Source organism: Convolutriloba macropyga, chromosome 8 (genome assembly GCF_964194025.1).
Source record: "Convolutriloba macropyga chromosome 8, txConMacr16.3, whole genome shotgun sequence".
In the NCBI taxonomy this organism is placed as follows: domain Eukaryota; kingdom Metazoa; phylum Xenacoelomorpha; order Acoela; family Convolutidae; genus Convolutriloba; species Convolutriloba macropyga.
In genome coordinates this window covers 21,332,091-21,404,179 of record NC_134475.1, presented here as the reverse complement: position 1 = coordinate 21,404,179, position 72,089 = coordinate 21,332,091, and the positions used below count along the sequence as shown (strand labels likewise).

General features: G+C 37.0%; 3 protein-coding genes and 1 long non-coding RNA gene across 6 annotated transcripts in view; 3 read left to right on the top strand and 1 right to left on the bottom strand.

The window, feature by feature from the left end:
* LOC142344983 (ankyrin and armadillo repeat-containing protein-like) overlaps positions 1-8,730 on the top strand; it is a 42,102-nt gene extending 33,372 nt beyond the window's left edge. Inside the window, exon 9 of the mRNA XM_075397067.1 lies at positions 4,835-8,730. Coding sequence (XP_075253182.1) covers positions 4,835-8,571 — 3,737 coding nt within the window. The 3' untranslated portion in view covers positions 8,572-8,730. The remainder of the gene's footprint in view (positions 1-4,834) is intronic.
* A 7,842-nt stretch (positions 8,731-16,572) lies between these two features.
* Positions 16,573-50,294, top strand: LOC142344578 (uncharacterized). 2 transcript variants are annotated; one of them, XM_075396360.1, is made up of 5 exons: positions 16,573-16,793; positions 33,772-33,953; positions 34,294-34,438; positions 49,806-49,931; positions 50,076-50,294. In XM_075396360.1, exons 2-5 carry the CDS (start codon positions 33,776-33,778, stop codon positions 50,086-50,088), a joined length of 462 nt encoding a protein of 153 aa, XP_075252475.1. In that variant the 5' UTR covers positions 16,573-16,793; positions 33,772-33,775; the 3' UTR covers positions 50,089-50,294. The 2 variants fall into 2 exon arrangements, with proteins under 2 accessions (XP_075252475.1, XP_075252473.1); XM_075396358.1 differs by having other exon boundaries at positions 33,767-33,953.
* On the bottom strand, positions 44,771-60,349 carry LOC142344580 (uncharacterized). 2 transcript variants are annotated; one of them, XR_012759271.1, is made up of 4 exons: positions 60,197-60,349; positions 58,990-59,060; positions 49,775-49,958; positions 44,771-44,973 (listed from the first exon to the last, which is right to left on the bottom strand). It is a non-coding gene; the product is annotated as an uncharacterized LOC142344580 (long non-coding RNA). The 2 variants fall into 2 exon arrangements; XR_012759272.1 differs by lacking the exon at positions 58,990-59,060 and having other exon boundaries at positions 60,197-60,333.
* Positions 57,561-60,697, top strand: LOC142344579 (uncharacterized). The gene is made up of 4 exons (XM_075396361.1): positions 57,561-57,835; positions 58,099-58,206; positions 59,924-59,984; positions 60,323-60,697. The coding sequence occupies exons 1-4, from the start codon at positions 57,731-57,733 to the stop codon at positions 60,460-60,462; spliced, it is 414 nt and encodes a 137-aa protein (XP_075252476.1). The 5' UTR covers positions 57,561-57,730; the 3' UTR covers positions 60,463-60,697.
* The last annotated feature ends 11,392 nt before the right edge of the window (positions 60,698-72,089 follow it).

Genomic DNA, 72,089 nt, shown 5'->3' with positions numbered 1-72,089 from the left:
ATGAGCGTCAGAAGGCCCCCTCATTCTTTACATCTGTCAGCTCTGATTGCTGAGTACCCTGGGAACAGTGGTGTCCTCTGGTGTGACCTGAGCTTTGTCTCTTGGATCAGTGCAACGTCGATGTTGAGGTTGTTCAGGCGGTGTTCCTTCTCAACGGTCTTTGTCGTTATTCCGTCTGCGTTCCACGCTAGGATGTTTAGCTGTGGTTTTGTGACCACCTTTGTCTGCTCGGACACTTCGTTTGGGTAGTTGCAGTTTGCAGTATCCGGCGGTGGGGTGGGTTTCTGTGGCACGCATTTGGGGCATGGCCAGCCGTCGAGAGAACGCAGGACGTCTATGGCGCTTCGAGAGGTCCCAGTCCACTCCCAGCAGACCGTGTGAGACTCTCCTGGGCATCGGTTGCACTGCATCCTGCGCACGTTGTTGGCAATGTGCGGCTACAGAGGAGGCATTTCTCTTTCAGGCAGGGTGGTTCGGGTTGGTGCTTTGTGAGGTGGTTGGTTGGGCTCCCTGCTATTGTGCGGCCACTAAGCGGCTCGGCGTGATCAGGGCATTTCCAATGCTGCCTTCGGTAACGTGTAAGGCCACTGTACCTGGTCTTCTTGTGGGTCGCGGCTGGGCAGTTTGGTTCTTCGCTTCGGAGGAAAGTCTGTCCTGTCCCGAAGTTGCCCCCGCAGATCGTGCAAGTCTGGCTTGAGTCTGCTCGTTCCAAAGGCGGTCTCACAGGATCTTCCAGTCTCGTTCCTCCTCCCTGATCGGTGCTCATCCAAATTGGGTTGCTCACGTGACGAGAGATTCCACAGCATTGCAGTTTCTTGTGGGAGGTGAGTGCACATCCTTCTTCGTTACAGGAGTAGAAGGGAGCGTTTGCCCTGATGGGCACTTTGCACAGACTGCAAGTCGGGCCGGGGTTTGCGTGAACGTCCCGGCTAGTGTGAGCAGTAGCCAGGCGAGATTGCTGGGGATTCTGAATTTACTCGATGCAGTACCCAGCGCTGAGCACCGAGAAACCAAAAACCCTAGTTGGGTGCATTCGTTGGTCGTACTGGGTTGCCACGGTGAGGCCGAACGCTTGACCCAGACTGCTGGGGTCGTGTTGGCTCGTAACGGGCACCACTTGGTCGTGTTAGCTGCTCGGATGTTGTACCCTTTGTAACATTACTCGCCGAACCCAAAATTTGTAATATAACAGTTTGAAATGCTAATAATTTTAACAATTGCTTCGCTGAAAGCCTGATTTTTTTTCAAAAAAAGGAAGTGAAAAAACTTAGAAGTTATAGTTACGCAAACCCTATTGTTAATTGGTGATTAAGCCTCTTCAGGGGGTAGCTTTCTAAGGATTCGAGATGTTAAATATTATAAAATTGCGCATTGCTCAAAAATAAGATTTAATAAGTCTTATCTGAAGTTTGATAGATTCTGCTAAGATTGACAGCCTCTTCATCCTATCTCCTCTGATGTAGTTTTGAAGGGAGCTTTTGGCCACATAAGCTCCATTTCCAGTTTGATTCGTTTTGGCATTGTTATCCTTAATTCTGCATCACTTTGTGGTACTGAGTGCTGTGGAGTCGCTTTAGCTTATCCACCAATGTTACCAGTTCCACACTCATCTGGGGTAAAGACCTGAAGGGTTGAGGATTCTTTGCAATTTTCTTTTGTAATGGGAGCGCCAAATGACAATGGCCGTCTGGTTCCGATCGGGGAGAGTTGCCGATGTCGTCTTTGTTCTTCAGTTCCTTGGGTTTTTGTTGGTTCACAAAAAGATGCTTGATTCAATTTTTTTATTTACATATCTTTTTTGTTTTGCCACGTGAACCTTTGTTTAGCCTTTTTTTGACGATTATGATTCAAACTTGTCTAAGAAATCAAGTTTACTGCATTTAGGTGTATAAAATATACTCAAGAATTATTACAAACTTCGAGGATAAAAAGACGGTTCCATGAATGGATATTTCAGTGAGTGTTTTTGTTTCGACCCCACTTGTGGGGGGAGGAACTAAATAATCAAATGGGTTTTTTGTTCAGACAATTTTGGCCGATCGATATTTTCATCGTAGAGAAATATGAATGGTATCATTACAAATTTCGTCACGCATATAACAAAAAATTAGAAAGATTTTTTGAAATTCAACTTTTTTTGAGGAGTTATCGACGTTTAATTTTTTGTGTGAACACAGGACATTTGGCATGATTTTGTTCACTTTTAGCTTAACTTTGCGTTCAAATTAAGAGTTTTCCTTTTAAACCATCAGTTCAAGACAACATTTCACAGTACTAAGTGAAACATTCTTCATTCCTAATAGAAAAAAGAAGATAAAAATGCTTTTTTCAGTCCCATGGGTAAGGTTGCTATATAAAATAAAACTCCAATTCTCTTTGAGAGCTGTTTTTTAAGAAAAGTTTTTGCATTTTTTTTGTTTTTTAAAGGCACTTATAGACTAGTCGCTTTCCATATAAAAATTCTGTTAATGACGAACCCCACTTACAGTCAACTGAAGCTCAATGAACAACAAAAGGTTTTCGAGATATTTCATTTGTTTTCTTTTGGCCTCTACTCTGATTTTCCTTAATTTTTAATGAACTCTTGATTTTTTTTTAGATTTTACTAAATTTTTAAACTCCTATAGCATAGACTCGATAACCAAAAGGCGATAAATTCCTTATAGAGCATTAAATGGACGTGGACGTATCTAGTGCTTTGAATGGACAGCTAATGGCTGTTAAGAAACTAAAAATTATTTTTGGAGTTAATTTTTAACATTTACCGATCTTAAATCTTTTTTTTTGAACTCTATGTCATTTTCAGGAATGACAAGACGTTTTATTCTACTGCCACAAAAATTAATCTGGATAGCGATTTTGATATCTAACTATATGTTTTATGACTTCGATGCCATGAGTTTTCATATTTTTTTATTTTTTGGTTATTTCTTTATTAATTTGGTTCCCTTTGAAATCTTATAACATTATCATAATACTGATAGTTCTTATTTATTAGAAAAAAAATTCAATGGATCATAGAGAATGTTTTTAGTGAAAAACTTATGGTTTGAATGGCTTAGAAAAACTCTTCTCGCACTTTTCTGGTGAATTTTTGGTTTTTGCCTGTATATGTTGTTGTTTTCATAACCATAAGACTTATTGTGATGTCCTATTGAAGAACTATGAATGACAAACATCATAGTCATCCCATCGAGGCGTAATTTAGCGGATTTATTGATTTCTTTTGAAAGCTACTGAATTTAATGGCATTCATTTTACGTGCTTTTCGTAAAAATTTCGTAGTTTTGACATAATTGTTCACATTTGTTGATGTTCTGGAGAATTTTAAAAGAAGAAGCATCCCACTGTTGAGAATAAAAAACTGAAAAAAAAATTTACTGAAAAAAATCACTTTTTAATGGCTTCGACACTTTTCTCTCTTTTTTTCTACTTTGCTGATTTTGACTGTTTTTTTCTTTTTGTAGTCGTAAAACACTAAGAGGTCTCATAAGCTTCTAATTGAGGATTGAATAAATGATGTTACTCAATGCAGTCAGTTTAAAGTGAAATTCTTTGATTTTTATGATAATATTCGTTTCCAATTTTTTTTTTAATTTTTCAGTTTTTGTTATTCTCTATAATGATGTTTTTATTCGCGTTTTTATTATTATACTCGCGTAATAAAAGATCCTAATGATTTTCAAATAGGGACCCAGTGATTATGTTTAATCGTTCAGTCCAATTTTAGCTGAGTTTTTGTAGATTATAATTGAAATAAGAGAATTATTTTTCAGAAAAAGCTAATGAATTTAATGGCTTCATTAATTTGTGTTTTCGCAAAGGGTTTGTTTTTTTTTTAGTTTTCTACAACTTTAGTTCGTTTCTATGGCTTAGTCTAAACAAATACAGGTCTTATTGGTTTTGTAATGACTTTTCTGTAACGTTATCGAGATTTATTTCGTTAAAGGCTAAGAGTTTTTGAGACGTATGAAGTTTTAAACCTTTTTTAAAATGTTGAGTGATTTTTGAATTTTGCCCTAATTATTTTTGTGTCGAATGTCGTTATCTAGTCCCATTAAGATAAATCTCATCTGCTGTGTTGTTACGAAAGATTAGAAATAGTAAATTTGTGTAGCTAAGGTTTTATTTGATTGCATTTTGACGTTATTACAAGGTGCTTTTAAATTTATGTATTTAGTTTTTGCCGTGAAATTTGTTTTTGCTGACTTTTTTGTTTGTTTTTAATCACGTAGTTTTTTTAATGGCAGATCTCGTGAGCGTTTTAATGAGGCATGGCTTTATGTATTTCAATTATTAGGTTGGGTGTGTAGAGACTTTTTTAAACTCAAACATATATTTTTGATTATCTCTTCATTTGGTTGACAATTAAGTGGAAAATGTAGACGAGCTCAGGTCGGAACATAATGTGCAAACGCACAGTAACGAGCCTCCCTGTTCATTTTTAAACTCGAATTTTCAAATGGAACCTGAAGCTCTCAAAATTGATCTCTTTTGTAATTGATCTCACTAATCAATCAGAAAAATGATCAATTCTAAATATGAGCAAGAAAACCCAGCAATGTTAAGGAAGAACTGCATGCTATACTTCCCGTATAGCATGCAGTTCTTCCTTAACATTGCTGGGTATCACAATAAAAAGATTCTACCGACTTTCAAAATGGTCAAATAGATCTGGTAAATCAACCCTTCTTTTTGCGCTGTTTCTGGGAAATTTTTATCAGTCTGCTTGAGAAATGCAATTTTTTGCTGCTTCTGTCTATTTTATCTGTCCGTACATGCCGTACGTACCACATTTAATAATCAGTAAATTGTACACCCGGTATTTGTTTAGGCAATGGAATGAAAGACATGTCGACCACTCCCGCGTATGAACAAATTTACGACAATGAGCCTCCATTCAGTTCGGAAGATATGGAAAAATTTATGGAAAACCAAGACAATTTCCTAATTTACGCAATCTTTCACCTTGCCAAGGTCGAAATTCATAACAATGCTATATTGACAGCCCCGACGTTTGACGTGAACACAGTTGTAGAAGATCCTGATATGTCGTTTGAATTATATAATCAAGTTCAAAGTCGATTACGTCATCAAGCTGAAGTATCTCAAGATGCACTCGACAAAAGATCAGAAATTCGGCGACTAATTTTGTACCTGAAATTAATCGCGAGTCTGATTCCTCTGTTTACTGCAATTAAAAAAAGCGGAAAAGTCATTAACTTAAATCGGTTGCTTCAAGTAACTAATTTTGGAAGTTCTGATGAGTTAAGAACTGAAAAAGAACTACCGCCGCACATTTTGGGCAAAAACTTTAAATGCAAACATTTCGATTTTAAAGATCACTATTTCGGGTTAAATGGCCGAATGGTTTTTGACCCAGAAACCGAAAAAGTTGAAAGTGGTGAAAACAAATTGAGTTCACATTATGACGATTTGATTGGGAAGGCTAGAGAAAACTTGGACAACCTGTTAGATAACAGCAACGTCTACGCTGAGTCATACCCAGTACCTGTTCACACCTTAGACGGTGAAAAAAGCGTAAACTTAATTCTGCTAGACACTGAACCATTTAGCACTGTTCAAGGTCAAATGAAACCAACATGGGTACAGGTCGTTTTGGATGAAGAAGCTAAGCTCCAGGATAAGAATGCTACAATTCGGGATGAGGAGGTCAAAGAATTTTTCAAACGGAAATACGGGTTCAAAAAAGCCATGAATTTGATGATACCGTTTAATGGTGTTAGGGTAGCAGCGGAACTAGGCCTTATTACGGCTTTTCAGCTATTTATCGAAAAGGGTAGCACAGTTTTGCTAGCTAAAGAAGACGAGAAAGGCTTATCATTACTCCACCTAGCTGCGATCAAGAATCAAGTCAGCATTTTGACCTACCTTCTAGGCAAAGGAGTTGATATTGATGTGAGGCGTTACCAACACTTCCAGAAACAGTTTGGACAAACTGCCATGCACTTTGCATGTAAACACGGAAGCTCAGATGTAGTTGATTGTCTTTTGGCTGCCAAGGCCAAAATCAACATTCGCGATTCCAACGGGTGGTACGCTGTGCATTGCGCAGCTTACTACGACCACCAACTAATTTTAGCTAAAATATTAGCCAGGGACGAAACCCAAATAGACCTGAATACCCAAAATAAAAACAAAGAGTCGCCGCTACATCTAGCAGCTTCGTCCGGCGCGCTGAAGACTACAAAAATTCTTCTGGAAAACGGTGCTCAGTATGTGAAAACTACCGTAAAAGGAGAAAATGTAATTCATCTCGCGGCTTTAAATGGGCACAACAATGTGATCAAATTTTATATTGAGCAGAAATACGAAGATTTGCCAGTTTGGGATATACTAGTAGCAATGCTCAACGAGACAGATGTTCAAAAAATCGCCTCCGCTCTAAAAGCTCTTGAATTCTTATCAACAGCTGATGAACATTACTGGAAATTCATGCTTAAAGCAAATGCCGTACCAGCACTTGTGGAGCAAATGCACTCTAAGAATATGGACATAGTCGCATTAGCGTGCTCAATTGTGAACAACATTTCGAAACATCGCGAAACTCGAATAGCACTAAGTAGAGCCAATTCGGTTCCGATTTTAATAGAGCTCCTGGGATCATCAGAAGCAGATATCCAATCAAGGTCTGCAATCATCCAAACAGACTTGGCCGACCTTTCGATAGACGTCAGCAACGATATGCGCGAAAAAGGTGTGATTGAGAAAATGTTTGAAGTATTGGACGAAGGGACAGTTGAGGACGTTCTTATCAATGTTATGACATTAACAGTTCCTCTATGCAAAGAAAACCCAGATAATCAAACAGCCCTGATGGATTTCAGAATTGACATGATTCATTTGGATCTATTGGCTAGCAATTCTGACGACTTACGAGCCGCGGCGGCGAGATCTGTAGCAGCCACTGTTAGAAATCATGTTCAAAATCAATGCTCCTTGGTGTATGCAGGTGTGCTGCCTCCCTTGATTGACTTGATGAAAGTGCGGAACCTTCAGGTGCAGATTGCGGGCGCCGGAGCTCTGGAAGCCTTAGCTACCAACAACCCAGATACCCAAGCTATAATTTTAGCCCACGAAGCTCACGTACCTCTGATCAAACTTCTAAAAGTGTGGTCTTTGCAGGTAAAGGAGCAAGCAGCATTTGCTCTTTGGGCTCTGGCAGGTCAAGCCTTAATGCAACAAAAGACTGTCGCCGATGCTATCACGATTCCACAAATCATAGACATGATTCTGCTACCCTCGGACAAACTGAAATACGTTGGATGTTTATGTATGGACTCATACAGTCGAAATGACGTAACGATACAGAACAAACTAGTTCAGCAAAGCGCAGTTGCCCCACTAGTCCGACTACTAAGAACGCCGAAACTGATTCGAGACGTAAAACTAGCTTGTATTAAAGCGATCGGTACTCTATGCGTGGGCGTCGCCAATCGGAACAACTTTATCACCCAAACTAAACTAGCCGAAGAATCGGCTATACCTCTAGTACTGAATTGTTTACTTGATAAACAAAAAGATACATATTTGAGAGTCGAAGCTGCGTATGCACTGTCGAAACTCGTTCTGAACAACAGCCATAACCTTGAACTTCTGAAATCCAACAAATATTTCAACTATATTGACATTTTGGCATTCTTGAACGACGATGACATTTCTGTTGCCAGAATTGCAGGTCTAACTATTGCAACGTTTGCTTTTAACAACTTAAAGCAGCAATTCGCTATCAAAAAAGCCGGAGGCGTAACCTTGAACCAGTTCAAAATATTTCTGGACCACGAAGACGAAACGTACCAAGCTACTGGCGCGTTTCTGGTCACAGTTCTTGCCAAACTTATAGTAGATAGAGATGAAATATCTCTAACCAGCAAATCGGTCAACAGATTATCAGAGCTTCTCAAATCTAGAAACGACCAAGCCGTTATAAAAGCTGCCGGATACATTGCCAGTTTAAGCCATACCAGAGCTGGAATCCCTCAAGTTTTCGTGACTTTAGGAGTAGTTGAGCAGTGCGTGAAAAACTTGCAAACAAGCTCAAACATTGAGGTCAAAAGAGCGTCATCTAATGCACTAGGATATCTAACATTCAACGCGCTTGCCGCTCGCATTTTGTTTGCAACGTGTCGCGCTCGACCAATGCTTTTCCACGAACTCATGGAGAATATTGAGGCAGATGCAAAAATAGCCGACAACTTTGTCGAGAACTTCAACATGGAAATGTCTACGGGTTGTCCTATGCACCATTTAGAGGTCATGGGAGGTCCTCCGATTAAAACCAAAAGCAACTATTCCGAAACAGCTTCAACCAGACCAAGTACCAGATCATCCGCATTTACTAAATCTCGTCCTACAACTTCAGGAACGCAAAGAACTTCGCTCACTACAGGTTACAGGTCAAAAGATCAGAGGTCATTAAGGTCAATTCCAGTGACGTCAACTCCAACTCCAGGTCGACCAATGCTTCGACCAATCACGGCGCACATTACGTCATCAGCTAAGAAAGACAGTGTGATGTTGCCAAAAAGCGTCAAAATAGCTGATCACTAACATGACAAGAATAAAAAAAGAGAAACTTAAATGAACAAACTATGTTTGAAAGCTAAGTCGAATAGATTATATATTTTGAGATATCAGAGAATATTTGTCACCTAGTAACTAACGCCAATTTGTATTGCTGAATAAAAAAATACAATGTTTTACTTCTAAGTTTAGTTGGAAAGTTTGAAAAGATGTAACTAAAAACAAAAATTTATTGCACAGGGTGCTCAGATCGATTATCGCGAAAACCAGAACAAAGCTTTCAACTAGCCACAAAATGCTTCTGTTTGTATAATTGATCTCAGGATTTGTAGTACACTCTAAAAAACTTTCATGTGAAGCACACAAGAAATCGCATATTATTAAAAATTTGCACACAATAAAAAAAGATCCAGAAGATATGGATCCCTTTCCACTTATGCCCCCGCTCAATAGGTGCATATTATTTGCACCCCAAACCTACAAGCATTTTTTGCACAAGGATAATGGTTAACTATGAATTGAAACGTGCTTTATAACTCGGGATGCATAAAGTACTAGGGACATGGACGGAATTTTATCTGCGTCTCATCATATCTTTGTGTTGAGCTCTTTTTTCTTAACTGCACATTTTTTACAGACGTTCCATTTCGGTAAAATAAATTTTGGATTTTTTCAAAAAAAATACAACTATTGCACGTAAATATGTTTCATATGATTTATATTTTTCCCTTCACAAGGAATTGCGCGAATAATAGTCACGAGAGTTTTGCCATAGGGAAAGACACAATTTGCAATTTTTACACAGACAATTGGGTGAAATGACCATCACACGAGAAAAAAAAATGATTAAACTCACACACAAAAATTTACACTTAGGTTTTAATATTCAACTAAATTGTTGTGAAAAAATGGGTAACTTTTTTCAATTTATTCGATCTTTTCAACAACAGTCTGAAGGCTTTCTTTTCGAGCGGCTACTAATCACTTGTTTTTTCCTTTCTGTGCAACTTTAAAAGATATTGTAACACACATGGTTATATAAAAAAGATTCAACAGCGAGAAGTCAAATATATCCTCACTTGAAGCATAATATATAAAATTATTGAAAAACTCGATTGCATATAAATAATAACATAGTGCTGTCGAATTAAGCTTGGAGCAGTTATTGTAGTTGTATGTCTTTTCAGCGATATTTTTGCCTTACCAATTTGACTTTTTCATTGATCGCCTTTGATTCATTACTTTCATCAACTGACCTCATTTGACTGTTATTGCTCCGACCCCCTTGCAGGTGGGGGGGGGGGGTACCATCTACAGAAACGAGTACCGTCGATTTTCGCCGATTGATATATTCATCGTAGGGGTTTGTGAGTGTTATCATTAGAAAGCCCGTCCAGCTTAGAATATGGAATTTAAAATATGTATTTTTTATTTTCCCTCCTTACAGGGACTTATCGAGTTTCAAAATTTTCCGTATTTTGTGACAAAATTTTTGTCAATTTTCCTAAAATTTGTTGAAATTATTAACATGAATGTTTTTAGTTTTAATTTTCAGGATAGAGAAGGCTTTTTTGTTGGTTTTATCCGAGTCTTTTGGTTAATATTTTAGGAAAATTGACAAAAATTTTGCTAAACTTATAGAATTTCAGATTTTTAATCAAAAATGGCTTCTAATACCTTTTTTGGTGCCACTTGGATTTAAGAATTATATCCTCTACAAATATCTAAAACAGTAAGAATATTATCCTCTAGTAGCAACTCAGTTTTCTATTGAATATCAATTGATTTTGCTTTAGTAACTGTTATAGCCTTTCGTTTTGAACACTTTACGGCGTTCTTTTAATTTGTGACTTTTAACTGACTAGGGTTTCCGATAATGTGCGGCGGCACATCATGTTCCGACCCCACTCATCCAAAATAACGTCGGAATTGTTTACCAATTGAAGCAAAGATAAACTGCCTCTGAAGAAGTAGTTAAAGTTATAATTTTTAAATTTTGATAGATTCTCAAAAAATGACAGACATCAACACAAAAGGGTTTATAACTGTGAGATCAAACTTTTTTCCCTAGTATGAACAATCGCACAAATAAACGACAGAAATTAAACCAACTCTAATGCAATTTTTAAAGATAAAATAAAAGTTTTATCAGGTGAACGAATGACTAACTCCCTACTCCCTATAAAAACAAAACAAGAACTGCGCCCGAAAATTAGCCAATATTTTTTAAAAATTGACTTCTGCACTTACTTAGAAATCTTGAATGAGAATACAATATCAGATCAAACTCAGATAAAGGCTGATCAAGTTATATAATTACGATGTATTACACAGCCTTAATAAATTAAGTTTGTCCATGAATTTTACTAAGAATTTGTCCAGCAAATGCGTTATCAATTAAATTAACAAACAGACGCGAAAAAAACAGCCTGAAAAATTTAAATTTCCTGGTTTTTTCCATAATAGCCCCCCATGGAAGTATAACCCCCCATTATGGTATGCTTACCATGATGGGGGCTATAGGTTATCTGACCAATAAAATGGGGGGCTATAATGGGAAAGACCTCAATTTCTTCGCAAAACTTTATTGCTGATCAAAAACAACCTCATAGTAAACTCAGAAAAAATAAAGCCAATGGGAATAGGCAGAGAATGATTACTATGAAGCAGCTAAGACATTCTGTTACTATCACGATTATGAGAATATGAGTTGACAATACCAAATCGAAAACAATAGTTTTTTTCAAAAATTTTAAATTTTTCGAAACCAATATTAGAAACCATTTATTGTTGAAAAGACATATTCAGAGTTTTTTATTCAAATTTTCAGATTCTCGTAAAAAAGCCAATCAAAATTGTCAGCAAACAGAAAAATCAACTTAAAAATTAAATTAAATTTAAAAAAATCATTTCTGAGTAAGCAGAGGAAACAAAATCTAAAAACTCAAAAATCAGACAACACTCAATTAAAATGCACAAACTTGGCACTCTTTTTAACTCAAAGATTAGCCACCAAAAGAAGGAGAAACTTAGATTCAGTTCTGACTCATGAAACTATAAAATATGAGCGTTATGGAAAGACAACAAAAAAAAACACGAACTGAAAAACCACGTACTTCCCTCACAACCAAGAGCGAAAAAAAGAAAAACATTTTCAAAATAAGTTATTGAATACGCGTAGTGTCAACGTCAACAAAATCATTAGTTACCACAGACCAATTCAAGCGACAGCAGCTAGTCACCATTCAGAGAAAATCTTTGAATTTTCCCAGTAGTTTATATTTTGCGATTAAGAATTTGATGGGTTCATAAAAAAAGGTCATGCCTGTAAAAAAGTGTTAATAACAAAGAGATCGGTTTCCTGTCTCTAACAAACCTACTGCAATTTTTTTATTTATTAGAACCAAAATTTTACCAAGTAAACGGCTAACGATAACAAACAACAAAAAATGAGATCCAGAAATCAACGTCACTCCAATTTTCAAAAAAGTTCAAACTGAAAAGTTCCCCAAGGAACACCTTCATCTTTTTGCAACTTTTTTGACCACTAATTATTTAGAATCTGACTACAATTTAAATTTAAATCTTTTAGTGAACGCAGAAATTGAAACAAAATGACCTCTGTACGCAACTTCAAATCATAAATGAGAAAGCTGTATCATATAGAGATCACGTAAGCCAGATGATCATCAGCCAAGTCGTCAGCAAGTTTTTATAGAATTGTAATTGGCACTTAACAAACGTTTTTTTCGCTAAATAGTTATGAAGTCACAAAAACCAACAAAAATGGAGATAGAAAAAGTCGTGAGCATGACTCCTTTTGAATTTTTTTTATTTCTTTAAAACTCGATTTTATTTTTGAAAACCAAAAACAATCTCTCAGAAAACATCACAAACTAAAACTATTACGCGCAGGCAAAGAATTGTTGAGTATGAGGCAGCTATAATTTTTTGTAAATGAGAATATTTTACTAGTCGAAAAAACAGTATTGACGGGCAAAGATTTTTCAACATGATATGCTGTTATGTCTGAAAAAAATGTTAACTAATCTTAAAACCAAACCGATGTTACAGATACAACTTCAGATGCTTGAAATAGTTTTTTTGAAAAAACAATTGGTCCTATAAGCAACCAGAATAATTTACAGGTCAAACTGTAAACAGCAAATTTCGAAAAAGAATCAAACAAATAAAAATCTAAAATGCAAAGATCTCCCAAAATTTTCATGAATCAAATGGCGTTCGTTTAATTGGTGAGCTTATGATTAGCTATAAATGGAATGGAAAACGAGATTCAGTTATGATTCATTTTTAGTTTATGAATCCTTAATAAATGAGGTTGAAGGCAAGACCACGATGAAAAGCAAGAAGGGTCAGATCAAAAGTTCTTTATACAGTTTCTAGTGAATCATTTTTTGTCAAGTCGAAAAAAAAATAAAATTGTAAATGTAGCCATTAGTTAGTTCATTTCATATTATTTTAATATGAGTTATAAACTTTTTTGCGCTCATTTACTTATCAGTAAAACTTTAATACTAGTAAAAACTATAGTTACAGTAAAAATTATTGTCATAAAATTTTTTTGTCAAAGACTACAAAATCAATTCCTCCGTTAAACGAAGGCATTCTTCTTTGTTTTCGCTAGCAACTCACGTAAAACAAAAATGGTCTCCAAAAACAAAAATCTAGACACAAATCCAAACTCAATTCATTGTAAAAAAAAACCACGATGTGACAAATAGGATCCTAGGTACGGCTCCAGAGTTCCTAAAACCCGTAATTCCCAGAGTTCCTAAAATTGTGCCAAAATTATCAAAGATTTTTTTTGAAAATTCCAAAATTGCAAACAAAGTCAATCAATTTGAAAATTGAAATGTTTACAAAAAAATTAATCCTCGCTAACTCTGCGAAAATGTTAATTTCTAAAATTGTTTAAAATTTCACACTCTTCTCTGGAAGGGCGTTCTGGTAATACCACTCACAACTCTGTACGATAAATAAATCAGTCGGCAAAAATTTACTGAAAAAACAACATATGTGCATAAATTTCCTCCCTAAAACAAGAGGAGTTTAAACAAAAAGAGATGCATCCACTTACACTATGGTACCGAAAAGCTATGTACACTTGACGATTTTTAAAAGGAAATACAAATATTAAATAATATATCATTTTGAGTTCAAATTTATGCTCTAATAACGGGTCCTTACACCTATAAATTTTTTAAAATCTAGCAGCCGGTTTAGATAGTTTTAATACAGGTTTCGTACGTCTGCGTCAATTTCGTTGCAAATTTCAGATATTTTTTTCTAAATTTTTCCGAAAAATGTCTGTTTTCGTAATCGCTGCTCCAAACCCGCCCATAAATTTCAGATGAAATTTAAATCTGGACTGCTTTTTGGCCATTCCAATAACTACCACTCGTTTGCGAGGAAAAAAAATGGTCAATAATCTTCGATTAATGCACAGGAGCATTATCTTTTTGCAAAATAATGTCCAGGAAAAGCATTTTTTCGTAATTGGTTTAAAATTTCCAATTATTCGGCAGCGTTTAGCTTGTTCGGATGCCTAACAAGCATTTTCCCTCCATCTGATTGTATCGCACCCCAAAAAATAAGTGAACCTTTGTCCGGACTCATTTTTTTGTGTTTTTTAATAAATATTGTTCCATTTCATGGAGAAACTCTAACATTTCCATCACTGGTGATGCGCACCCTTGTGTCATCAGTAAGAATAACATTCTGCCAGAAAAAGAAAGGCTTCTTGAGGATATTGATGCATCATTTTTAACGAACATAATTGATTTTCTTCTTCAAACTGAACTTTTTGCAACATATCTTGAGAAAACACCATATTTTTTTGCAAATTCATCTAACTGTATCTCTGGAAATTGTATCGTAGCAAAAAAAGCCCTATGAGTTATTCTAATGCGCTCCAGTTAGGTTTTGGGATTTTTCAACTTACAACAACCAAAGCGTGGAAAGCCTTCTACACATTCAAACGAAATGTTTCGATCAGAACCTCAATGGAAACGAAACTGAACGCTTACATAGGATACGTAGTGCCCGTACTCACTTACGCCTCCCAAGTCTGGTACCCTTCGAAGACTGACATGAAATCAATCGAGAAGATCCAGCAAGAGGCAACAAAGAGGATATGCGGTGGAAACGGCGAATACCATCAAAGACTCGAAACACTGAAAATACTCCCACTCTCCATGTACATGGAAATGAACAATGTCCTCTATCTCCTCTCAATGCTAGAAGGCAATTACTACGTCCCCGAAGACAAACTGCCAAAGCGAAAAGAAAACGAAACAAGACAAAAGCAGGAATTTGAACTCCCCAAACACCGACTACATAAATGAGACGAAAACTTCTTCTTCAGAGCCGCAAAGCTATTCAACATCATCAGTAGGACAACGGAGAAGCCAATGACGAAGAAACTTCTGACAGAGATGTACCAAAACTATTTCCACAGAAGCTACAACGAACTCGACAGCTGCACTTGGAGACTTCTATGCAACTGTGGAATCTGCAATCCAATGAAAAAACTCGTGCCAAACGAAAACTGGAGGGTTCCACACCCGAGGGCTCCGACCCTAAAGACTCTCCTACTACTACTACTACTACTACTACTACTACTACTACTACTACTACTACTACTACTACTACTACTACTACTACTACTACTACTACTACTACTACTACTACTACTACTACTACTACTACTACTACTACTACTACTACTACTACTAGTACTACTACTACTACTACTACTACTACTACTACTACTACTACTACTACTACTACTACTACTACTACTACTACTACTACTACTACTACTACATAACATCGGTAACTAACTTTTTTCTGATTCTTTTGACAATTTTGGGGGTCTTCCTCTCAATTTTTGGGCCTCGAAACTGTTAATATTCAAGTAAAGTTCTTATGCATACTGTGCACTGGATCTTGATTTCTAGTTCAGTTGCAATTGTAATTTCGTCCGTTGAAATCCGACATCTCTTAACGTAACAACTTGGCAAACGATGAAAGAACAAAGCAGTTTAACCATATTTTCTGTTTAAGCGGAGAAAATGAGAATGAAAGTTCTTCTAAAACTTCGGAACTTTTTTCTCGACTTAGCGCAAATCAAGCTTATGAAGCACGAATCATGCTTTGAAAGCAGAAATCATGCTGCATTTATCTTTATAGTACCATTATTTTTCACTGTTCTTTATCTAAGAGTAACAAAAAATATGAAGGATAAATATACCCTATTTAAATCAAGCAACTCATCGAGTGTAGTATATTTAGGGAGCATTTTTAGTTAAAGCAGGTTTACGTAAATTATATTAAAGACATCTAGAAATAGTAGTTTTCAAACTATGAACCCTACATTAATCGAATTAGATAATGTAGTTAATTCTTCTATGTGCAAAATGAGTGGTTTCGATGAAAAATTTTCAGATGCTTTAAATTTAGTTGTCGCAAATCAATACCAGCTATAATGCAATATGATTTTGGTCCTGACACTTTTCGTTAACCAAGGAGGAAACAAAGTTTTCCTATATATTGAAAAAGAATGACTGAAGGCAAAAAGAACCTGAAAATTAGCGGCAACTAAAATCTTTAAGCTGATTATCTCTAACGTGCATTGGTTATTCCAATTTTTATTTGCATTTATCTGTCATGAATTTAGCTACTTCAATTTTTATTTGCGTTTTCTGTGATGAAGAGAATTCGAACCGGCAGCAAAAAGCTCAAAAATATCAACATTTGAAAACATTAAAAGTGGAAATGATTTTGGTGAAACTCAGTTTTATTAGTGTTGTTAACCCGTCAAATTTTGGAACATTCTGCAATTGACAATAAGGACATCAATCTGACACGGCTTTGACTGCATTCATTGTTCCTCTATCTGTTTAAAAATGCGTTTCAAGCTTCTCGACTTTATTCAATGCTTCATTTTTGTACAAAACACGAAAACAATAACATGCTTTGAGATTATTTGAAGGCCGTTTATATTAATTTTATTCTGTTGTTTGAAATTTAAAAAGCTGGTCAAAAAATGTTCACTGTATCTGCATAAGGAACGTGTAAAGCACGAAGTTATACTTCATAACCAAAATCATCGTTCAGATAAACACACATTTACAAAGATTTTGTGTGAGGTTGAATAAATTTTGTTTTCTGCTTTATGATTTGAATTTCAAATACTTCCTTGAGGGTGTATAGTTACAGCTTAAAACGTAAGTAAAAAATTTATTTAGCTCTTTTTCGTTCCCATGCTGAATTTTTTAAATTGATTGACATTCAAATTGTTTTTTGAACCATTTCAGTTTCTCCCGTAGTTTAGTTTTAAACTGTTTTTAAAAACCAAATAAGCATTTGATTAATCGCTTATTGCCATTAATCATCCTATTTAGCAAAAAAAGCAGAAAATCTAAGAAATCAAATATCCTACTAAGCAAACATAGAAACTAATTTATATTCATTTTCGCCTTTGAATTTTACAGTGTGCTTCTTGTCTGTGTAACATGATCCTAGCAAATCAAGGATATTTCCAATCTTCAATTGATTCCATTTCTTAGGATTTTTGTCTCCATCTATCTGGACTCATTATTTAGCTTGTGGAAAAATTTTTTGAGTGCTCTTAATACTTAAATGGTGCAATGAATGGTTATCAAGGTTTCATTCTTGACTGTGCTCGTTATAAAAAATTATCTGCAATATTTTTTATAATAAGTTATTGAGTAAAATATGGCCCAGTCATTTCAGTCTAAAATAACTGGTTGAAAAAAATTGGGGGAAAATAACTGTAAAACTTTCAAGCCCCGCGTCAAGCTCCTAAGAATTGGGGGATAATCTTCGGTCAGCAAGAAAGAAATAAGATTGTAAATTTAAGCTGAATGAATTGTTTCTTTCTCAACACAAGCGAATCTTTTTCAGTCACAACCTAAAAGCATTGAAAAAGTTATTTTTATTATCAGAACAAAACAATTTAATTAAACTAAATCTTTGATTTGGTTCCTTAATTAAAATAATTTTATTAAACGCATACTTGATTTGCATTTAACATTTTTTTTTCAAACATCTTTAACGATATTGTTTTTAATCTATTTTACTCCTTTTGAAACACACGGCACTTCAAGTTCAACCCTTCAAGTTTAAGAATAATTCAGTTGTAATATTGCCACTGATAGGGCATATAGCACACGGCCAACCGAGGCGCACAATTTGTTATCAAATCAGGAAACATTTATTTAGTTTTTATGGCCATCATTATTTCAATTCAATCATATTGTTATGCGATTGACAAACAGCTAAAACAAACTCATAATTTTTTGTACTAATGTTGGTATTGAGAGTTCGTTATTAATTTAAAACCTAAAGAACATGTCAAAATAGTGCAATTGAACAACTACTTTGGTATGTCTTTTGCGTTTCATTTTTAACATTTTTTTATTGTTCAACTTGAAGCCCCGGACGCAAAAGAAAAACAAATTCTAGTATTTCACTTCATTTCTAGATGGCTAGTTCTTGAACAAATATTTTTGGCACCCACTTTATAATTTTATCCTACAAGCGTTTTGAAAAGTCTAATTAGTGTCAAGGGTTGTAGTCATTGAAAAAAGTGATAGCAAGCGGAAAATCGAAAATTTGCAGGCTATTAAGCTCTTTTCTCGCAAATCACGCTCACACTCACACAGACGCAAATTCACACGCTCTTTTTTATCTCTATTGCTCTGCTTCAAAATAATTCTCTGCAAATCAAGTGCTTATTTCCACCTCTTACTATCGGCCTTTAAAAACTGATTGCGCAGTTCAGACGTCCTCGATGCCATATGACTCTTCGAGCAAAAACAGTTCCCCTGACCTGCGACTAAAACTCATCTTGCTCCGATGATATCACAATGTGCTTAAGTTAGCGAGCTTTGAATCTTATTGACAGCCGTTACAAGCCCTGAAGCTGTCAAAAAATATTATTGGCAACACGTCCAACTTTGAAAAGCCTATCTCACAATGGCCTCTCACACTATCTGGTGCTCATGAATCGTGGGTAACTGGGCCTCCTGTAGCTTAATGCTCACTTTAAAGTTAGTTGACCTCAACTCAAGTGTCCTAACTTAACCCTCAGATGTCTGTCAAATATGTGCAAAATGTCATACAAAATGCAATTAACGTTGCTCTTGGGCTCCACTGAAGCAATGCGGACAATATCATACATTGGACATAAAGGGAACTACAGATGGTTTTGAAGAGATAGAAAAACAATAACAAACATACAGAGATGCAAAGTTTTAGAAACGCAAAATTATTTTTTCACTGACATCGTTGCGCTTGCTCAAGAATCTCAACGGAACCCCATATCCACACCCTGATTTGCGAGCTTTTCGCCAGCCTGGTTCTTCACTCTGTTCCAATTGACTAACAATCTTGTCAAACTACTATCTGCCCGGTCGTATCACGGACTGTCATTATACTTATTGAAAATAAGATTATCCGTTGTGATAGACTATGTTGGATCTCCTATTGACGTTTGTAAAGTGTCAAAGTAATGATCAAATTTTGCTAACTTTTAAACTAAGAAAACTGAATTGATTTGTAAGTTTGCTAGTTTTAAGACCTGTCAACATTTGAACGTTAAAGATGGAAGATGATAAGTAATCACAATTCGAATAAAGTAAATAGAAAGTAAAATATCAGCTATAACCTTATGTTTACTTGACGCTGATTGGTTGATGAAGTAAACGATAGAAGTCAGTATTTAGTTCTTAAATGTCAGTTAACTGCTCCACACTCTCCAAATGCCTAAAGGGAAAATGATAGCTGAGTGGTATTAGGTGCCTTGAAAATATGGCCTGGAATCGATAAAAAGAACTATGGAGTCACAGAATTAACATAATTTTTGGTCTAAAACTAAACAAAATTTTTGAAAGACTCACTTTTGCACCATAAAACTGCTCATAGCCACACTGGTATTTATAATGCAATTATGTTCACTTGGTTCATTGATTACCCTATCTACTTAATATAACATTAGGTTGCTCGTTGTTGTCCTTCCAATGAATTGGGTAAATATGATGTCACACTTGTAGGATCTTTTAAGTTTAGACTTTTTGGAGTGTTCGCAAAATCTAAGTTTTTCAGTATCATATTTCATTTCTTAATCTCTGATTACCCATGCTGCTGTTGTTTAATAGTCACGCCAACTGCGATACATTGCAAGTAGTGATGATCAATCAAATAATAGGGCTTCATGTTCTGCTGTTATAAGGAGCAGACATTCCTCGTTTTCGTAGCATTCGATGATACTCTTTCGCGGAACGCTTATGATTAAATTAATTTAGAAGCAATAGTTTGGTTGAAAATCGCCATTAAGTCAATGTTCTATCTACAAGCATTTGGGTTATATTTCGGGTGAGCTCATTTTTAATACAATAAAAAGACTTGTTACTTAGTACTGTATTAATTTTGGATGTCATACAAACAATACTTCATCAAAACAATGGAATTTTTGTGATAAACACTTGACCAAACGATTTTTTTTCTATGCAATTGTTTTAATGGTGGCTAAGAATTGTTAATTCTTCAGTTTTGTTATTTGTTCAAAATTTGACAAAGAGTTTACTGATTTTTATCAATTCAATGGAGCTTGTTTCATATCAATCGCTTTAGCTTGTGTCAAGTTTACGGGTTGAAACGTAAAGACGTCAGACACCAATTCGAAAGCCGGTCGGTGCAAGAAAGAAGCATCCATTTGGTATACTCGCCGCTTAAATGGGAGTATACAAAGAGAGTTTAGCTTTGATGTTCTAAAGATAAAAGGAATAGAATTTAAAATTTTATTATAAAAACAGTTGGGGTGGTACAAAATAAATAAGGATTTAAGCAAGATTGATATCATATGTTAAAACTTGTTAACAAACAAAACAACTGCTGGTAATTTCAACGAGAACAACTGGTTGACAACTGTTGAACAAATGCTTGGTGATAGCTATAAAACTGGGTGATTGAAGAACGGAATATCAACTACTAACTGAACTGAACTGAAACTGAACTGTGCTGTACTGATTGATATAAAAATTTGCTTCCTATATATAGTCAGCAATGTGGGAATTAATTTCCCATTTAAAAAGTGGGATAAAACATCCCTTTTTAGTTTTGGGACAAAAGTTCCCATTTTCCATTTTCAGTACATCCAACCGGCGATTTAGCAGTTTTTGTTGTAACTGGCTGGATATACAAGGTTAGATAGAAATTTATATATAAAAATTTACAAACATGTTTAAAAATAAAATTTAGAATAAGAGTTTTTAGTTTTGGTTTCCTTCGAGTTGATTTATTTTGTTTTGCAAAAATTTAATTCGATTCATCAGGTTTGCGTTCTTCTTCTTTTCTCGTAGGAAGTTTAGCTCCAGTCCTAGTGTGTATGTGTCTCGCTCGTTGTTGAGGTCTGCTGTTATAAACTGGTAAGGGACTGTTAAGTTCTGTTTGTCGAGTGCTATGTTCTTCAGGCGATATGTCTTTAATTTCGAGTTATAAGATTGAATCTTATAAATGTTTCCCTCTGGTAATACTCTGTATTGCAGGTCCCAGTCAAAAATTGGGTGTCCTCTGAATTGCCTATTTCTTGTTCTTTCTTCGTTGAATTTCTGCCTTTCTAATTTTTGACTCATGCTAAGGATCCGTGGTTGTATAGGGCAGATTGTAGCTGTGGGCTTCAAGTGTGTAGCTGTCGGAGCAATCGTTACTTCTGTTAAATCCAATTTTTTTTTCTCCTCTCCCGGTATTGATATTTTGCATACTCTTCCCTGGTATAGTTTGTACTGGTTGTTGCTCTGGTGGTTCTTGTTGCTGGCCCATTAGTTCCTCGAAGGTATCGGGGAGAATGAAGTCGTCTATATCCGGCATGTCGTCGTCACCTTCGTATCCTAAATTCTAAAAATAGAAACAACATAAGTGTGTATTATGGATAAGATAGTTATTTTCTATATATATATATATATATATATATATATATATATATATATATATATATAACAAACTAATTATTTGTGTTTTCATTTATAGTCGTATATATCTTTTAAAGTCATTATTGCTTTTAGACGGGAGAAATTGGATTATCTCCATTTTCTTCTATTGCAGCATTGTTTTCATGTCTCTCATTTCTAATTGCACTATATAATGGGTGCGGAATATGTGGATATAAATTAAAATTTTTTTTTTTCATTTCAGTTACTAAATGCTCAGCATCATCTGGCTGTTTTTCATTGGTTGGCTCATTTTTAAATATAGAAGTCATAATAGAAGTGAACAGAATATTATAAGTGGCAAATAAGATGATTTTTCCAAAATTAACAGAAGCTCCAGTTATTTTATGTATTTGTAGGGCTTTTACAATTGTTACAACAATTTGAATAATAAATTTCAAGAAAAGAAAAGCGGCAAAATAAATTCCACATTGCTCTAATATAAATTGTGTATAACCGAACATTTCTATATAGCGGTTATCAAAGAAATTAGGAGAAATAAAAGAGTCTAAGTAGACTGTTTTCATTGGATAGTTAAGATAAGTTCTATCCTCACTTTTAAAATTATCTTGAGAAACAACAAGTTCTTTAGAGAAAGTTTGTACAGCATCTTTCATTTCGTTATTGAATTTAATTCCGCGCCAAAATTTCTTTCATTCTTGATCAGTAAATAAATATATTTCATCATTATCCTGGAATTTGTATTTAGTTAATCTTTGTGGAGCAATATTAGGCTCAAAAACAGAGGGTCCTTTGACTCTAGTTATACCCGGTGTTAATTCAACCCAGGAGTTATCATCTTCAATATCTAATTGAAATAAATTATCGTGTTTATCTACACATGATCGTTCTTCAGCGCTAGTGTATGTCTTTCTAGTAATTGGATCAACGAAATGTATTTTATTTTGATACATTATTGGAATTCTATTATAACATTTCTCCATAATTTGTAAGGGTGAGAAATACTGTGGGCAATGATATAGCCATGCAACATTATCATTTGTCTCTAAGAACATTGAGCGATTATTTGTTAGTAAGAATCCAGCCATACGTGGATTACTATGCGAATAGACTAAATTTGTTCTCTTTATAGCACGTTCTAACTCACAATCGGTTTTTATCATTTGTAAATCTAAAAGCTGTAGTCTTCTTATATTAGTATATTCGTAATAGTCAAATTTCGTTCCCATATGGGCTTCATAATTTATTCCTGAGTGCAGATCAATATTTGGCTCTCCATTTGTATATGAGGTTCGTTTTACGAGCAATTTGCCTCTTGTGCTATTTACATAAGTATTTTTTACAACATTTGAAATTGGTTTTTTTGCCTTTCCTGTGTCCATATCGAATCCTCCTTCATAATGTATATATAATGAGCTATAAGGAGTAGGATAAACTATTTTGTTTGAGTCGCAAATTGACTGTGGATCATTATAAATCTGAAAAATGAAAGTATTTCGTGGCCCTTTAAATGGTTGCGCACGTCTAATAACAGCTTCTGTTGATTCAGGTTCAGTTTCATATTCTCTTACTATATAATATTTTCTATCTATTTGTATCATTTTTACTGGAGCTGTGTGTAATTCTTCTATTATACAATTTTCTCTATTTTCCCATGTATATGCATAAGGATCAGTTGATCCACTGTCACAGCCATTTTTGTTTAGGCTACAAGGCAGAGGAATATTATAGTGGTTATTTACCGTTCCATCTTCTAAATTTACTAGTAATTTAATATCTTGCATATATGTCTCGTAAGTATCGTGGTAGACCCATCCTGTTTCTGTGCACTCATTACTGTATTTATCACTAACGTCGCCCTTATTTATAACTGTTTGTTTCTTTACATTTTTTGTAAATGGAACTTTGTTAGTGTTAATAGTCGCGGAGCCTGTTTTCTTAGCTTCGAGACATTGCTCGGCTGTTAATTTAATATCAGAGCTAATAGTTGCTTGTGTAGCGGATAAACCACTATCGTCAAAAGTATCACAATACCACTTTAGGCGTTGATGTGTAGCTTTACACATAGTTGCTTCTAATTTAGTCTTATAATTGCGCTGCATAATAGTAGCAGTTGCCTCACTTACTTTTATTTTCTCAGTATCGATATCGCATGGAGCTATTTTGTTTAATGAGTACATTTTATTAGAATCTATTTTAGAACAATCAAAGTGTCCTACTTTTACTTTCTTTAGAGTGTTTTTAAATTCGGAGTCTGCGTTGGCTCCATTTATTGAAAGTAGTGTGGAAATTATTAGAGGTACAATTACAGGTACTCTCATATTGAAAGGGTAGAAGTTTGAACAAAGAAGAATTATAAATTTACTTACTTCAATTATTTCGTCCAACACTTCTGGATCGGGCTCGGGGAACTGAAAGCTGGTTAGCTCAACTGTTTCTTGTTCTGAATTCATCTTAATATTCAATTATGTTAGTGAAGGTATGAATGCTTGAAGGGATTTTAAATTCGAAGTTGAATTTTAAGGCAGCGAATAGACTTGATGTGTCTTTCACTAGAAAAGTCTCTGTGGTTAAATCGGAAAAGAGGAAAGTAGCGTAAATAACGCTTAAGTCGTTAGCAGGAAAGAAAGTGGATTTCAATTTGGCTAGTTTGCCGTTGGTCCTAATAAGCATTTAATCGTTGACAGAGAGAGATGAAGAAGGAAGAATGATTGTTGGCGTTTTTGCTTCCCTATTTATAGTGTAGAAAATGGGCTGTTTCATTTCACTTTTAGAAATATGTCTCAAATATTCCCATTTTTAGTGACGTTTTCTTTCTTTTTATTGGCTGGGAAGATATTCCCATTTTTTAAACCAGTTTGTGCAATTTCATTGGTTTTCATAGTTTGGGAATATTTATCCCATTTTTCTATTCAAGTTTTCATTGTTTATTGGTTTTTAGAATTTGGAGTTTCTATTCTCCTTTTATTTATAAATGCTAGAATTTGATTGGCTAATAATAAAATCATTTTGTTCCTTAAGGATTTTTTTGTGTGCATTAAAATGTCTATTTCTTTTTATCCTTGAAAGCGTCCCATGGAATAGGATCATTAAATAACTTTGTAGCAACTGCTTGTCTACCTGACTTTCTGGGTTCAGTAGTATATAATTTTTCATTTAATGATTTATTAGCTAGTGGGGTTGTAGGTTGTGTAGTAATGACTTGTGAACTACTCTGAAAGTTAAAGGGACTTATATCATGTGCTAACGGTTGGGGGGAATGAGGTGTTTGTGGATAACTAAGAGGTCCTCTTGGATATGGGGTAGATATATGCTGTGGCCTAAATGACTTACTAGGCGAAGTAACTTGCTGTTGTGTATTAAATAATGTTCGAAGTCCTAATGTGTCAATGCCGGAATCAATCGGAGGGTTACTGCTACTACATCTAGTAGTAGTATTAGTAGAAGCAGTAGTAGTGGGTCTACTATTTGGGAGTTGCGGCGGCGTTTCAACATTGTTGAATACTGGCCAAGGCATATAGTGCATAATATTGCTAGGTTGGGTAGTGTTGAATTTGTCTATGTAATGCCTGTTATAGTTATCATAGAATTGTTCGGGTTCAGCATATACAGTAGTATAATAGGCGATTAAGGGTTGTATTTCTCTTTCTTTTGGAAAATACTCTACTATGTGATTTCTATGCACTACTCTTTTTTGTTGTGTCTCGTCTCCTTCTATTTCATATGTTGTATTAGTTATATGTTTTGTAACAGTGTATGGACCGGACCGAAGTGATTGTAGCTTCTTAGATATAAGTAAGCTTTTAGAATGATTCTCTAGTAGGACTTTGCTTCCAATGCTGATTGGTCGTCCGAGCTTAAATCTATTTCTATATTCATGGGCTTTATTTGTAACTTGACGACAACGAGTATAAGTATTACAATATATGTTCTTAAAATCTGTTTCACGTTGTAGTACAGTATTGGATAATCTATTTTGTAGTAGATTATCTACCTTTTCGTTTCTACACGAATTTTTACAATGTGTATGTGACGGCAAGTCCTGACAATATTGAGATATACAATTCTTCTTATTATCCCGCAGCAATCCTAGTCTAAGCGAAATAGGTATTTGTGGCTTTATTCCGAATATAATCTCGTACGGCGTATAACCAGTACTATAATTCACTGCTGTATTATGCGCAAATGCAAATTTGTCAACAAATTTTGCCCAATTGTTTCCAGTGGTATTTAGAAAGTGTCTAAGATAGTTTGTAAGGTGCTTATTTTGAATTTCTACTTTCCCGTTAGTCCAAGGGGAATATGCTGTTCGTGGCCTCAGTGTAATTCCAAGCTCAAAACTCCAGTTTACAAAATCACTACTCATGAAAGCAGTACCGTTATCATGCACTATGTGTTGAGGTATTCCGAAGCTAGTTATAAATTTCTCCATTTGTTTTATAGTATCGTCAGAAGTAGCGGACTTAACAGCATATACTTGTACATATCTAGAGAATGAATCTACAACTACAAGACAGTAGTACTTGCCATTAGTAGAAGGCCGAAAAGGTCCTTTATGGTCTATATGTATAGTGTGGAAGGGAGTTGTCTCCAATTCGCCCCATTGTTGTAAGGGTGCTTCGTTTAAATCGTGTCTTTTACTTTTATTCTTTTGACAATCTAAACAATCGTGGATTAACATTGTAACCCATTTATACATTCCAGGCCAGTAAAAGAATCTGGATATATTGTTTAGGGTACTAGCATCGCCACGGTGGCCACTCATTGGGTTACTTTGTGCTAGCTCGAAGCACTTTAGAAATAGAGAGATAGGGATACATATCTCTAGTTCGAAGGAACCATTCTCATTAGATTTATTGTAACATAGTAGTTTATAACTCTCATCTAGTAATAATAACTTATATATACTCTTGTAAGCTTTTAATGCTTTACATTGTCGAGTCATATAGTAGTGTTCAGGTTCTTTGCCTGATTCTATCCATTTCCGTTCTATATGTAATACAGGGTCTTTATTTTGTTCTTGTAGTATAGTGTCAATATCTAGTTGTGCCTTTTTAGCAAATTCAGTTAACTTCGTTAGCAAATCAGAGCAATCTGATTTGACATTCTCATTATGTAGTGCTGTTGACTCTATAATAGTATAATGCTTTGTACGCTCTTTGTAGATTTCTTTTGCCTTCTCTAGTGCATGTATTAATGTTGGATCGACTAAATTATCTATAACGTCACTAAATTCGTCGTCATTATATCCTGAGTCGTCCAATTCTACATAGTTTACTTCTTCTTGTATTTCACTATATGTATTATCCGATTGTTTACTATCTGTGAGCTTAACTATTTGATTTATATTTTTGCCAAATTTGAAATAGTCGGCTACATTATGTATAGCATTACAAGAGTCTGTAAATCCTTCGGGTGCGTCAGAAATACTAAAATCATTATCCGATATATTCATTACTTTTCTTGTTCCACCTTGTACTTGTGCTAGTATAGGATAAGAATCGTTAGACGAGTTTGTTTTATCCTCTTTGTGCAATACAGAATAAGAGACTGGCTTTAAATCCGAAGTGTAAAAATTTATATCCTTAGGTATTGTTTTATGTTCAATCTGAAATTTCTTCGCTTCCTCTATTGGGACTTGTCGACTCAGTAAATCAGGAAATGCTAAGTTCTTGCCTTCGGTGTATATAATTTTTAAGTTCTGGAATTTAGTTAGGACGACTTGATATTTGAAAAATCTGTGCGAAAGTTGTCCGCGCCTAGACCATAAAAATAGTATTGGCCTGTGATCGCAAAAGAGATATATGGGAAATGGGGAGCCTATTAAATAAAATTCGTAAGTTTGTAGTGCAGATATTATTCCGCATAATTCTCTATGCTGTGGGGACATTTTCTGTTCAGCTTTGTCGAATACTCTAGAGTTCGCTGATACAATTCTCTTTCTATCAGGGAATTGTTGTATAAGTATACAACCAGTACCTAAGTTAGATGAGTCAGCATGTATATGAAAGGGGTAGTTCGCATTTGGAATTGCTAGGGATATATCATGTGCGAACTTTTCTTTTAGTATATTGAATACTTTCTCGTGTTCTTCTTCCCATTTGAAATTTACATCGCCTCTTGTTAAATCGTACAAGAGCTTAGCATCTATATGAAAATTTATCACATAGTTTGAGTAGAATCCCATTACTCCTAATACACTAAGAACATCAGTTTTTGATTCCGGAGTTTTTAAATTTCTAATGTCGTCAATACGCGATATAACTGGAGAAAGTGTATTTTCTGATATAACGTGTCCGAGAAATTTTACTTTTCGTAAAAAGAACATTGTTTTATCCGGTGCGGCTTTTAAGTTAGCCTTTCTTAATAGAGCATGATATTCTTTTATTATATTGAACATTTCCTCTTTAGTATTAGATTGTAGTAGTGTGTCGTCAATATATGTGATAGCCTTCTTTTCTTTTATAAGAGGTCCAAATGCATAGCGCATTAATTTACTAAAGAAATTGGGTAGTGGCTTCAATCCATAGAAGCCGACTTGATAAGTATACTGTCTTCCTCCTATTATAAATCCTGTTAACTTTTGTGTTTCGGGCGTTAGCGGCACTTGATGATAAGCACAAGAAAGGTCGCTGCTTGTAAAATATGATCCATTCACTCGGGTTATTAGGACTTGTAGTGGTTCTAACGGCCAACTTGAATTACTTGTGTCAGTAATAGAGTTTAGATAGCGAGCATCTATTACTAGTTTGACGTAATCCTTCTTAGGAAGGATTATGATCGGGTTAACGAACCAGCTATTCATATCGTCATGTTCATCTAGTTCTCTTATAATGCCTGCTTGTATTAACTCGTCCATCAGTAATTCGAGTTTATCCCTTAAATGGAAGGGTACTTTACTAGGTCTTTGCTTTTTGAATTCTGCATTTTTTATTAGGGGTATATTAAATTGTTGTTTAGTACAGCCAATGTCATATTTATGATGTGAATATACATCGTTGTCTGTAAGTAGTATATCTGCAAGTCGGAAGAGTTCGTTCTCAGTTAAGTCGGTTTGTGTAAAATTGAATTTTTGTAAGAATTCTGTTTTATTGAAATGAGTATTTTGTCCAGCATGTATACTCGTAGTAAATTTATCTATTAACTCTTTCACTTGATGTGCTGAGCGGAATGTTGGAAATTGTTCTTTTGATTTGGGCTGGCATATCCTTTTTGCCTCTTTAGAAAAGTCAGTTGCAATTTCATCCTCGCTTTTACATGTCTCTACTAGTTCTCCTGCGGATAGCTCCATTATTTCGGCGATATGCTCGTCAGTGAGAGGGCGATTTTCTATATTATTTATTAATTGTAATTCTTTGCCACTAATGTATACATAAATAGTTATTCCTGTGTGTTTAAAATGTTCCTCTAGTTCTTTAGCTATTCTTTTCCACAGTCTGGAGTCTCCGCCACATGCTATCTTAGGCATAGCAATACATCTTATGCCGTCAAGCATAAGTGTTTTTTGTAGTTCACCAAATACTGAACAAGTTTTACTTGCTTCGTATGGGGGAGAGTTATAATACTCTTTCATTACAAGGCTATAAATTATTTGCTGATATACTCATCTTGAAAATGTATTAGCTCGTGGTCTGCCTCATTCTCCGATCCAACACTTTTAAAGTATTGTAGAATATTTCCTTTTAAGTTGGGGTATCTTTTAATGAGGGAGGCAGTAAACCCTTTGTCTAATACTAAGTCTCTAGATATAGTATGAATAATAGGCATATTGGCGTCAAATATTGAACGCTCGTCAAAGTTAATATACCTAATGCACTCAGCAGTTAGGTCAGTGGATTCGGATATAGTATTTGTAGTTGTATTTAACATAAAGCAACTATCAAGCTCTTCGCATTTATTGATAACAGAATAAGTAAATTCGTTACAGTCACGAATACTGTATTTTTGTGTGTTGTTTGTAATATCACATATAGTAAATCCTATTATCCCTTTATTTAGTGTAACTTGATGATTTTTGTGGTTTTCAATGAGCAGGGGAATTTGCTTTTCCTTTTTAGTACAAATAGTATTTATAAAGCACAACTCGGTTTTTACTGTAGTCCTATTAGGTACAAAAGAAGTGCCTTTCGGAAATATATCTTGCTCACTACACTTGTGCTTGTAGAGAAATGTAGACTTAGGTGGGATATATAAGGGCTGATGTATTATCACTGCATTCAATTTAGAGACTTGGGGATATTCCTTTTCATTATTTAGCGAGCCATAACTAAGAACTCCTTTATCGTTAGTCTTCAATTCTACTGCTGGGATGTCAAAGTATAATGCTTTAAGAAAGGTATGACAAAAATCCACTCCTAGTAAATTAGAAGTTTTCTCTTCAGTAACCCATACCCTATGATTTGCTTTATATTTCCCGTCTGTATCAAAGTATGAAGTTAGTATAGTGTAGCCTATCATGCGTATTTCAGAACCGTTATAGGTTCTTGTTTTATTGCCTGAAGTCTGGATGTTTATTTGTTGCCCCAATTGGTTAAGCTCAAGAAATGTTGGGTAATTTATTATAGTGCAAGTTGATCCTGGGTCAATCATGAATTCTATTTCTAAGCCACTATGTTTTTTATTGTTTCCGGTAGCAAAGTGATATAAGTTCAAGAAAATTCGAGCTTTTGGATTTGATGTGTTATTCTTATTTTTCGGAGACCGTATTAGTTTAAAGGAAATAAATCTGAGATAGCGTCACAATAGTCAACGTTGATTTCTTCTTGTTGAATCCAACGAACGTTGTTTTCATTTTGCGTATTATATGACTTTGTCTCTTGTTGTAAAGTAGGCCTTGTATTACTATGGGCTTGATTTCTATTGAATTGGCTGTTTTCACGCTCATAAAATTGTTTAGCAGCATATTCATTTTGCCGAAATGAATTTTCTCGGGGGAATCTTTGGTCATATTGCTTATTTTGGTTAAATCTATTGCCGTACTTGTAGCCGCTCTGGTTATTATAAAAGGAATTTGGGTTTTGGGCTCTGTTATTATAACTATTATTTCTACTATTGTATTGGTTGTTATTCCAAGCACCTCGTCTGTAGTTATTACTAAATGTAGGCTTAGTCTCTTTTTGCTCTAATAATTCCTTTCTAATCTTTTGTACTTCATCGTCTAACTTCTTTTTGTTACAAGTAGAAATAGAGTGTCCGTGATTTCTACAATACTCACAGAACCTAGTATTATTGGCTCGTCCTTTTATATTCGGGTCTCTATTGAAGTTGTTCGTACTTTGTATAGCACTTACTTCGTTACTTTTTATTAAGCTAGTAAGTTCCTTAATTTGAGTCTCTAAGGACGATATTTTGTCTGAAGGTTGTTTAGCCGAATTCTCTTTAATAACTATACAAGTTAAATCTTGCGTTATTAGATGTTCTTTTAAGTCATCCCAACTTTCGTTAGGTTTCTTGATACGTCGTTCATGTGCTTTTCGCTTTAGTGAGGGGGGTTGCAGTCCCCTTATAGCAAAATCATTATATTTCTGTTCTCTTTGTCTGGATTGTATTACTGCTTCTTGCGCTCGATCAGCGTTAGCTACATTTGTTAAGTCTTCTGGCCAACCTTTATCAACCGCGTGCTTGACTCTATGAAAATAATTTTTTATTAATTCACCTTCTTGTCTAGAAGCATTTTCTACCTCTAATCTATGCTTAAATTTATCACGACCGTCAGTAAATCTATCAAGAAAATCGTTTTTAATATCATTTAAGACTTTAGCCTCATCGATAGTATTAAACCATTCTAAGGCTGTATCGGTTAAAAGGGACCCAAATAGAGATCTCTGTCTGTTTTCATAACTCTTTTTCTTATCAGGATCAGTAGGAACAACTCCTAACGAAAATTTTACTTTTTGATCAACAGAATTACAAAAGTCAAGAGCACTCTGACTGGGATCGTTACCTGAAAAAGTAGTTAAAGATACATTACTCAGAGAAATAGGAGCATCAGCCATTTTTATTTAAAATACTTGGACGTTTGCCAAGTCTTTATTTTATCTAAGATAAATTAAGTGTTTCTGTAAGTACCAGAGACAACTTTAGATAGTCTAAGAATTACGTCCTCTGGGTACAATTTATTTTTATTTGAGAACTTTGAAATTTTTCTAAGTCTTTTATTAAAGTCAGATAACTGACGAAAGATAGAAAATTTTAGTAATAGCTGATACAATTTTAACATATGATTTAAAACAAAGTGTTAAGTTCGACTTATTTAAGTCAGAACATAGAAATGAGACAACTTGGAAACTTTTCCTAAGTTTTTTGCCTCGCAGCAGATTTTATTTAAGTTAAAGATTAAAGTTAGAGTCTTTAGAACATAGAATTTACTAACCTTGAGTGAGCCTCACTGGTCGCACCAATTTATACTCGCCGCTTAAATGGGAGTATACAAAGAGAGTTTAGCTTTGATGTTCTAAAGATAAAAGGAATAGAATTTAAAATTTTATTATAAAAACAGTTGGGGTGGTACAAAATAAATAAGGATTTAAGCAAGATTGATATCATATGTTAAAACTTGTTAACAAACAAAACAACTGCTGGTAATTTCAACGAGAACAACTGGTTGACAACTGTTGAACAAATGCTTGGTGATAGCTATAAAACTGGGTGATTGAAGAACGGAATATCAACTACTAACTGAACTGAACTGAAACTGAACTGTGCTGTACTGATTGATATAAAAATTTGCTTCCTATATATAGTCAGCAATGTGGGAATTAATTTCCCATTTAAAAAGTGGGATAAAACATCCCTTTTTAGTTTTGGGACAAAAGTTCCCATTTTCCATTTTCAGTACATTGGCTCAAAATTCAGAAAAATGTAAAATAATACTGTTTTCGAGAAAATCAGCAATAATATGTATATCAAGAACTGCAAGACAGCCATACATCATACTGAACTTGTATGCCCACCCTGTGTATAACTTTGTACCCATTTGGTAGAGTTTAGTTCTTCTCTTAAAATACTCTTATTTTATAGTCTTATAGTCTTAATCTTATAGTCTTATAGTCTTAGTCTTATAGTCTTATAGTCTTATAGTCTTGAAATACTCTTATTTTACGCGTTGAACGGATTAACTGCTCAATATACAAATTTGTTGCATCTGTACTGCGATGTGATATTGTATTTGTGATCATTCTTTTTTAGCAAAACAGGTGAATTATACAGCTTAAATTACAACTGTTTAAGTCAGTTTTGTCACAACTAAAGAATGAAACTTGGAGTTAAAGGACAGATTGATAAATCTAAAATAGAAGATGCTGATATTCACGCGAATCGTTACACATTTTTGTTTTCATGAAAATATTGACAGAAATGCTTAAAACACTCACGTGCACATTTTAAAATGTCGAAAGTCTGCAGTGCCAGAAGTCAAAATGCCAGAAGTCGCTACTTAGCCAGAAGTTGAATTCCGTTGACTTTCGTCATTTTAAAAGCGTGTTTTAAGCATGGTTAAGTGACTATGCAGAAGTCACTTCGAAATTCTGACTTAATATCTCGAACCGCTTCGCGGTTCTCGATAAAAGCCAGAAGTTCTCAGTGACTTTAAGCAGAGTCACTTAACCATTACTTAAAACACTCACGTGCACATTTTATAATGCCGAACGACAGCAGTGTCGGAAGATAAAAAGCCAGAAGTTCCTACTTGGCCGGAAGTTTTCAGTGACTTCAAGCGGAGTCACGTAACCATTACAATTCGAATATAAATTTTAGCAGCTATAATTCGGGTCAACCTAGTTTGGGTACCTGTTGAGATATCTGGCAAGATGTCTTGCAAAATGAATCACAAATATTCAGGAGCCTCACTTCCATTTTTCAAGATTAACAAAAAAAAACAAAATAATCAAGTGATAATATTCGTTTTCAGGAATATTCGTATTGTTCATCTAAATGACACCCAGGTCGAGGTTTTGAGCTTTTTCAATAGTGCTAAAAATCAGGGATACGAGAGGAAGAGTGGACACATCACATTTTCCACCTTCTGTTCACCACCGTTCATCCACTATTGTTCCACTTTTTTTCTACTAATATTACTAACACAGACAAGCTAAAATGCCACTTTGACTGTTGATATCTCGACCCAAAAAAACAAAGAATTTTGTAGAGTTTTGCTAGAGTGTTTTAAGGAAGCATGCCAGTTTGAGCTGAAACTCTTCAGCGGTTTTCTCCATTGTTATTTCAAATAGCTTAGGAGAATGGCAGAACACTTGACTGAAGCGCAGATAGCCGAGTTCTACGTCGCATTTGACTGGTTCGACACAGATGGCAGTGGCACTGTTGATCACGAAGAGCTGGGAAGTGTGCTGAGGTCTCTCGGGCAGAACCCCACCCAGGAGGAGGTGGCTGAGATGATGGCAGAGGTCGATGTTGACAGTGAGTCATCACTTCAATATCACTGATGATGTGGTATTAAATTGATTCAACACTTGACTGTCTGGGACGAGGTACCCTCCCGGACGCTAAATCCTCTCTTTAGCACAATTTAGCTCTGTTTTGTTAATTAATAAAATAGAGTTAAATTGCATTAATTCAATTGATAGAACCCATAAATAGAATGGTTATATTTTTGCCATCTAAGTTCAAGTCATGTTGTTCAGGTGAAGAAACAAAGTCAGACTAAACAATGACAGGAAATATAACTAATCGATTTTAATTCATACCCTAACACTATGATAACGTCCCAGTACTTTTTCGCTGACAAACCCTGGTTTAGACTCTGGAAACATAGAGTTCAATGAGTTTCTGACCCTGATCACCTCTAAGATAACAGAGGACACTGACAGTGAGGAGACTGTGAGACAGGCATTCCAGCTGTTCGATCAGGACAATGATGGGTTCATTACTGTCTCCGAATTGTAGTTAGTAACCTTAAAACACTTTCTAATATTTCCAAATATACTCCCCTCCCTGTCCGATTAGATTCCATCTCTAAAAGTTGTCCTAGTCCGGATCAATGAATTTTTAAAAACTTATATAGGAATGCGCTAAATTTTTGAAAACTTCTTCTCAAAATCATTTATTAATAATGAGCTGATATTCACCTTGTTCTAATTCAGTTCATCAAATTTTTTGATCCAAGTGTAACTAAGCAAACAGCGACCAGCACCCATGGGAGGAGTCAATAGCAGTTGATGATAGTCGTGGATTCTTCCGAAATCGGCGCAGGTAGGGGATTGATCACTCGGAACAGGAAGTAGTCCCATTTGCATGTCCATTTGCCATTCCGTTGGAAGTGACGCCACTCTCAGTCAAGTACATTTCGTCCTCATGCTCTTCTTGTTTGTGAAACTTGGAGCAATCAGTAATGGACGGAAATCCTTGGTTGTGTGAATAAAGGATAATATATTGGCCCTCTGGGTGGACTGTTCTACGTAACACCAAGGCAAACCTTCTTACCTTATAAAATTTGCTCGCGGCATCAAAAATAAAGGTGAAGAAAAGTTTTCACTCTTTCGATAGTTAAATTCAAACCATAATATCCAATAAAACGGATATCAATGGCGAGGCACAACTGTATTCAATACGTATCAAGGCGAAAAAGCACATCTAAATGGCCCGGCAAATCTAGCTGTATTGGCTAGCAGGCATTTTGTCTGAGCCGATTTTCGGCTCAGATTGGTCAACGATACGTTTTCGTAACATAAAAATATTAAGCCTAAAAGGAGCGCAATCGGTTTAGTATATTAGTAAGCTCAACGAAAATTATGTTAAACGAACTTTTTTCGACCTTTCTACGTAAATTAGAAGAGATTTTGTGTGCATTTAAATAGTTAAGAAATATGACGTGATAGATTGTTCATTTCTCGCTTTGTTTTCTCGCTGCTCTTTTATTTGCTCAGTAACATTCTCCGGCCCGGAAGAAAATTTTGGGAGGATTGGTACAACCTTAACAAGTGGGCGGACAAGCGATCCGGACGACGTGCGTACGACGGCGGAGCGGGCGACGCTGTCGGAGCCGTAACGGAGTTCTTCAATCCGAGCAGTTGGATAGTAACCCCTAGGGTTGCTTTCTTCAACGATCCAAACCAAATCACCAACCTTGAGGTGCTGCTCGGCAGGCGTCTGCCACTTAGATCTAAGGTTCAGCGCAGGTACATACTCCTTAAGCTAACGTGTCCAGATTGCATTGGCGTAGGGCTGTGCACGGGCGTTGCGTACCGCTTATGATGATTGAACTCGTCGACGCCAACGATAGACGGAATTCTGGTTGCTTGGTTACCGAGAAGAAAATGGTTAGGTGTTATTGCGCCTAGGTTGGACGGGTCGGCGCTCACAGGCGTTAAGTTTAGTGCCTGAGTTTAGTGCGTAATCGACCAGACAAAAAGTAGTGTTCAACACCTCATCTGTGAGGCGACGCGTACCGAGAATAGTGTACAGTACTCTTTTAAAACTACAAACAAACCTCTCCCCGATGCCACCTTGGTGTGGCGCACTGGGTGGATTGGACCTCCACTTAATGCCCTTATGTGCAAGTTCGGCGGCAATGTTAAGAGTATTCCATTTCTCCATACACTCACAGAGCTCTTTCTCCGCTCCAATGAAATTCGTACCATTATCCGACCAAATCATAGCAAGAGTACCCCGACGGGAGACGAACCGCTCCACTCCCATTACACAGGAACTAGTGTCCATAGACGGGACGACTTCAACATGGACAGCACGAGTAGTGAGACAATTGAAGAGAAATCCCCACCTCTTCTCGGTAGTCCGACGAACTGTGGCGTAGAATGGGCCGAAGTAATCAACCCCGGTGTTGGTAAATGGAGGAGACTGGTATGCGAGTCTCTCCTTTGGGAGGTCTTCCATGATGGATTGAATGGTTGCTGCACGGAACTTTCTACACAAGACGCAGTTTGATTTGATGGAACGCAGTGTGGAAATGTAGTTTTCGGATGGCATAACGCTCCTGAACCTTTGACCTTAGGTAATCGATGGCCTGATGATGGTTCTTCGAATGAGTATGCCGCAAAAACAGCTTAACAAAAGTATGACGCGCATCCAGCACGATAGGATGCTTAGTGTCAAAGTCAATTTCCACTAGCCGTCGAAGTCGTCCAGAGGAACGGATGAGACCACGAGGCCCAATAAACGGAGTAAACTGAGCAAAGCGGCTGGTCTTCTTAACGGATTTGTTGTCAAGAAGATCATTTCTTTCGGTTTTAAAGGACTCTCCTTGAACCAAGTACTGGAGATGACGCTCGGCTTCGTCAAGCTCAACAGGGTCTGCTATGCTGCCGTCTACGGTGTGGTAACTTTCATGAGATGGTAAAAGACGGAACACATATGCGGTGACACGTAGGAGTTTGTGATAAGAACTGAACTTATCAAACGGGATTAGATTTTTGCTATGTTCCTTAGGGGCTTGGTTACGGATGCGGTTAAAGATGAGATGGAGTAATCATCTTTGTTCCTTGGTTACAACGCCGAGCTTGATGTTATCAACGACGTCAGTATTTGGCACAAAAGGGAATTGCTTAGTTCTCAAGAAGTCAGGACCCCTAACCCAGCTACTTGATTGCAAAAGTTCAGCGGACATGCCACGCGTGCCAGCATCTGCCGGCTTATCACAAGTGGTGATTTGGTTCCATTGGTCAGCGCTGGTGTTCTCCAGGATTTCACTATAAAGATTTGCAATGAAGATGGGGTGTTTGTTTGTTGAGTTTATCCACTGCAAGACGATGGTACTATCTGTCCACATAAAGACTTTATCCACAGTAACCGTTAATGCTCGACAGATTTCCCTTTTTAAACGGGCTGCGAGGAGAGCTGCTTGTAACTCCAACTTAGGAACTGTCATTACCTTCATAGGTGCAACACGGGCCTTGCCCAAGACAAACGCCAGCTCTGTTCTAATCTCCCGGAGATGCAATTTACTTGAGCCCTAAGAAAACCTACTGCACGGAATACGTCTTGCGAGCTATCACCAAACATGTGGAGTTCAAGATGTTGGAATGGTCCTGAAAAGTAACTTCTCGGTATAGTGATCTCAGCTAACCGCGGCAGTTCAACACACCAGTCAAGGAATCTGTCAACTGTGTCTTTAGGTAACTCATCATTCCAACTTTGTCCGTTGACACGCCAAATGTCTTTCAAGATTTACCGATCACCAACAGTAAATGGCGCGACAAGACCAATTGGGTCGTAGACCTTTGACACAAGACTTAGGACCAAGCGCTGTGTTAAACTTTTTGTGATGGTGCTGTTAGTATCCCTACTCACAACCAGTGTATCGTTGTTGTGATCCCACTTAAGCCCAAGCACGTTCATTAATTCCTCCTTGGATGAAACGATGACCTTCGGTTCAGTGGATTGAGCAGACCCATCAATTCGGTCAGCCATATCTGGTACATTGCTCACAAACTTAGTAAGCTTGAACCAACCTAGAAGCAGAAGATGTACCAATTCCTTCGACCGAATGAGGGCCCTCTCGGGGGATTCCACTGAGTCTAAGTAATCGTCCATGTAGAAGTTCTCAAGGACGGCTTTCGCAGCTTCTGGGTACTGCTTAGCATTATCACTTGCCGTGCGTTGAAGTGCGTAGTTGGCGCAGGTGGGCGAATCTTTTGCCCCAAAGATGTGGCTTGTAAACTGGTGTACCAGAACATTTGATGTGTGGTCCTCCCGCCACAAAAAGCGCAATGATGGCTGATCACATGGTAGCACTCCAACTTGGAGGAACATTCCCTCGATGTCGGCGGATACGGCAAATGGATGTTGTCTGAACCGTAGGAATACATAGATTAGGTTTTGCAGTAAGTCAGGTCCGGTGAGTAATGACTTGTTAAGAGATGCGCCGTGGAATTTAGCTGCTCCGTTTAGTACCCTACGGACCATGCCCGGCTTGTTCGGGTTAACAACCGGATGGTATGATAGGCACCACTCTCGTTCCGAGCGACTTTCCACCATATGAGCATCTTTGACCTTTACTACGTAGCCCTTGTCTAAGTCTTCTTTGATGGCATTCGAGTACTTTTTCCTTAAAATCTGATCTTTCGTTAGCCGCTTTTCTAAAGATTTCAATTGAATCAGCGCTGAGAAATAATTGTTGGGCAGTTCGATTGTTGTCTTCAGCCCATAGCATTCCTACATAGTACCTTTTTCCATTATGCACGGTGGTGTTTTGAAGAATATCATGCGCACGCCATCCGAGGCGGGTCGTTGGTCTACTTGCTTAAGTGCGCCGTACAACTCCATGTCGTACCAAGATTTTACCTAACTAGCGAGTTCAAAATCCTGCTCCATATTTGCTTTAAAACAAGTCGAGATTAAACTTGAAGACGACGGTAGAGGGCCGCTTAGAACCCAACCTATTGGTAAGCGAACAGCGAAGGGCGAGCACTTCCCGTCGGCAGCGAAGTACTCTAACGGGGGGATGGCATGATACATATCCAGTCCCAGTATCATCTCGATGTTTCCATAGCATTATGTAACTGGGTCTAGAACTGCTAGGTGCGGGTATGTTTCCTGAAGTGCTTTAATGTTGATGATATCGGCGCCTACATTCAAATCTTCCTTTACGTAAGGGCTTACTTTAAATGGTTCAAATGCTTGGTTGTCGCGTGGTGTTACAATTAGTTCAACTAACTTAGTGTCTACAACCTTTTCGGTATTTATACCATTGACTGTTAGTTTCAATGCTGTACCGTGCAAACCAAGTCTATTTGCAAGATCATTGGACACCTAAGAGTTACTGGAAGTGGTATCGCACAAAACTAAAGCCGTGGTATCTTTACCAGAAGAGCTCTTCAACTGTAATTCAGTCACCTGAAGGACGCCTTTCACATTACTCACAGATGACAAAGTAGTGGTCTTACTCGATGATTGGACACTAGAAAGTTTACTTTTATTTGCGCCAGCATTAAGATTACTTTTGTTGTTTGAAGGGGATTTTGAAGGATAAACCCCCTCAGCTCCATGAATAAGTGTATTGTGGGAGCTGTTGCAACCGTCCTTCCTGCATTTCTTAGGATTTGGGGCATTGCCTGAACATATGCTTTTCTGTCGAACATGAGAAACACAGTTTTGCTTCCGCCACTACCTCTGCTCGCTGTGTGGTAGACTTTTCTTTAAATACCCTACACTCCCAGATGCAGTGGTTACCTCTACAAACAATGCAGCGAGGTGTTGGAGGCGTTGCCGATGTTGAGGTTTGTTTCTGAGCGCCCTTAGTTTGCGTGTTAGCAGCAAAAGTTCATGAGGCAACTTTGGTTTTGACTACTGAGTTGGTGTTATTCTCAGTTCTTGCCTTTGATGAAGTTTGTTTCATTAAATTATGTGCCTCCGCCTTCTCCTTCAACCAATCGTTGAAGTCAAGGAGTGTGGGCTTAACCCAATGTTTCTTCACTGTGAAGAGTGACAGAGACTCTTTCACATTGGGCGGCAGCTTTTGCCCAACCGTGTTAAGAAGTGAGGCGCTCTTAAGGTCTGAGTAATATGCAAGTGATTTAAAGACCCCAACAAGACTTGAAATTGTTGAAGAATAGTTTATGATGTTATCACTATTGTACATCTTTAGTGGAGGAAAAGAGCTGAGTTTGTCTAAGTGTGCACTGACTACTGCCTGGGGTTGGCCAAATTTACGTTCGAGTGTCTTAGGTGCGTCCTTATACATTACACCACAGTATGCGAACTCAGCGATAGTGGTTTTAGCTTTTCCAGTTACAAGAGGTTTTAAGTCAAGGACTGTGAGTCTATGGCACTTTTAAATTGTCAGATCCATTCATGCCACTGCAGGTATTCACCGTTGTACTCTGACAACTTCCATTCGGGCAATGGATCGTTCTTCTTACAAGTGATTTCGTCCGCCAACTGCTTTATCAAATCCACGGAGTCCAAAGAAAGAGCCGAAGGTGTGGGATGCGGCGGGCCACCCCAACACAAGGGATTCGGAACGGTGGCTCCATGCGTTGGCGGAATGATCGGAGTGACAAAGGTGGGGGCGGTACCTGTAGAAGAACTAAATGGATTTGCGTGCATGAAGTCTGATGTTACGTAATTTTGAAGGCCTGCTGCTGCTTTTACATGAGAGGAGCGGAGCGATGTAGTGATATGAGGGTTGATTAACGGGGCCGGTTGTACGGTGTATAAGTTTGCAGATGTACGTACAAGTGATACTGCATTAGATGGGACTGGGGCGGGAAAACGCCAGATGTTTGGATCCGGAGGAGCGGGAGCTGCGTGGGCTATGGGGAGAAAGTGTTGGGGCTGATACGTCTTTCGTGGGGGCGGTGGATGGATTGATTGAGGTACAAAAATGTTTGCGGAGGAAAAGAATGGTGCAGGTTGAGAATGCGGTAACAGATTGATATTATTCGCCACGGTGTTAGTGGCGTGCTGTGGGAGTGCTTGTGGCTTCGAAGGAGGAAAACGGAATGTTGGTTGGAGTAACGGGAAATGCAGTAGTACGGGGTTTAAAACCGGGGATGGGGGCTTGGTACATTTATATGTTCTTGTGGTGGATTAGGTGCTAGTGGAGCATTAACGGTTGCATTTAAAGGTGGTGAATGCGCAGGGCTGACTAAATTAAAATGTCCCAGCATGCTCAACCTCCGAGGGAATTGACGATTTAATGTTAACCCATCGAAGTGCATTGTTGTTTGAGACAATTGTCGGGCTGTGTCTGGGGCGTTTAGGTGAGTTGGCATACCAAAGTTTATTGGTGGTGATGGAGGCGTATATTGAGGCTGTCGCTGCTCTTGCATGATGTTGTTTGCAACATGTGCATCATTGGTTACATTGGTTCTACTAATTGGTTCTTGCGGCTCATAGACAGGGAGGTTGATTTTGGCCTCAACTTGACCATGTGTATTGAGATTGAAGTGTGAGTTGAAGAAAGTCGGTGGACAATTGCTTGGTTGGATTGGGCGATGGAACCAGAAAAGTGCAAACTCGGTTCGTTTGCTACATCTGCCATGTTCCCGGCCGGTGACGAATTAACCCAATCTTGAACAAGTTTCTTGTTCTTGACTGAACTCTTTTCCGTAAAGAGCCCACTCAATTTGCCTGTACCAGACCCGTCTGATGATAATTTTGTCATCAATTCAATTTCCTCAAGGGCCTGCGGCAGCTACTTTCTTTCGATAATCCTCCTCAAGCTCCTCAATTTCCAATTCCCAAAATTTCGTTTGTTTTTCAATTTCAAGACGCCGTCTAGCAATGCGAAGCTTTGCCTCATGTTGTTTCTCGATTTCCCCCCGTTCAAGTCTTGATAGTTTTAAGTCTCGTTGACGTTGACTTGATCTTTTTGATGAACTCATATGTTAACCTGATCTTGAATGGTGAGAGGTATACTGCTCTGCTGTCTTTTTGTCTTGGATCGAATGATATACCTTCGAGCAGCAGCAATGAACTCATCAGTTTTCTTTGTTACATTCTCTAACCATTTTTCAAGGTTCTTACAGGCAGCATCTGGATCTTCAGTCTTTTGTGCCAGATCAAAGAGCTCTTCATTCTTATCAACTACTCTAGTAAAAGCATCCCTGCACTTCAAAATCAGACGTTCGATCTTAACTTTCCTGTCTTGCTTATCAAGAGCATTGTTAATTTCACCATAGATGTTATTAAATTCAGCCTCTAATTTTGCCCTTGCACTATAAAGTTTGTTAAATTTGTCCTGCAATGTTGCCATGATCTTATGAAAACAGGAACCAAAAGTTTAATTTGGTACTAATACAAAAGTACACATACACATACAAGAGCGCAACACAATTGTGTTGAACCGAACCCTAGTGTGACGGTTTGCCTAGCAAACCACCAAAGAGCAAATTTGTTTGTCGTGTACAATAGTACCCGGCGAAAGAAAGAAAGAAAGAAATGTGAGCGCTGAAGGCGCGACACGGGACAGAACGGGAGATGCGACGGGCGGGACGAGACGTCGAACGAGTAACGCACGACGCAAAGGGAAACCAGACGGACGAACGGCGAGCGTTGGGCGAAGAGCGCGCGACAAATCGGGAAAATGGCACGGGCGGGGCGGACGGCGCGCGACGAAACGGGAAAACGATACGGACGAAAAGGAAACGCCGAGCGGGTAGCGCGCGACGGGACGGGAAGCCTGGATATCACGGGAGGGAGACGGTAAACCACAAGCAAGGAGCTGGGAAGATCAATGCTAGTAGACCACAGCAACAAACTCAACCAAACAAACTAGCCGTAACTTAAGAAGAATAAACTTAAGTCACACCCTAGAAAAAATGGAGAGCAGCTACTGCCAGGTAAACTAGCACAAAACTTTATGGTGCTTTATGTACGGCGTCAAAACATCAAATAATTTACGGCAACGAAGTAGTATAACCAATAGTCGAAAAGGTCAGGAAATTTACTAGCCGTAACTCCAGAACAAACTTAAGTCACACCCCAGCAAACCAACATACAAAAGTGCATACCACCAAAATTAATAAAGCTACAACAAATTGCTAGCAAACAAGTGTGGTGAAAATCACGAAACAAACCAGCCGTAACTCCAGATTGAAATTAAGTCACACCCTAGCAAGCAACGAGACTAAACAACCAATCAGTTTACTAGCAGAAAAAAATTTACTACAGCAAAAACTCAACATACTACATCATACAACAGATTAACGGGGAATAGAAAGAAACACGGCGACGCGGAAACAAAAGGACGGAAACTGAAAAACGAAACCAGATAACCTGCGGAAAAAGGACGCTAGTGAATAACTCAAAAAATGGGGAGAGCGAAACGTTTAGTAATGCGCTATTGGCGAGAACCAACCACAAATTTACCCATAACTCGTGAGCACACTAATTCACACCGCCAGTCAGCGGGTAGACTCCCACAACAACGCAAGACTAAGTGACATTCGGGTTATCAAAGGCTTGAGTGAGTTCCGCCTCCTCGAACGCATGACGGGTGCGAAGCGTTTTACGACGGCGCTTAGAGAGCTTCCTTGGTTGGGAGCGTGATATCAAGGACCGAAGGTTGTTCTTATGTGCTAACACTATAGTGAGTGTTTTCAGTTCAAGCGCAGGCCTTTGGTGTAATGCTCTGTACTCTTTAAGTAAACTAGGATTTTTCTGTTTACGTTTAGACACAATGTCTTTCACTATGTGGGTGGTAACTAGAGTATTACGCTTGAGCTGATCGTAAATATCAGGAGTTCCCTCTGGGGCAATACACTATAGCTTCTATGCGCTCCTGATTCTCTTCAAGCACTGCAATAAGCTGCGAAGGTGTTAAAGGCTTACTTTGTTACTGCGATGACGGGACAATGAATTGTTCACCACGTCATGCCATAAAACTAGCCTCTTTTTATCACGGAAGAAATGACTCAAAAGGAACGGGGCAGTTTTTTGTACTTTTACCGCGTTTGGATTAAAACTCGGGCCCGGTAATGCGTAAGTTCCGTTTTTATAATGGTCTTGTAACGCCTGAGGCAAAGTTTTTATGGCGTGATGCAGTGAACTGGCGGCTAAAATAAAAACCATATAATGTTTTTTACAACATAACTGATGTGAGCTTTGCTCAGACTCCGACCCCTGATGTTAAATGAACAATTGTCACCATTTTCCAAGAATGAGCGCTCAATTGGAAAAAAAACCTGAGTTTTTTTCCAAATTTCAAAACCTTGACCCAATTGTTCTTTTTTTTCTTTTAAATTGAAAACTTTATGCAATTATTGCATCCCTGATTAATAACGTTTTTCTTTAAGCTTCTAAGAATTTTTTTCACAATTGGTCAATTTTTTTACACTTTTTTATTTTGCTTCGCTGTTATGTCAAGAAGTGTAAAAAACGCCGCAATTTGGTTATTTCTGGATTTTGACAAAAATTTGTCAAAATTATTATTTTTCAAAAAAAAAAAGTAAGGGGTGGGTTATCGGTCACCAGGAGGATTCCAAATCAACAAACAAAAAAATGAAACCAAAAAAGATCTGTGGGGGGGTTAACTAGATTTGCCGGATAAGATAATCAACTTTATAGCATCAAAATTAAAGTTTAAGTATTTGTTTTGTTTGAAGTGTCATACAGTTTTACAGCAGATCAAAACTCTCGCCTGTTGTTGAGGTGACTTGACCACATCCAAGAAGAAATGGTTCGAATTGATTCACCTTGTTCTAATTCAGTTCATCAAATTTTTTGATCCAAGTGTAACTAAGCAAACAGCGACCAGCACCCATGGGAGTAGTCAATAGCAGTTGATGATAGTCGTGGATTCTTCCGAAATCGGCGCAGGTAGGGGATTGATCACTCGGAACAGGAAGTAGTCCCAATTGCATGTCCATTTGCCATTCTGTTGGAAGTGACGCCACTCTCAGTCAAGTACATTTCGTCCTCATGCCCTTCTTGTTTGTGAAACTTGGAGCAAGCAGTAATGGACGGAAATCCTTGGTTGTGTGAATAAAGGATAATATATTGGCCCTCTGGGTGGACTGTTCTACGTAACACCAAGGCAAACCTTCTTACGTTATACAATTTGCTCGCGGCACCAAAAATAAAGGTGACGAAAAGTTTTCACTCTTTCGAAAGTAAAATTCAAACCATAATATCCAATAAAACGGATATCAATGGCGAGGAACAACTGTATTCAATACGTATCAAGGCGAAAAAGCACATCTAAATGGCCCGGCAAATCTAGCTGTATTGGCTAGCAGATATTTTGTCTGAGCCGATTTTCGGCTCAGATTGGTCAACGATACGTTTTCGTAACATAAAAATATTAAGCCTAAAAGGAGCGCAATCGATTTAGTATATTAGTAAGCTCAACGAAAATTATGTTAAACGAACTTTTTTCGACCTTTCTCCGTAAATTAGAAGAGATTTTGTGTGCATTCAAATAGTTAAGAAATATGACGTAATAGATTGTTCATTTCTCGCTTTCTTTTTTCGCTGCTCTTTTATTTACTCAGTAACACAGCAGAATCCCAGAAATTTACTCTGAATTTTATCATGAAATGTCTAAAAAGTGTAATGATCAGAGCTCTGAGCATAGTAAAATTCTATATAAAATTTCTATGATTCAGTACTGAATTTTAATGACGCTCAGATCCGGGTTGCTAGAACACAGCTTACATCAAACTTGTTAGGAGTGTTGAGCTATACACAAAAAATCAACAATACACTTTGTACGCAACCCTCTATTTCGCCGCCACATTTCTTTAACGTATGATTCACTATTCTCCTTTGTCTCCGATAGTCTATTTGAATTCCTACTAGAAGTTAATTGGGAGAATGAAACAGCTGAATCATGCAAACAATTCAAACAATCGTCCTTTTTCAACGCTTAGCACCGTCATTTAACGTATATACAATTATTTCTCGAGCCAAAAAAACGTACTCAAAATTGCACGAAGGGAACTAGAAGGTTGCAGTCACTCAATTAAAAGTTTCTTCTATACGGTCTCAGAACTTATACAAAAGCTCTGTTATAATAAAGAGGAAGTCACATTTAAAAACCACAATGCTGAAAATCATTCATTCTCAATAGATAACACAACTACACAAATATCTCCTCAAAAGCGTCTCCACAATACCAACAAAATATCGACTCAATATTGAACACGCATCCACATGACCTGGAAACTATTGAACTGAACTCTACTCCTCTGGATGATGGATCAAGGTGTTCGTCGCATACAATAAGATCTTAACCGTAGCTCGAGACCGCAGTCACCAAATTATCAAAAAGTTGAAAATCGGTTTCAACGATCTGTTTCAAGAAACCATTTCCAAAACGCACGAGAAAAGATTAACGCTCTATTAAGCCAAGGCACACAGATGACACCACCACAATCAGAAACGAGAGAAACACAAAGAATCACCTCCGTCTGATCGACAATGAACAACAGAAAATTATCTTTGCACTATGACCCGTCACACTTTAGCAGGGACCTCAGCCAAACAATCATCCCGAGCTAATATCTATCAAAACTCAAGTCCTGGATCTACACCAATTCGGACAGCACAGACGTCAAGACCCCCCCCCACTTCTTCGCTTCTCTACACAGAACAGACTCTTCCTCCCACCGATCTACCTTCAGTCCGCCACGAGGCTCTCCGTCCTCATCCCGACTGTTACGATCCAGTCTCTTTGCTTCAGTTCACCAACCCGCTTCAGATCAACACGAACATGGGATACATATCCCAGAATCCATCATTTAAATCTCCACTCCACCAGAGCATACCCTGAAGGCTACTGCTTTCAGTTGTTGAACCATAGCACCGCTCGCAAATGAGTATACAGAGGAAAGACGCGACCGCGATCTTCCGATTGAATGTATACATCTTGCCCGTAATCCACGTTTCTGGCACAAATCCCAGTACTTGTTTGCGTTGGCCAAACTCACCAACAACTGCCACAACACAAGATTCACGTGGGACATAATTCCTTATTGTGTATATGATAAGTAAGACCCCATATTTTTGAAGTTTGGTTTTCTATTTCTCACTCAAATGGATGTAAACCACCAATATCATCGTATACACAAGTGTAACGGCTGCTCTCCTTGTGTTTCACAAAGAAAGTTTTACACCGCCCAGTTCGTTCTGAGTGGTTACAAAATCTGTCCGGATACTTCGTTTATGCAGTTCGCTTTTGTAACTGTATATCCGCTCTGCTGTACTTACCGTTGCATTAACTATTTTAGTTCGTAACTATTTGCTGATCTTAGTTTTTTCAACTATCAATTTGAACTGGATTGCTACAGATCACACAATACGGGATCTCTTTATGTATACCAGTTCAATCCGATAGAAAAAACAAATCGAAGCATACATCGAGTGCGATACCAAAAAGTGTATGTTCTGCCATTAGTTCAATTTGAGCTATCGCGGCTGGATAATAAAAAATTGCAAAACTAGGCGCCCTAAAGAGAAGAAAAGAAGTACCAACATCTCCTAGCATTTGCAGCCACGCTACATCAAAAGTCTGAAACGAAAAGTCTCTGCAGCCTGTCTTGTTCGAGATTCGGAGTTCTTGTTCGAGATTGTAGTTATTCGTGATCCACAAAATCGTGCTCCTGAAATTGATTTTGAGCACACATTACAAGAACAAGCTCTCCTCGACAAGACACAATTCTCTCAACCCGGAAACTTGCCACCGTGGCTTTTCACACAAAAATTCACAAACTTTCTTCTCTATTTTTGCATAGTTTACTTTATTTCTTTCTCTTTCTTTTCATTGCTATGTAACAAAAAAAATTTGTTCTTTTTCTTTCCATCAATCCCCACTGGGAAATTAAACTCGAAAACTAAATTGAGTGAGTTGCTCAATGTGGCTATATACGATGCAAACCAGAAGGCAAGCTGGTAAATCCGATCGAGAAAACGTACTAAAAAACAGAACAATAGTGATCTCGTTGTACCAAAGACACAGACGCAGAGATTACGCCGCTGTTTCCAGCTGGGACAGAAACTCTCGACACAAGAGAGTGAGAGACATCTGGCAACTGAAAACCGGCAAGGACAGGACGTCACTGGCCAGAATATCCTGTAACTGGCACACCAGTACTGATCCCACAGCGGAACAAATGTTGATCATGTACTGACCACACAAGTCAGTTGACTTAAATAGCAAATTCAGTTGACTTAAATACACATGTTCTTCAACAGATTCTCGGCTGCATTAAACAACCAGAAGAAAATTCGAAGCCCCGCAGGGGAAGCGCAAGATAAAAATCCATCATGTTTATTTCCACCAATCACAGACCAAGAAGACTCTTTTTTTCTTTTAATTAGTAAAATAGAGCATGACACCCTTTACTTTCAATCTCGTTGATTTGTACGATCTGCGTATGTTATTGACTCCACTGTTGTATATTTCAATTACCGTAGTGCTTAAAGTCTACCTTCAATTTTTGCACAGTGGGTTAGCCAGCCAGAGTTATGTCACACTACTTCGCACTCAGAAATAAGTAGGTCTAGCCCTGAACCCCATAAGGTTCTAGAGGAAAACAAACGGGGTCCGCCTTAAAAATATCCTACTGGAACAACCAACTGAAATAAAAAGAAATGTAATAAAAAAATAGCCAACTTAAAAATAACCGAATAAACAGGGCCCAACGGTAACCAACTGGAATTAATGATAATCAGCTTGCAGTCCTATATTTTTTGTAAAAATCATGTTCCAAGTATACTTCCAACGAGTAGAATCTCAATTGAGGCTATGTCAAGGTTTCTATGCACACAGCTCTATAATTTTTTTTGTTCTCAACATTCTAACAGTTTAAATTTAAAAGATTAAATCCTCTGAAAACAAAGAAAATTACCACAAACAGTCAAACACTTACAGCTCTGTACTTCTGAAGAATTTAGCGAACAAGAAAAAAGACGCAATAGAAAAAACTCAAAAACATTGAAAGCCAAAATTCAAAAAAACTCCAATTATATTCTTCTCTAATTATATCTACTCCAAGATATGCTTCGCTTGTCAGGATTTAATAATATATTTCTCTTCACGAAATAAATCCATCGGCCAAAAGTGGCTGAATGAAATTTTTCACTGTATAATCCCCTATTATTCTTCGGAAAATAAAACATGGGTTGAGCACCGATTAACTGTTATGTTTGACCGGGCTCAATACTTAGGTCTCTCGTTTTTAATGTTAAAATTTTTTAAAAAACCTATTTTGCACACAAGAGTTCAATTCTATTTCCCTGACAACTTCATTTCAGTCAACAAGAGGTGAATTTAAGATACAATACGCATTGAACTGTTCGTGAAAAACTGATCTCTTTTCACTTTTATTTTGTGCAGCTGGAAATGGTAGGTTTTATGTTCACATAATCATTTTTCATTACGATGCCCAACTTCATATCACTTAACTTTTGTCATCTGATAGATTTTTGTTCAAAAACTTTTTCTTAGAATATGAGGTTTATTTGCTTTTTTGTAGCCAATAAAACGTTCAATCATGTTGTGATTAAAGCAGTGTGTTCTTGAATCATCCTTTAAAGTATAAGCTTCACTTTAAAATGTGTATTGATTGGTATAATGAAAGGTATGTTGAAGTTAATAGTTTTATCAGTTAGTGTCTGGCTAGAGTTAAGTTATATTTTACTTCGAGTCGATTCCGGAGTTTTCCGGCTATGTTTCTTTTTCAGCTCAATTAAATCACGAGTTGGTCGTAACTAGCAGTAAAATTTTTTCTCAGCAGGAATGTGACTAGCAACGAGAAATACTATTCTGAACTGATTGTTCGAATCATGATAAAACGTCCATCTCAGCTTCGATTGCTTACCTTCGTTTTTGATGATATTTCATTTGTATAGTCGAATGATGGCGAACTTGGGTGAACATTTGAACATAGAAGACGTGAAACAGATGGTACGAGATGCAGATTTCGACGGAGATGGAAAGATCAACTACGATGACTTTGTCAAAATGATGATGAACTGGTTTGTATTCGTCTTTATCAACTCATCCTAGAAAAACTGCCCGAAAATAAAGGTGAAACAAACAAAGTTTTTAGTTAGAGTGAGGTTTGAGAATTACCTGATTTTCTTTTGTATGTTGCTTTTATTAATGAAAATGTGTTTCAGGATTGGAGGCTAAGAGACATATACTATAACCCACAAAAGCAAACTTAAAAGGATCGGGAAAATCCGGACTTTACTCTTTAGTTCATTGACTCTACATTCGATGGGCTCCAACAACTATTTGAACTCAAAATAGAGTAAAAGAAATTTATTTATTAGTCTTAGTAATGCTGGATTTCTAACAAAGCACTTGTTTCTAGTTTTAATAAAATTATATCTCGATATTATTTTCAACACATTCCTTTATATTAATCAGAAAAATTAGTTTGTATTCACAAGCAATATTATCCCCTTCTTCTGCAACAAATAACCAATGTTGATCTCAAAGGCAGCAGCCAAAGTCTAGCTACTCAATTTTAAAAAAAATGACCTCAGCTCAGACTGTCCAGACCGAAATTGTCTCTGATCAGACTCAAGTTTATTCTGACGTCTCTCCTAATCCCATGTAACAGCCTTTATGATCAGACAAGTGGCGCTGAGAAATTTCTGCTCAGGTGCGCTCAAATCCTTCTCTGATCAAAAAGTCCCATACCAAAATAAAACCATAGTCACCCTAAACACAAGTTATTGCCAAGTTTTTTGCACAATGCTTGCACAGATTTTTCAGAATTCTATAAGAAAATTTGATGTAACAATCTGATGAAAGTTCTCTGAATGATGCCTAATGAAAGTTGACTCCAGTTGCTAATGATAACTTTTTCTTTCTCAAGTGTTCCAATATTAAGCCAAAGAAACTGAAAGAAAAAACGATGCATTATACCTCAGATCTTCAAAATTGACCTATGAATATTTACAGAGGAAAGCAGTGAAAACTAGCAATAACTTTAGTTCAGACAACACTCAGAAACACATTATTTTAAATATAACTAAAGTAACAAGTAAACGTAATGGATTTCCAGGTAAGTATAATCAATATTATGTCTTTCCTGTTATCTCCACGGAAAAATATAGTTTTTTGCAGTTTAAAAAGAAGTTGACAAAACTTCTGCTGAAGAAAATTGTGACTTAGATTAATTTTTGGATGACATTTTTTCACGCACTTTGGAGATCGAGATTTGAAAATCTGTTGGTAAAATCTTGTCCTAAATTATTTTAGTTACAACTTTGCTTGTTTTCCTGTAAGATGCATTTCTTAAAATACATCAAAATATCACACCTTGCTGCTTGCCTGAAGAAAAAATTTTTAGTGCAAAAAAGTGACAGTTCTTTTAGTTAAAGTACAAGGGTTTTTAACAGGAACTTTAATAACAATTATTCTGGTCTTATTTTTTTCATAATTTTCTTCATAAGTATTATTTTCTTCATAATTTTTCATTACCACAATTACTTTTGTTGCCCTTCAGTGTGTCTGCCAATATCAGATCCAGAGATGTCATGGAAAAAATGTGAAAAAAATTATTGTATCAAATTTATAATTTTGATGCGTTGTTTAAATCACAAAAATTCTTTGTATCTTTAGAAAAAAAAATTCAAAAAATTAGTTTTTAGATTTGTTTTCGGAAAAATGTAAATTATCAAAAACAATTAACTGTTATTATGGGCCCTTTCAGATAGATGTCTAAAAGAAAAGGTGGTTGTAAATTGAAGTTGAACGAAGTAACAAAATTCATTTTTTACAAACTATTTATTGATAATTCATTGAATCAAAAGTTTCCAAGAAAATTTAGAACGTTCTTAGAAAATTTTACAACTCATTCAGCAAGATAGGTTTTTCATTTTTTGGACCAAAATTAATTGGACACGTAGTTTTCGCATTTTTGTCAGTATTGATTGTAAAAGCAGTTCTGCATGCAATTTAGACTAACAAATCTCAGAAAAAATTTGTTGGTGTGAAAGCAGAAATTAAATAAATCAGAGCTTATAACACGAGGAAATCCTCTACACTTTTGTGCAACTATGATCCACAAAATCATATTCAAAAACTGATAAAGTACGTTTTGTCAAGATTAATTGTCATTAACAGCGAAAAAAATCGAACTCATCTACAATTTATTTAATTTTACATTAGCTCTGAAAATAATTGTTTTCCTGCTCAAAAGGGAACTGAACAGCATTTTTGTCAATGAGAGGAAGAACGATAAACAAATGGCTTTAAATAGATGTCCAGAGGTTCATTTAAAAAAATCCAAAACCACAAAAACTTGTGAGTTTTGATATCGAGATAATTTGCAGAGATAAACAATGACACCCTCCAGCACTTCATTTTTAAACAAAAACTTGTACAACATTTTTAGTCTATTAATGTTTTTTTTGACAAGTCTTGGCAAACAAAACTCATCAGCCCGGTGGTAAAATATGATCATTTTTTGAACCAAAAAAGTAATAATCAACAAAAGGATATTTTCGAGCGTTTTTAAAAAATTTTCTCAAAATTTTTGTTGAAAAATTTTTGAGAAAATTTCAGTCACAGTTTGCTACTTGATTCTTGATACAATATTTTTTTACTCTATATTTTTGCTCTTGATACAATATTTTTACTCTATTAATGTTTTTTGACAAGTCTTGGTAAGCAAAACTCATCTGCCCGCTGGTAAAATATGATCATTTTTTGAACCAAAAATGTAATAATCAACAAATGGATATTTTCGAGCGTTTTTAAAAAATTTTCTCAAAAATTTTGTTGAAAAATTTTTGAGAAAATTTCAGTCACAGTTTTCTACTTGATTCTTGATACAATATTTTTTACTCTATAATTTTGCTCTTGATACAATATTTTTACTCTATTAATATTTTTTTGACAAGCCTTGGCAAACAAAACTCATCTGCCCGCTGTTTAAAAAAATGATCATTTTTCGAACCAAAAATGTAATAATCAAAAAAGGATATTTTCGTGCGTTTTCAAAAAAAAATTCTCAAAATTTTGTGGTATAATTTTTGAAAAATTTTCAGTCACAGTTTGCTACTTGATTCTTCGGGGGGATAGTTTTAAAAGAAGATAGCTTCTTTAATAAAATAAAAGTTGATTTTTAATATTTAGCTACTTTTCGAGATTCATATAAAATTTTGTTTTTACAATAAATTATTGTTTTATACATGAGGGCATGAAAATTTTCATGTCTCAAGTGTTCTATGGATATAGCACCGGAAATGAGAAATATTTAAGCAACAAGCAATTTGGTTCTCCTTTACATCAATCTTCAAGGCCTCCAGAATGTCTCAAGTAAAAAGCATTTCGAGTTGAAGTATTTTCTGATCCATTGAAACCTCAAATGATTTTTGTAAGAAAAAACCTGAAGTTTTGAACAATTGCCTGAATTTCGAAACTAACTCAACCATTGGGAAGACTTTGGCTTCACTTTTTTTTTTAAAAAAATCAATCATTGATAGTTAATTTTTAAGAAATTCAAAATCAGTTGTTTTAGGACACTGTTTTTTGATCACTAAATTTTCGATGCTAACAAATAGTTAAACAACACGAAAACAGTTCGCAAAGAATACCGTTAAGGATGATCGTTTACAACTTAAGATCCAAATTATCACATGATAATTGAGCTTCGATGTATTATCAAAACTGACTTGTATCCAAATTTAAAAGAAGACTGGAAAAATTTTCAGTCACAATTTGCTACTTGATTATTTGGAGGGATTTTTTAAAAGTAGATAGCCAGATTAATAAACAGGTGAATTTTAATTATCAGCAAAAAATTTATTTATATTTTACCTACTGTTATATACAGGAAAGCATAAACGTATCTCAAACGTTCTATGGATGCAGAACAAAAAATGAAAAACAATTAGGCAACAAACTTGTAGGAAAAGCTCGTTCTCAGCCATTTATTTTTTCTTTTTCATCAAACTTTGAGTTGATCTCCAAAAATTTGCAGGTCAAAACTATTTCAAGTTAAAGTCTTTGCCTGAAAATGGTTCTCCTAAAAATACAAAGTTTTGATTAGTTGCCTGAATTTTGAAACTATTTCAACCATTGGTATGACTTTGCTTTCACTTTTCGAAAACCAGTCACCGATAGCTAACTTTTGAAACATTCACAAGCAATTTTTTAGGACAGTTAGCAAATAGCCTAATTAAGGAAAATTGTTTACAACTTGTGATTCAGTTTATCACATGACAATTAATTTTTGATGTATTTAAAATGGACTAGTGCGAAAAATGTTGGTATATTTTTGTTGATTTAAATATTTGAGAATTATTTTGGGTCAGTTTTCTTCTGATGAAGTTTTTTTCTACAAAAAACTTTTTCTACAAAATTTTTTAGTGGGAAGATATATTCGAGCAGAATTCCACGCAAAGAGAATATACAAACAGAAGGACGTTCAATTATTGTCTCGCCAAAATATTTGGGAGAGCATAATTTTAACTCCGGCAAAAAAAGCAAAATCGAAGTCTTTACCATGGGTGAAATATTAAACCTGAATTCTTAGCTAACCATAATCTTCAAGTTTATAATTTGAAACAAGGCGGCTCGGTAGTGTATGATGGCACATAAGGCTCCGACCCCTCCCATCCACAATTTCGGCATAATTGACTACCAAATGAGGAACAGATAGAAAAACCCAAAAATTATTTTTTGGGAATCCCAAAAAACCCAAAAAATGCACAAGTAATTTTCAACAAAGTTGTGTATGAACGATACGATAGCCTCCAAAGCAAACAACTCAGTGGAGTGAAAATTGATGCTTTAGATTGCGAGATATGCCAATATTAAGAAAGCGAGTCAAGACGAAGAGCGAAATCAAACAACAACAACAACAACAACAACAAACATTAATTACATCAAAAAATTTATGTCGGTTTTAAAAATTGAAATTTAATAACACAGTCAAAGTAGCATCAAATCAAGCAAAAACTAAACAAAATAACCTATAAATTACCAGAAAATATATGGGACCAGTCCATAAAAGGGTTTGGTAACAAATAGACAAAAAAAGAACAAAAACAGTACAGTTAAAAAATTCGCTTATTTTTTTGAAACAATTAACTTCAAAGTAATGAAAACTATTAGAAATCAAGGAAAATATCCCTAAGGTTAACGATTACCAATAGAAGGGCATTAGGACCATTCCTTATTTATTTTCTTAAGCGGCTAAAAGAATAACAAAAAAAAACAACAAACAAAAATTCAATTGAAAAATGCCGGAAAACGCTGTCAAAACCGTCAAGCCATATTTTGGCCCCCAAAATATATTAAATTGCGCCTTCTTCAAAAAGAGACAATGTAGTAAGTGGCAATTCATTAGTGAGACTAGGTAACAAGTAGACAAAAAAGCGAAGGGCAAAAGTATGTAATACTTTTGGTTTTTTTTCGAAGTAAAATTGCATCCAAGGTCATGAAAAACATTAATTACAAAAGAACTATTTAAATAGGGTCATTTATTCATCCAAAAGAAGCCCTCGAGATCTAAATGTTATCCATTCTTGCGTCTTCAACAAGAACGTCAAATATGAAAAATCAAATTAATTTACTTTTTTTATGAAAAACCTGAGTCGAAGCCAGTAAGGTCATAACGAATTCTTTAAAAATAGGTTTTAGGACAGCAATCTTTATTGATACCTTCCCTTGACACCCATAATGCCATGTTAGACCTGTTATTAACTAACGAGATTAGGTAACAAAAAGATAAATAAAAAGAACAAAATTGCGAAGTTAAAATTTTTTTTTAGTTTTGGAAAACAATTTTTTTCAAAATCATGAAAGCCGTCAGCTATCTACTAATATCAGAATATCGGCTCATTTATTAGTCCATGAAAAAACCAATGAAACCTATCACTTTACACGAAATTTCATAGGACCGAAACGACAAAGGGAAAATGACAGTTAGAGACAAAATTAAAAAATTCAATTACTTTCTTCAAGAAAGAGGTGTCGAGGCCGTTAAAACGATAATCTATTTCATTCAAGATTTTATTATGTTCAACTGTGCCTCATTTGGAACGCCAATAATGTGATATGAGAACTGTCAATAATGTGATAATGTGACAAAACTAGAAAACGTGAAAAATTGGCAAATATCTAAAAACAAAAAAAAATCTGAAATCTAGTAGTTTCGAAGCCAGAAAACAATAACTTCAGGCTTGAAACCGCAACCGAGACCAAACTTTAAGTCAGTAGAATGAAGAAGCTTTCTTTCTTTGTTGACACTAAGCTAGAACTTGAACAAAATAAGAAAAAAAAAAGAGGAAAAGTTAATTTAGCCATTATTTATTTTCAAATCAATTTTTTCTAAAAGTTCAAAAAGGACCATTAAAATTAAAAAATAAGCTTGGAGCTGCTTAGGAAGCCAGTTGGACCTATCACTCCTGAGCTTTGATTTGATGTGTTCTGTTCTTTATCATTTAAAAAAGGTCTTTTTTTCAAAAAAGACCGACTGATTACAATCCGATTTCTTTTTGGATTGTAACAGTCCAAGATTGGCCAAAAACTAGGCCTGTTAATGCCTTTTGTCCGCTAGGACAATTGATTTTTCGAGTGTTGTAGATATAGATAATTTGTTAGCTGAAAACTCAAAAATAAAATCAGCATTTTTGATAATCAACGAGTAAAGTTATCAAAAAACGGCGAAGTTTTAATTACAGAGCACTCGCAGCGGACGCTGAAGCAGGAGTAGCCCTCTTTTGAGTCTACAAAGGTTGTGTGATTGTTGTTTGGGAGTGTACTGCCGGCTTTTCTAATCAAAGTGGACTAAAGTGGCTTATTTCGCGCTGTTTTTGATGAAAAAGGCTGAATTTTGAAATATTTATCCAGAATTTTTGACCACAAAATTTAATCAAAACAATCAACAATGCTTGTTTGTCTTTAAAAATAAAATCAACGACACTATTCTTAAAAATTTTAACAAATTTTAGCAAAATTGGCGAAAATTTAGGCAAAAATTCCGGAAAATATGAATAAAAACAATGTGAATTCACTAATTTTCTCAGAAGTTTAAACCTCGATAACTCCCTGTAGAAAGCGAAAATTAGAAAAATCTTTTTAATTCCATATTCTACGCTGGACGAGCTTTCTGATGATACCAGTCTCAACTCTCTACGATGAATATATCGATCGGCGAAAATTCGATCGGCGAAAAAAAAACCCATTTGAGTCAAATGCTCTTAAAACGAAAACTCTGCTGATTTGGTTTGACCTTCAGGAAATTTGTTTGAAGTTTAAATCAGCAGTTTAAGGGGAAATCTGGTTATTTATTCTTCAAGATAAAATCTGTATTTTCTGAAGCACAACGAATACGGGGCAAAAAAATCTCATACAGAATTCTTCTTGATTGATAATTTGAATCTGTTATTATGCAGCTCTTGTCAAAATTGTGACATTCTAATCCGCTCTAATCTGAAGGCCATTAAGCTATCGCACTAAAAGCAACAAAACAAAAATAAACGCCAGACACTTTTGGATGAAATGGCTCAAATTTTAATGCGTTCTTATGGAAAGTTTTGGGAAAACTTCACCACCTGCTCAGTTGCGATTGTTGTGAATTAAAATTTAATGATTTTTCTACTATTCCTCCGTTTTCCTACATTGAAAAGTGTCTTTATTCCAGTTTATACACTGAGTTAGTTTGACTATTGTAAATTTAGTCCTTATTCAAACTTAAGCTCGTTTACCTCGAAAATCTCGCTGGTTCAATTTACGAAATTGTACGCAGCCGTGTTGTTTTATCTCCATATTACGTATTGCTGATATCAGGTTAACCAGTAATTTGATCATGAATTCTTATCTGGCGAGCAAAAAAACTGACCCAGACTTTGATCATCTGTTCGAAAAGGCTCTTATGAAGGAGAAACTGAAACAGATCGACAAGGAATACGAGGTAAAAAAAATCCAATTAGTGCCTTGAAGGTAACAACATCCAACTAGTCGGACCCAAAATTTTTTTGGGTTTTCTCAGAGAAACAAATTGACTTTGAATTTAAATAAAACTGGATTAATTGAATTTTTATACTGAGGAGTTTCTATAATGCCGTAGATGTGTCATATAAGAGTGAAGGTATTTTTAGTGTCTATACATTTTAGTGCTGTAATTAGCTTGTTTTGTCGAGCATTTGCATTATTTATTTTTGTGATTATTTTTAGAGAGACCTGAGAGCAAGAATGCTTGCACTTGAAAAAGCTGAAGAGAAGAGACGGCACGATTTGATAGTAGAGGGGAAACATACAGTACAACCAGAAGCCCAAGTCAAAGTAAATAGAGGTCAATTTGCTATTTTTGGGAAAGTAGTTCTAGAAGCATGATTTGGTATCCTTTGACCTTGATGGTCTTTGTGTCTATTTATGACTGTTGCAAAAACCAATAAAGTTAATTTATTAAATTGAACGTAACGACAAAAGTTTCAATTGTTATGAGGAAAATATGATTAACTGAAGTTTTAGTTTTGAATTGGGTTTCAGACTTGGTCAGCGATGAAAAAATGTGAAAGGTTCAAATTGCAAGACCATTTTCCCATTTGACAAATTTTGAAACAATTTCCATTAGTTTGGTGGGCGCGAGGTGAACTTCTCAGAAAGCGGGGTATGGGATATTAGGCAAAAACTCGATTAGCCGAACAAAATTTAAGTAGTCATTAGGCCAAAATGCCGAAATAAGGTTTTGTGGAAGTTAGGCGAACAGCAAATAAAACACTTAAACGAGGTACTTCAATATCCACTCAATGCCATAGAACTGTCCCTAATATTCGTCTTTAGATGCAATCGAAGTTATGAAATTTTCCATCTCGTTTAATCTACTCAGTGTCATCCCAGCCACTGACTTCGATTTTTAAAAATTAACAGGGAAAGATGGTGAATGTTTGAACTATTTATTAACAACTTTAATGTAATTAATTTAGAATTACCGGTTGATAAAATGCACAAAAGTTGGGGGAGTTGGGGTTAGACTGTTTCGTGAATTTGTTCAATATTCGCAAAATCTGGTCGATATTTCATTGTTTTTAAGCTGTTTTTCTAGAAGTCAATTGCTATACTCACTTGAGTAATAACTCCGTGACTCTGCTTGAAATCACTGGGAACTTCTGGCGTTTATCGAGATCCGAAGTCGACTGAAATCAACTTCTGGCTAAATAGGAACTTCTGGCAGGCGTCAAGTCAATTCACCCATTGCCATCATACCCAACCTGCCATTTTACCCAATGCCAACGTTACTTTACCATATTGTTGAAATTACCAGAATGATTATTTAGCCGACTACATAAACAAATGGCCCGTGGGATTTGATACTAAACTATCCCAACCAAACAAGGGATTATAAATGGCTAGATAATTAGATGGCTCTTGGGACTTGATATAAAACTATCTCAACCAAAAGTTGGATAATTGAACAAAAAGATCAAAGAGCATTGGAACGAAAAGATCAAATCCTAGTGTCGACGAAACTTTTGTTCAAAATTTTTGCCTGATAGATACAAAAAATGTTTGCCTAATCGAGTTTTCGAATAATATTCTATGCCCCCGTTCATGATCCGAGTGACTTCGCGCTATTTTTAGAGCAAGAGTTGATTGCCTTCATATCCAGTAGAGGAGAAGGACTGAACGTAACGTAATGCAAAAACAAAAGCAAAATAACAGTTGAACAAGCTGTGAAAAATGGAAAAAATCCAAATGAGAATATCTGATGAACAGAGTTCCAATCGCAAAATTACACCTGGCAACAAACAGCTAAATGGACACAGAGTACTGTACTATTAATTTCTATTTGTTTTTTTAATGAGCTTTTAATTGTTCAATTTTTGGTTTTTACTTTGTCGATACTAACAAGCTTCAGATCTATTCTGCCCCCCCCCCCCCCAGCTTAGTGGGCTTATAATTTTCACGCCCCCAAGGCGCACGTGCAAATAATTTGTAACTGGGGCGTAAAAAACGCTGGGGAGGGAGAACAGAATAGATCCCACGCTTCTTGTTGCAGGAACTGTTTGACAATCCAAACAAACAACCCGGAAGGGTAAGAAGGTCCAGATCGTCAAGAAGTAAGCAACGATAAACATCCTAAACTTTTAAAATTTAGGCACAAGCAAATGATTATATTTCTGCTTCAATTAACTAAGTAAGATCATTCTATAGCAGCAAAAAGAAAAAAAGATCATCATTAATGATCATCATTTCAAATTTTCGCATTAAATTTTCATACAGAATTTTAAATTTTCGCATTAAATTTTCATACAGAGTTTTAGAATTTTACCTTGTGATCATGAAGTTTCCTCCACAAAAAACTCCAGTAAATTGTATCGGTTAAGAACTGACAAGAGTCTTCTAATTATTGCATGGAAGACAATAATTATTTTTTTTTATTTTGACTTTGTTTCAGATAACGACAAGGTTGGTAAACGTTTATCACTTACATCTGTTATCGCAAACTATCTGAGTCACAAAGAGCATCAAATATGTCAAAATTGGGCAAAACTTCTCGGAGGATGGCGTTTAAAACTTTATTATTGTTTGATATGATCAGTAGAGTCATTGCACAAAAGAGCTATATGTGCAATAACAGTGGCTAAGTTTTTTCGTGTTAGAGTATACACTCCAGTAAGTAAGTTGTGATCATAAGATGGAGCTTGAAATGATAGCTCAATTTAAAAGATCATAGTAAGACTCTCGCTATGTGGACCAGTTGGCTCAGTAGAGAGCACAGGATTGCAATCAATTAAGAGATTGTGGGGTTGCAACCCGTAAAGGTTCCAAACTTTACTCTCACTATAATGATGTTGACATAGAATCAATATAACGAGCAAAGAGTTGCTCTAATATTTCGAAATGATTCTTCTAATTCCAGGCAAAACACTATAAGTGCACCATGCCCTCATTTGTAGAAAATACTCGTCAGATATTGGAGAAACTACAAAAAATGCTTATCGAAAAAAAAACAAAAACTTTTCTACTGTAAAATTTATAAAAATGTTAAATGTTAAACTGGGTTCAACTAAGCTCAACTTGGTAGGGTTACTATGACGATTTATACGAGTACGTGAAAGACGACTCTGCCGAACAAGAGCAGCAGTCAGAATTTGACCTTGGGTGGAAAGTGGCGGCGGATGTGGAACCAATTGTGGAGGAGCTGCTGGAGGAAGAGGTCCGTTCTTAAGATTTACCTACGTCCGTGTTGTGAAAAATTTAATCTGCTCGAACATTTTTGACAAATTCCGAATGGTTAGTGTTTGGAATATTTAGGATCTGGATAGAATTTATGAGTTGGCTGAAGAGATTGTGTGGATACGGAAACCAACACCTCCAAAACCCACCTCAACATATTAGAGTACCTGAAATGCAATCATATCAAGCAAAAACAGAAATTGATTGAAATATAGAATTGTCCGAATTTTTAAAATAGATTTTAGAAAGAAAGCAAATTTTTATCAGCATCACATGAATGGTGAAGCAGTGATGCTACAAACAATCGACATTTGGAAACTTTTTCAAGTTTAATTTTTGTAAAAGAGCAAAGAAATAGGAAATAAATTGGATTCTCTTATCGTTTATTTGCATTATAGAAAAAAAACATACCATGATGAGTTCAGAGCGAGCCAGTAAAGTTCTGTGTAATGATGTCTGGACTAACATTACTAAAGCAATTCGAGGTTTAAAGTAAAGTGTCTATCCACAAAATATTTTTTTCAAAAGGCAAAGAAAATGATTTTTTAAAAGTAGTTTTGAGGTTCAGTTTTGTAAAGATGGACAAAGTATCGTTCTTTAAAAAAATTCGCCAACAACTAGTTTTTCTGCTGCAGTCTAGATGAAACAGCTTTTTAAAAACCTAAAATAATGAAGAGTTAAATAGTAAATTTAAAATAACAGTATTTGTAATTTTCGAGGTCCAAAACTCAATGCGCTGATCAAATTCTTTAAGAGCAAGCAAAGCCGTTTTCATGCTAAAAAGACAGCGTTGCTGTAAAAATAGGGGGAAAATATACAGAATTTCCACAATTTTCAAAAAGGGGCTCGTTTTACAGTACCTTTCCTTGGAAACAGCTGAAACAAAATTTTTTTCCACAGAGAGCATAACAGATTCCGTGCTTTAATTAGAGATATAATTAAGGTTGTATTTTGAGTTAAGGATTCGACAATTAGAAAGGCATGGGGGAGGGAGTAAAGTGCGTTTATGCGTAAATGAACGAGCGCCATTTTAATGTCTGCAAACATGAACAAACTTCTTACTCAAAGTCTGCACAAAGTCTGATCATTAACGAGCTAAGTTATGATCATTTGAGTGCACAAGAGACTGATCAGATGGGTTTTGAGCGGGGACAGTAATATAACATACTGTCGGAAAGTTTCCTCAAGTTGGTTAAAAAGACCAACTTATCCTGTATTTTCTGACCATGGCTGATTATCGTCTGATTCAGTCTGATTATGGTAACAAGAAAAACAAGGTAAAAAATAGCAGTATGAAAAATGACCTGAAGTCTGATGGTGGCTGATTATCGTCTGGATGGGTCTGAACATGGCTGATTATAGTCTGGATAAGTCTAATCATTAACGCACACCTCGACCTTGGTAATTTTTCTTATGTATTCAGCTATTTTTTTAGCATTTTAAAATTTCATCTTTTGATAGCGCTGGCAAAGTATTGTAGTTTTGAGCAGTGATTTGGTTTACTATTTAAAAAACTTATCTTTCAGGTGGACGACAAAAAATGAAAAAGGTTGTTATTTTGTGTATATTGTTTAAACCGATACGGAGACCCCCAATTTGCTTAGTGAGATTTTTATCGAAACACTCTTGAGAAAAGATACCAAGGGGTCCCCGAACTTCAGATTATGGTTCATCTGAAAGATTTTTTTTTCGTTTGATCACATTATAGTTTGAATGCAAACAAATGCTCGTTATATATTGAAAAATTATTTTCTCCAATACTTCCTAATTTTTAATGTCTAACAAAGCTTTGAGAACCGAAAATAAGCTTTGTGTTTTTTTGGTGCCATTAGGGTCTTTCATATTTGATAGCTTTTGGTGGTTATCAGGTTGCTATATCTTTCAAAGAGTTAAATTTTACAAAAAATTTGGTTTCTGTATTGAAAAATGGCAGCTTCTGCGTGTTTCTCTTGCAAATACGGCGAACATCTATTTTTAAGGTTAAATGGGCACAATATTTTCCATTATGATTTGAGTAACTTCCTATATTGCTGCTCCAGAGAGTGTGTCTTCTAACTAACAATGTTTGCATTGTTGAAATAGATTTTTCAAATGTAAGTAGTTGAAGCAAACTCATAGTTTCAGAATATGCAGAAGCATGGCTCTGGCTTATCCCGTAAGTAATCAAAAATTGAAAGACCGTATTGCAGTTTTAAAAATGGGTTATTTTTAGGATTTTAAAGCAAAGTAAAGTTTATTAAGCTTGCGTTGTCATATCTTTGTTGATTCTATCATTTTGCTATTGATTTTAAACCCATGTCATTTTTTTTCTCTGCTATTTTTAGCGTATGTTTGTTTTAAATATGGATACATCTTTTGATGGCAAGCAGAACTAAAAAATGAACTTAGTAATTAAGTTTGCATTTTGACTCGGCTTTGAACACTTAGCTCTTGTTCTTACGTAGTAAATGAAAGAATATTAGCCAATCAGAATCGAGTATTTCTAAACTTTAAAATAAGAATTAAATGCGTTCTAATATACGTACAAAGTTCCGAAAAAGTCCATTTAACCTAATTTTAAGTAAATATAACCACTATATGTATCGATTAAGCTGGTTTTCGGCTTAATATTTATAGGTTATCTAGACAATTGTTGGATGATTACGAACTGATTTTACGTCAATAACATCAGACAAAAAACCAGTAAAAGAGCATCGAAAAAACTTTGCCGCCTAAGTTTCACTTGTTGCATTGATCGTTAATACCGACACGTTGCTTATATGTTGTTGCTATAATGCTTTATATACTGAGATAAAACGTCTTTGAATTTACATGCGAACTTCTGTTATTGCGCCCATCTAACTCCAGAGAGCCTTCTACCGTTAATTCCATTATATCTTCGTGTCATTTAGCCTAATTGTCGCGATAAACGTATTAAATAGAAGTTCTATGCAGCCCTCTTCAGGAAGCGATCAAGTTCCAAACAATGCTAGCAACATTCGAGTTCAGATTCCACTGTCGGGTGCGCAGAACATTCGCATGAGTGGAGCCCCTCAGACGGTGCAAATAATCAGTGCTCCGGGAACAATCAGTGATTCTGGAGGAGTAACCCCTGCCCGATTGAGTGGACCTGGCAGACAACCAGTTACGCTGTTATACAAGGACCACGAAAGGCAGGCGGACAGTTACAAAGGGTAGTTATAAGACCTCACACAATAGCATCTCCAAATGCCGCGCAGTTTGGAGTTCGGCGCATAGCTCCGGCTCCCGACAAATACACCTGGACTATCAGCTACCCGCAACAGCATGGGGAATCAGTTACAACAAGCATTACCATACTACAACGGATATCCATTCACCTCAAAACTGTAAGACAAAACCAAACAATTTTGTGCAGTAAATTCATAATTCATATGAAAAATTTAGACGGCAAGAAACCCAACCGTTGAACTGTTTTTTTTGGATATTGCATTTGGTCTTAAAATTTAACTAATCTTTATAAAAAACATTAATATGGGGGCCCATAAACGTAATTTTTGAGACGAAAAAACATCAATTTTGAAAATTTTTGGTAGATTTACCAAAAAGTCGAGAAAATTGATATAGTCGGTTCGTATATCAAAGAATAACCTCTGATAAAGAGAAAATTGAGAGAAAATTTTGCTAATTTGTCTAATTTTGAAAATTTTTGGTCAATTTTGATGCAAATCAAAAAACATAGAATATCAATAATGAATATTGATAAACCGTACTTTCAGGCATAAAACCGTCTAACTTACCGGATTACCGTTTCGTATTCGAAAACTTGCAGAAATGTTGAACACAAATAGAAAAAAATTGGACAAAAGCATAAATTCCAAGTCTAGATATCAGTACCGATTCAGAGCTACGACCATAACACATTTAAGACTTGTCAGACTTGGCCAAGACTTGGCAAATCTTAATACACGTGCGAAAATAAAGTTCAGTACGGGAGGTTCGTTAATTGAGTGAAACTCATTACACAGAAAAAGTTGTGAAAATTTTCACAGCCTCCGGCCTACAGAAAAAAATTGATCGAATTCCCATAACTTTTCTCGTCGATCGTTTATGAACCGTTTTGCCCGCGTCCTTTTCATCCTTTCGCTCTTTAGTTTTCCGTGTTACGATTTTTTTCTTCTCAATAACGTCGCTCTCCCAAAACTTCGCTTTTCGTTCTCTTCCGCCACGTTTCCAGATGTCAGTGTAGTATGTCATATGTGATGAAGTATGTTGTTGTTTTTGCTGTCGTAGGTTGAGTATGCTAGTATGCTGGTTTTTTTTCTTTAGGTCTTATAGCTTTCTGGGTGTGACTTAAGTTTATTCTCGAGTTACGGCTGGATTGTCCTTCGACTTTTCAACTTTACTAATTTACTAGACTTCCTGTTGTAGTATATTGATTTTGCTGCTTTATGTTTGTGTGTACCTGTAAGATTGCAAGTTGGTTTGGTCTTGTTGCCTTCTAGAGTGTGACTTAAATTTATTCTCGAGTTACGGCTGGGTTGTTTTTTGACTTTTCCAACTATCTTAGTCTACAAATACACTATTGTAGTTTTATTCAATTTTGCTATAGTTTGTTTAATGCCGTCAGTATGCTGATTGTTCGTTTTCGTTTGGGGTTTGCTAGGATGTGACTTAAGTTTATTCTGGAGTTATGGCTAGTAAATTTCTCGACCTTTTCATCCTTTTAGTGTACTACTGCATTGCCGTAAATTACTTTGTCTTTAAATTTGTCGTTATAGTCCCATTATGAACTCTGTTAGATTGTCTTGCAGTAGCTTCTCTCCTTCTTCCTAGGGTGTGACTTAAATTTGTTCTGGAGTTACGGCTACTAACATAGTTCTTTCCGATCTCATTTCCCGCCCGTTCTTTCCGCACCGTCCCGTTTTCATTGCGTCGGGCGTTGCTCGCTCGCCTTCCCGCACGTCCCGTTTCCGTTCCGTCGCGCACTGTTCGCTCGACTTCTCGTCTGTCCCGTTTCCGTTGCGTCGCGCGTTGCTCGCCCGACTTCCAGTCCGTCACGTTTCCGTTTCGTCGCGCGATCCTCGCTCGACTTCCCGTGTGTCCTTTATCTCCCTTCGCGTTGAGCGAATAGCGTTAAGCGCTCCACTTCAGTTTTTGTTGGACACTGTGTGCTCGACGACCTTTTCTGCTCTTCGGGCGGTTTGTTTTACAGACTTTCTACAGTGTGCTGTGTTTGGTGTTTTTTGCGTTGGGTTTGTTCTACATGGATTTGATTTGTTTGGATTGTGCATATAGTAGATAACCGTTTGCAGTGGTACTTTTGCTGGTCTTTGGAAATAGTAACAACGTGATGTCTAATTGTCTCGATCAGAAAATCAAAAAGTTGTACGCTGCCAGGTCAAAGCGTGAAGCTGAATTGCATGCTATACATGAAGACATCCTTCAATGTATATATAGTCAAAGTAGGCGAGTGAAAGTTGAACGCCTAGTAACAAAGTGCAACGAAGCATTTATGACTGTTGTAGACAAAAATGAGGACCTGATTGCATTTGCTGGAAAAACGGAGGATCCAAGTGCACTTGTTCCTTCATTAGAGTCTTACTTGGAGGCAATGACAACTAAGAACGACAAGATACTTGCTTCAGCAAGAAACTACGTCAATTCTGCTGATGATAAAGTGAGTGAGTTCCAGGAACCAAGGGCTGCCATTCGTTCTAGACTTCCCTCACTGATGACCTCGTCAAAAACATCTAGTCAGCGTAAACATGATTACGTAATTGCCAAAATGAAGCGCGAAGAAACTGAAAAACAGAATGAGGCAGCCATTCGCCTTGCTAAACAGAAAAGGCAAATGGAATTAGATGAACTGGAGGAAAACAACAGGAAACGGTTGGCAGAGACAACTCTGCAAGAATTTGAATTGCTGGACGCCGTTTCTAAAGGTAGCCAATCTGAAACAACTGCAAGTGCTAGGAGCTCGATGAGAATTGAAAACGCCGTCCAGGATTGGATCAACACCTCACTTGCTTTAAGTTTTAACAACGAAAAAACTGGTGAACCAGAGGTTACCAAAGACCCTCCAGAATGCCCTAGCCACAATAATGGCGAAGCAGTGGAAGATCACAACACTGACATTTCAAGGCATTCCATTCCAAAAAATTGTCGAGGCAATTACTTCTTAAGCTTTGAGACCTTGCAGCAACTCGACCCCTAATATACCCCACCTGAAAATTTTTTGGCTGCTGCTAACAGACAGGCGTTGTACCAGGTGTACCTAAGGGCGCAAATGGATCAAACTGGCCAACAAGGCATGGCGCTTCCGAGCACAACTAACCAAGGAACCGCAGATAATCACCCGCCTTCTGTACACGCACCAGTGGCTTCTTCACCAACCATTCAAGAGCCCGTTCGACCACAAATAAATCAAAATAATTAGTCCAATTTTTTTCCACACGCTCAACTTCAAAATTCCAAATCCAGGGGACCTGAAACATCAGGTCTGCCCAAGAATAATTCGGCCCAGCGTACATGCTCACGACAACAATATAATTTTGTCCCCCGAGCACCAAATGCCACTCTTCCTCCTTTTCCGACAACAAATCATCCAGCCCCCGCAATAAACGTTCCCTTGCACCCAAGCGCCCCACCAAGTCCTAACATTCAACAGCACAACTCCGAACCCGCTCATCCTAACGTACTTCCCATTCCGAACCCAGTCTTCGCACCTAACCTCACTGCTCCCATCCCACGCGTCCCTTTGATTAATCCTCCTCTCGTCAACAACACTTTCCAGAATATTAATAAACCAGTACATAAAGCTGTACGTTCCGTTGCTGCTCCTGTCCCAAATGTGCCCAATATTCCATTTGGCCAAAACTTTGTGCCAAATATGAGTCATTGGCGGTTTCCACGGCAAAGACCGTCAATAGTCAACCAAGACACAACCACCGTGAATAGTCTGCCTCCAAATGTACACACCCATATCGCACCATCAAGAACTTATGTTCCACTACGAATTTATCAGAATTCGCCCCCTTTGATTGATATGCAATCACCATCAGGTGCACAGCAGGAAAAACTGATCGCGACTACTAGTAATGTTGTACTAGGTCTAGCCACTCCGGTTTTTCAGCCAACATACCACTATGTTGGGCCCACTCCGTTGAGTTTGAGCGGTCCGCAGGTTTCTGCACCTGCCCCTCCGATACCGGACAATGCGTCATTGATTAGGGAGTTAGCTGATGCAATAACAAGCAAGAGAAACGACCCTTTGCCCGAGTGGAAACTTGCAGAGTTTAATGGCGACCCATTAAAGTGGCATGAGTGGTATGGTCAATTCAGAAGCGCGATTGACTCGCAGTCGCTCACTGATGACGGTAAATTGACATATCTTAAAACACTCGTCACCGGTAAAGCGAAGATTGCAATCGCCGATTTTGCTTACTGTGGTTTAATGTAAAAGGATGCACTAAGGTTTTTAGAACGTAAATTTGGCCAGCCACAGGCAGTTGTAAGTGCACACTTGGATAAACTAAGCAATTTTCCGCCTCTTAAAATGCACAATAGTGATAACATCATTAACTATTCTGCAGCCATATCCAGCCTCGTTGGGGTTTTCAAGTCACTATCATATGATGCTGACTTGAAAAGCGCGTCCCTACTTAACCAAGCGGTACAGAAGTTACCACCAAACATGAAAGAGTCATGGTCGCTCTTTACGGTTAAGAAGCACTGGATTAAGCCTACCCTCCTTGACTTTAACGATTGGCTCAAAGAAAAGGCTGAGGCCCATGATCTTATGAAACAAAGCGCAACCAAAGCAAGGCCTGAAGACAACAGCACTTCAGTAACCAGGACCAAAACAGCCTCAAAAGTGTTTGCATCAAACTCACAACAAAGGGACACAAAGAAGCAAACTCCATCTTCTTTCACAAACACTTACTCTCGGTGCATTGTATGCAAAGGTAACCACCGGCTATGGGAGTGTCGAGTTTTCAAGGAAAAGACTCCAATCCAGAGAGCTAAGTTGTTGGCGGATAACAAACTTTGCTTTTCGTGCTTGAAGGACAAGCACACGTTCCGCCAGTGCCCTCAGCCAAGAAAGTGCCGAGCAGAGGGGTGTAAAAGTTCGCATAACTCACTATTGCATGGAGCAGATAGGGTTTTCCCAACGAAACAGTCAACAAATCCCAATACTATCCAGTCTTCTGGCAACACAGGTCAAAGTAAAGCAACTACTAGTCAACAGCCGTCTAAAAAGACCACAACAATGTCATCTGTTACTGATGTTAAGGGGCTCCTTCAGGTAACGGAATTGCAGTTGGTCAATTCGTCCGGTTTAGATACCAAGGCTCTAGTATTTTGTGATACCGCCTGCAGTAACTCTTGAGTGGCCGGTAGTCTCGCAGATAGACTCGATTTGCACGGTAAAGCACTAAAGCTAACTGTCAAGGGTATTAATACCGGAGAAGTAGTTGACACTAGGATTGTTGAAGTTACTGTGAAACCAAGAGAGCATCAAGATTTCGAACCATTTACCATCAACCCTTTCGTTAAAGAGACTCTGAACGTCGGCTCTGATATAATTAATGTACAGGCCCTGCAAGAGACTTACCCACACTTAGCGGTCCTCGATCCCGTGACATATAACTATAAAGACATTGAGATGATACTCGGACAAGATGTCTATCATGCCATCCGCCCGTTAGAATACTTCTCTGCCAATGAGAAGCGTTCACCCGTTGCCGTACGCTTACCCAAAGGTTGGGTCTTAAGCGGTCCATTACCATCAAGTTCTTGTTTAAGCTCAACGTGCTTTAAAGTGAATATCGAACATTGCAATTGGTTAGCAAGTCAAGTAAAGTCATGGTACGACATTGAATCATTCGGGGAAAACAAGCAGGTCGACTCCAGATCTGCAGCAGACGCAAGGGCTCACGAGATCCTTGAGAGTACCACCGTACACAATGGCCTGAGATACGATGTCGGAATGCTGTTGGCAGCAGACAACATCCAGCTCCCAAATAATTACTTCTCCTCCCTTGTGCAACTAAAATCGCTCAAAAAACGTTTGGCCAAGGATGAAAACCTCAGAGAGATGTTTACTAGTACCATCAAGGAAGACCTAAATAAAGGGTATGTAATTGAGGTTCCGGACGCTCACAAGGTTGAGAGCCGGTCTGATAAAGAGTGGTACCTACCCCACCATCCGGTTTTAAACCCGAACAAAGCAGGTAAGGTGCGTAGGGTGCTCAATTGAGCAGCAAAATTTCATGGCGCCTCACTGAATAAATCTTTGCTCACTGGCCCTGATCTGCTCCAAAATCTTATTTAGGTACTTCTTCGCTTCCGACAAGATCCATATGCCGTCTCCGCCGACATCGAGGGAATGTTTCGACAGGTTGGCGTGTTACCTTCAGATCAACCATCACTTCGCTTTCTGTGGCGGGAGGACCCAACAACTAACGTTGTAGTGTATCAATATACGCGCCATATATTCGGGGCTAAAGACTCGCCCACTTGCGCCAACTATGCATTAAAACGCACTGCGCGAGACAATGCCAAGTTTTACCCCGAAGCTGCAAAAGCATTCCTTGAAAACTTCTACATGGACGATTATAAAGCCATCAATAGATCGAAGGAATTGGTACATCTTCTCCATCTCGGTGGGTTCAAGCTTACAAAGTTCGTAAGCAATGTACCAAATCTGGCTGACCAAATTGATGGTTCCTCTCAATCTACTGAGCCCAAGGTTATTGTTTCACGTCAGGAGGATTCATCGCATGTGCTAGGGTTAAAGTGGGATCATACTAATGACACTTTAGTTGTGAGTAGGGGTACAAGCTGCGCTATCACCAAGTCCCTCACGCAACGCTTGGTCGTCCTAAGTCTTGTCTCGAAAGTCTTTGACCCCATTGGTCTTGTCGCACCGTTTACCGTCGGTGCGCGACTGCTCTTAAAAGACATCTGGCGTGTCACAAGACAACAATGGGATGACGAGCTCCTACAGGACATCTTTCAAAGATTTTTGGTTTGGAGTGCCGACTTACCAAAGCTTGAAAACATCGAAATTCCCCGAAGTTACTTTAGTGGACCCTTTGATAATATAGAGTTGCATATGTTCGGTGACAGTTCGCAGGATATTTTCAGTTCGGTCGCATTCTTGCGAGCCCGTGTAAAAACACCTACGGACGAAGAAAAAACAGAGCTTGCGTTTGTTTTAGGGAAAGCGCGCGTGGCGCCAATGAAAGTAATGCCTGTCCCAAAATTCGAATTACAAGCAGCACTACTTGCCGCTCGACTGAAATTACACAAGCACTTACCGTAACTGTTAACCAAGTATTCATGTGGACAGATAACACGACCGTTCCCCCAATGGATTAACTCTAATGAAAAGCAACCAATCTTTGTTGCAAGCCGCGTTTGTAAAATTTTGGAGTATACCAGCATTGACCAATGGAACCACGTCGCAACTAAGGATAATGCAGCTGACGCTGGCACGCGTGGAATGTCCGCTGAGATTTTGCAACTAAGCAGTTGGGCCAATGGTCCACATTTCTTAACTAACTCAAGTTTCCCTTTTGTGCCGAACAAAGACGTCATTAATAACACCAACCTTAGCGTCAACCAAGCAGTCATTATAGAAGACACTGTTTCTCTCGCTACATCTGTTAAAAAACAGACAACTACCGTTCCGTCGTTATTCCCATTTGATAAGTTTAGTTCTTATCAAAAGTACTTGCGCATTGCAGCATACGTTCTCCGGCTTTTGCCGAAACATGTCGGCGACCGTATCCCCGATGGTAGCATTAACGACCCTACTGAGCTTGACGAAGCCGAGCGTCATCTACAGTATTTGGTGCAAAAAAAAGTCTTTTGAAGCCGAAAGAAAAGATCTTCTTGACAATAAATTCGTTAAACGGAGTAGCCGAAGTGCTCCACATTCACCGTTTATTTGTCCAAATGGGCTAATCCGTTCCTCGGGCCACATCAAGCGGTTAATTGAAATTGGGTTTAACGTAAAT

Excerpts from the sequence above, each read along its gene's own strand:
- LOC142344579 (XM_075396361.1), top strand. The coding sequence starts at position 57,731 with ATGAATTCTTATCTGGCGAGCAAAAAAACTGACCCAGACTTTGATCAT. Across the intron at positions 57,836-58,098 it reads AGATCGACAAGGAATACGAG|AGAGACCTGAGAGCAAGAAT; the intron begins GTAAAAAAAATC and ends GATTATTTTTAG. Across the intron at positions 58,207-59,923 it reads AACCAGAAGCCCAAGTCAAA|GAACTGTTTGACAATCCAAA; the intron begins GTAAATAGAGGT and ends TTCTTGTTGCAG.
- LOC142344578 (XM_075396360.1), top strand. The coding sequence starts at position 33,776 with ATGGCAGAACACTTGACTGAAGCGCAGATAGCCGAGTTCTACGTCGCA. Across the intron at positions 33,954-34,293 it reads GGCAGAGGTCGATGTTGACA|ACTCTGGAAACATAGAGTTC; the intron begins GTGAGTCATCAC and ends ACCCTGGTTTAG. Across the intron at positions 34,439-49,805 it reads ATTACTGTCTCCGAATTGTA|TCGAATGATGGCGAACTTGG; the intron begins GTTAGTAACCTT and ends TCATTTGTATAG.